General features: G+C 40.6%; 3 protein-coding genes and 1 pseudogene across 4 annotated transcripts in view; all 4 read right to left on the reverse strand.

Annotated features, from left to right (window-relative positions):
- Window positions 1–6479: 6479 nt before the first annotated feature.
- LOC131328322 (putative receptor protein kinase ZmPK1) lies at window positions 6480–7725 on the reverse strand. The gene has a single exon (XM_058361278.1). It carries the CDS (start codon window positions 7723–7725, stop codon window positions 6730–6732), a length of 996 nt encoding a protein of 331 aa, XP_058217261.1. The 3' UTR covers window positions 6480–6729.
- A 24580-nt stretch (window positions 7726–32305) lies between these two features.
- On the reverse strand, window positions 32306–37257 carry LOC131331260 (putative receptor protein kinase ZmPK1; annotated as a pseudogene).
- LOC131328323 (uncharacterized) lies at window positions 37226–41090 on the reverse strand. Its single transcript, XM_058361279.1, has 2 exons — window positions 38303–41090; window positions 37226–37398 (listed from the first exon to the last, which is right to left on the reverse strand). The coding sequence occupies exons 1-2, from the start codon at window positions 41088–41090 to the stop codon at window positions 37226–37228; spliced, it is 2961 nt and encodes a 986-aa protein (XP_058217262.1).
- A 24435-nt stretch (window positions 41091–65525) lies between these two features.
- Window positions 65526–66700, reverse strand: part of LOC131331262 (uncharacterized) — a 1822-nt gene continuing 647 nt past the window's right edge. The window contains exons 3-4 of one of the 2 annotated variants that reach the window (XM_058365143.1): window positions 66035–66145; window positions 65526–65944 (exon numbers count right to left, since the gene is read on the reverse strand). In XM_058365143.1, the coding sequence (XP_058221126.1) occupies window positions 66066–66145 (80 nt within the window). In that variant the 3' untranslated portion in view covers window positions 65526–65944; window positions 66035–66065. The remainder of the gene's footprint in view (window positions 65945–66034; window positions 66146–66700) is intronic. The other variant, XM_058365142.1, reaches the window with a different exon arrangement.

A 66700-nucleotide genomic window follows, 5' to 3' on the forward strand; every position in this document is an offset into this window, starting at 1 on the left:
CGGTGTCAGTGAAATGTATCTGCATGCTTTTCCAAAGGATTTATGCTGTGTTTGGATAAGTTTTTAAATTTTTTTTTATGAGAGTAATGATTGGAAGTAAGAGTAATGAGTGGAGAGAGATAGGGAGAAAAAATGAAAAAAATGATTGGAGATATAGGTAATGAATGAAGAGTAATAATTGAAAGTAGACGTAATGAGTGTTTTTTGAGTTGGAAAAAAAAATTTCAAATCTTGATCAAAGCAAGGTAAGCTAATTGCTGAGTTTTCAATAACTGAATGGTGCGGTGGAAAAGTATGGTTTCCTGGTGAGCCGGATATAATTTAATCTCTTGCAGATAATGATAAAAGTACTTTTTTTTTTTTGCCAACCGATAACAGATGTTATAACCACGAAGAAAATCATTACATCAAGAATGAGACTCGTCCCTAATTAAGGGATCAAGTGACCACGACGGTGGGAAATCAGTCCAAAGACAAGATCCCATACCAAATATACCTCTGCTCGCCTATAGATGAGCAACCATATTGCAAGACCTATAGGCAAAGGAAAAAGAGCAGACTTGAAAACTTCTACCCAAGGCTTAGACATCATGAATAACAACCCCCAACTCCTGACTAGTCACAATCTGCCCATTTATCATATTAATCACAGCTTGAGCATCACTCTCCACCACAATTGACCCTAACCCCAACGGGCTCCCCAGCAAAATCCCTCTTCGGATTGCCATGGCTTCTACCACTGCAGGGCTAGCACACCACAATAGCACCAACAAAGCTCCCCCTACTATCTCGAATCACGACACCGAAACCGCCTTCCTCAGATTGCTTCCTCCACGCACCATCTATATTAATCTTGAAGGACCCCTCCAATGGTCGTTGCCACAATTGCCTTTGCACCTCCCACCTCCTCTCTCATAAGATATTAGCGGGTTCACTGCCAAAAATTCCTGAAAAGCTGCCACTGCGCGTCTGCTGATCATTTCAGGAAGGAGGATCTTGTGATAAAAAACCGCACCATTTCTCCCTTTCCAAATGTACCCCAAAAGCATAGCAGATAACCCCAAACACCACTCCCTATTAGATACAGTCTGCCATCGAGAAAAGAAATCATCCCACAGATCAGTAAAAGAATGAACTTGTGAATTTACGACATCCAACTGAAAAGGGGAGCACAACCACACCCGGCGGGACAATGGACAATCCCAAAAGAGATGCACAATCGACTCCAATTCATCGCCACAAACCGGACAACTAGCATTATCAACAATCCGTTTGCGCTGCAGCTCCCTCTTTATCGGTAAAATTCCATGGCAGCATTTCCACACAAAGACTTGAACCTTCCTGGGAACGTGCAGATGCCATATCCCTTTCCAGCGCTTGTTGGACCCATTCTCATTAGTGGACCCATCATCCGAGCTACCCTGCCTTTCTATGCTACAAATCCAGAGCAGCCATATAACCTGAGCTCACAGAATAATGCCCCGAATGTGTAAAGTGCCAAACCACCGCGTCCGGTTTATTTGTCCATGACAATGGAATGGAAAGGATGCATCTCGCATGATCGGGAACAAATAATCGCGAAACCACCTCCTCTTTCCACGTTGCCATATCGTCATTAATGAGTTGCCAAACCCAAGTGAAACCCTCGTCTGCATCAATTCTCCTTGGTTTAAAATCCCCAGGCAAAGGCAGCCAAGGATCCATATCAATGCGAACCGAAGCCCCATTTCTGACCGACCATCTCAATCCAGCCTCTAAGGCCTTCCTTCCTTCCCCAATGCTTCGTCAAACCCAGGACGGATTGGTCCCCCAACCTGCCTCCATAAAAGAGCAATCCTTGAAATATTTACTTTTGAGAACCCTAGCCATAAGACAATTTGGTGACATCATAATCCTCCAACCTTGCTTCGCTAGGAGAGCCAAATTATAAGCACTAAGATCCCGAAAACCCAACCCTCCCTTAAATTTAGCCTAACATAACCTGCTCCACTTCCTCCAATGAATTTTCCTTTCATTATTTTTTTGCCCCCACCAAAAACTTGCCATAGCTGACTCAATTTGATGGCACAAACCTTCTCGAAGCTTAAAACACATCATAGCATAAGTAGGAAGCGCCAAAGCTACCGACTTGAGTAAGACTTCCTTCCCGGCTTGATTAAGAATTTTCTCCTTCCAACCTGCCAACTTCTGCAGCACTCTTTCCTTTATATAGTTGAACATTTCTGTTTTGGATTTGCCAACCTCCGCCGGAAGGCCCAAGTACTTCCCCAAATCAGCCCTAACAGAAATGGCGAGATTTGAACTAAGAGCCCTCTTTAAGTCAGCTCCTGTATTTTTGCTAAAAAACATAGAAGACTTTTGGAGATTGATGAGTTGACCCGATGCCTTCCGATAGTCATCTAGAATGTCTCCAATAGCTTGTAACTCCCTTCTTTTTGCTTTACAGAAAACCAGTGTATCATCCGCAAAGAGCAAATGACTAATGGACGGGCACCTCTATATATCCTCAAACCTTGAATAGCACCCCGAGATTCGGCATGGCGCAACATCTCCGAAAAACCCTCAGCACAAAACAAGAATAAATAAGGCGACAAAGGGTCGCCTTGACACAAGCCCCGGGATGGGTTGATGTACCCCTCTGGTTGTCCATTGAGCAACAAGGAATAACTAACAGAAGATACACACCCCTTAGATTTTCCGCTTGACCAAAAAAGAAGAAGAAGATACACACCCCATAATCCATTTTATCCACACATCTGCAAAGCCCATTTTACGCATAATAGCCTCCAAAAAGCTCCACTCCACTCGGTTGTAAGCCTACTCATATCCAATTTCAACGCCACCGATCGATTCTGGCCATAACGACAATTCTTCATGTAATGCAAAGCTTCTTGGGCCAAGATAGTATTATCTGACATCAAACGCCCACTTACAAAAGCACACTGACTCTCACTGATAAGTTTTAGCAAGAAACGTTGCAAACAATTCACAAAGACCTTCGCTAACACTTTATAACTTGAATTACATAAACTAATGGGCCGCAGCTGTCCCATATTCATTGGACACTGAACTTTGGGAATAAGAACAATATGTGTATGATTTATACCACGAAGAAGATTACCTGAGTGACAAAAACTACGCACAGCATCCACCAAACTCGATCCCACAATGGTCCAGTATTTTTGAAAAAACCCCGCTCCCATTCCATCCGGTCTGGGAGCTTTATCCGTAGGCATTTGAAAAACCACTGTTTTAACCTCATTGTAAGAAATAGGTCTCGTGAGAAACCTATTCATCGAGTTGGACACCCTTGGAGTCACACAGCTTAAAACTGCCTCCACATTAGAAATACCATCTGACGAGAAAATATTCTGAAAATAATCACGAGCAATCTCACTCACAGCTTGATTCCCCTCTTCAACACCCATTCCGATCTTCAAGCCCAACTAGCCTATTTTGTTGTCGCCTTTGGATAGTCTCAGCATGAAAGAAAGCTGTATTCCTATCTCCCGCCTTAAGCCAATTTGACCGCGCTCTATCCCTCTAATAAATCTCCTCATCCGTAAGAGCCCTCTTGAATAAGGTCTCAGTAAGCGAATACTCCTCTCTATTGAAGTCTGGACACTCAAACAAATGCTGTAGTGTAGAGCCCAAAACCTCCTTATTATGCCTTGAATTGAGTGGACGTTGTTTCCTCCAGTGTAAAAAACCCATTCGACATGTCTTGATTTTCTCATGTATTTGAAACCATCTAGACCCATGGACTTGCCGCTGCCAAGCCCGTCGAACAATCACACCACACTCCTCATATCCACCCCATTGCATATCAAAAATAAATCTTTGCTTAAAACTCCCCACCTGATACACGCTATCCAGTAAAATCGGACAATGATCAGAGCCACCCGGTGCTAAATGCTTCACCACCGCATTTGGATGACGAATCCTCCAACTCGAACTTGCCAGAAAGCGATCAAGTTGGACTCGCATATTCTCCCTACCAGACCTCTTTTTGTTCCAAGTAAACGGAAACCTAACATAACCCAAATCAATAAGGCTGCTCTCCTGAACGAACCGTTGAAAATCAGATAATTCCCACGCCTGCCTTTGGTGACCTCCAAATTTTTCATCCTGGTGCAATATAGCATTAAAATCTCCACCAACCAACCAATCTGAAGATTCCACATGAGCTATACCCAATAATTCCTCCCACAGACCTTTTCGTTCCTGAAGAGAATTCTGCGCGTGTACAAAGGTCATCCGACACCGATGTTGGGCTACCGAAATAAAACAATCAATAAAAACCGAATTACTTCTAATGATCTGAAAGGACACCCCCTTCTTCCAATATATACACAACCCTCCCGCCAAGCCAATAGGAATAACAAAAAAACCACCTTTTACACCCAGCTGTTTTTGAAGCCAAACCAAATAATGATCAGAATTCTTGGTCTCCATAAAAAACACCACATCCGGGGAATGGAGTCTATAAAACTCCTTCAATCGGGAAACTGTCAGAGGGTTCCCCGCACCCTGACAGTTCCACACCATGACCTTCATTGAGATTTCGGGGGCCCATTGGGGTTGGCCGCCTCCACCCTAACAGAGTTAGAAATATCCCCCAAAAAGACCCTCTTACCTTGTGAAATTGAACCATCCGCCGCTTCCAACCTCCGTTTCCCAGACCGAGGCAACAGTTCTCCATCTCGCTCCTCAATCCTTACTATCCCAACTCCACCACCTTTCCTCTTGTTCACCGTTAACTGCTTTCGCCCACTCCCTCCTTTCCCCTTTGGAGGAGAAAGTTCAGTAGCTAATTATGTTGCGTAACTCCTTAGGTGTCTCCTCTTCAATGTTGGCATAATATAGCATCTCGATCTGCAGCTTAACTGCAAAAACTCAACCATCTGCAGAAGCAACGCATTCAGAGAGGACTTGATACGAATGGATACAGTTTCGGATAGAAATGGCCAAGCACGATTTACTGTGTAATCGGTACATATTTACAGGCTTACGGCAAAGAGAACATGGTAGATATCAAGCAACTACGTCTATATGCGCACGAATTCTAAATGCATGATATAGGATAGTAGATATCAAGAATTACTCACTGTCATGTCTAGCTTCCAAGTACGTGAAATCCAATTGAAGTTAACACAATCTACCTGATGCTTACGTACGTACGTAGCCAAAAATTGGGGAAAACTAGGGGTGGCGGGTTTATTCAAAAAAACGTACCAAATTCTTTTTACATAAGAAATTTTATTTTTTTTAGAGTTGTCGGCACTGAATAATCCATATGTTGCCAATTTATATTTTTGAGTGCCATGTGAATTTATAAAGTAGCACAAAAGTGTAGATAGATTGTGAGAAGGAAAATGCTAAACATTTAGAAGTTTTTACACAAGTTGATGCTCAGTAACTTATTCTTTTTTTCCCCATGGTGATTTTGTATTGTTATCACAGATTTACGGTGCCTTCGGGCGAGGCTGTGGACGGTCGAAGAGTTGCAAGTGATTTGTCAACTTTTGTGCCGAAAGCACATATAGCGATGTTATATATCTGATATATGTTTTATATTTTTCGGGAAATTTTTTTTTATATCCCTTCGATTTTTGGTCATTCACCTTTCAATTTCGGCATAAAAATACTTTGACTTTTCAATTTTTTTCAATGTCATCCTTTAGAAGGAATCCGTTTTCTTTGAGTCTTGCTATAGGGACTGACAGTCGCACCGAGCCGTCTTTGGCCATCGGAAGGCCGATTCGAGCCGTTCAAAAATTCTAAAAAAAAAAACAAGGGTCAACGCAGGAATTAACGGCATCCGATGTGTGTAGGGTGCTTGATCCAAACACTCTATTTTCGTGTATATATGTATATATCCCTAAAGGATGATATTGAAAAAAATTGGAAAGTCGAAGTATTTTTATGCCGAAATTGAAATGTGAAGGACCAAAATGAATTTTTGGTCAAAGTTGAAGGGATATAAAAGAAATTTTCTCATATTTTTGACATCTACAATCATTTTGTTGTACATCAGTTTTTCAGTAAACAGTATTTTTTTAAAGAGGTTGATGATTGGTCATTTTGTCTATGGTATGAGATTTGATTTTAGAGTAATGCTATTATTGGAACATTTTGTGCAACAATATATACATCATGCTAATGTGACAATGTAATTGACAACTGAATAAGAAGCTATTTCGCAACAACCAATTAGGCAGTGCCTCATCAACAACAAGCTGTGCAGATTATTGTTTCGAATATTGCGTCAATAACTTTTCCAAGATTTTATTTTGGGCGTTTGACAATCCCCTTGAATTGGCAACACTCTGTTCATCAGTAGTTACAGAAAATTGAAGTTCCATTTCAAGAAGGCTTCATGAAAAAAATTGAGAGTAATGAGCGAAGAGTGATAGAAAAAATTTATTGAAGACCGTGCTTAGAGGTTTTCAAACCCCAAAACAAACAAAACCAAATGTTCAGAAACACAATTCCGCATTGCTTAGCAAAAAAAAAAAAACACAATTCCGCATTCTATCGACAATATACCATAGACATGAAAACAAAATGTTCAGACACCCATTATCTAATAGCTAGAGGAATGATGCATAAATATTCTAAAGGCTAGACTATATTGAAAGCAAGCATGCATAAAGTGAAAGTCTGAAACCATATACTGAGATCCCTTGATTTCAAGTCAATCATTTATCCATCTTTGCCTCTTAATAGTCATCCTTTTTCATGGGGTAGAAACCTCTCTATAACCTGACTCATGGTGGGTCTTGCATTTTTATCTTCCTCTACACATTCCAATGCCACTAGAACCAGTATTCCCATCTTCCTTAAATCACATTTCCCCTTCATTAGTGGATCAATGATCTCTTCAAGCCACAGTTCATTCTCTCCATTTCTATTCATCTTCTCCCTCGTCCATTTCACTAGCCCTCTCTGTTCCATCTCCCCTGTATTTTCAGACCCCTGACCACCTGTTGTCATCGGGCTCTTTCCCGTGACCATTTCCAGCACCACCACTCCGTAGCTATAAACATCGACTTTGGATGTGATCGGGAGATTGGAATTCCACTCTGGCGCCATGAAGCCTCTCGTCCCCCTCACTCTGGAAAAGCTCAAACTCTTTCCACCACCTCTTCTGTTTACTAGCTTGGAGAGGCCGAAATCCGCAACCTTGGGTTGGAAATTAGAGTCCAAGAGAATGTTTTGAGGTTTGACATCGCAATGGAGAACCCACTCCAAACACTCTTCGTGTAGGTAAGCTAGGCCTTTCGCAGAACCAACCGCGATATCATACCTCCTCTCCCAATCACGGATGCTAGAAATAAAATTCTTTGCGAACGATCCACGCTCCATATACTCGTAAACCAATAGCCTATGGTTTCCTTCAACGCAGTATCCCCAAATCTCTATCAAGTTCATGTGGTTAACCCTTCCAATGGTGCTCACCTCTGCTAAGAGTTCTGCTTCCCCTTGCGTAGCCTCGTTGAGTCTCTTGATTGCTGCAACACTACGATCGGGTAATATGCCTTTGTACACAACCCCACCACCTCCTCTTCCGATTTCTTCCTTAAATTTTCTAGTTGCTTTCTTCAACTCGTCATGGGTGAATTTCCTATACCTGCTCACAACTTGAAGGCAACCTTGTGCATTTTCATTTGAACTTTGTTGAGTTTTGTACAACCACCACCATACGTGTAGCAGGCCGAACATAACTGCCCGCGCTGATCATTGTGGCCGTACCTGGGCCAGGGCTCGGTTTTATGCCTAGGCTTATCAATTACCAACATTGCACTCGCCTTACGCTTGGCGCTAGAAGAGTGTCACCCGGGCTCGGCCACCTTTAGAAGGATAGCTTTGTTGTAGGGCTTTTTACCTGAGTCGCTCACTAGGCTCGGCTAAGTATGAAGCTCGGCTACCCGTTGTGCCACGTGTCCTCCCACGTGTCGGAGTGGTTATGCCAAAAGATCATGATGAGCGCACATGGAAGGTGCCAGCTCATGTAAAAACAATTACCAGATCTACTCGGTGACGTCACAATGATGTCACTCGACTCGTGCGAGGCTCATGCTCGTGCTTGGAAAGCAAGTTAAGAAGACTCTATAAATAATGAAAGATAACAACTCTAAGAGGTAGACATTACTGAATCCCAAAACCCTAGCCTCTTGCTTTGCTCTTTGCACATTCTCATCCTCTTGTCGGAGGGCCTTGCCGGGCAACCCCCGGCCAGGTCTTAGTCGTGCGTTCATTGTGCAGGTTAAGGCGAGAAGGCTAGGAGATTAACGAATCAACGAATGAGGAATTCGGATCAAGAATCACGAGCCACACAATTGGTGAACCCGACGTGAATCGCTTCTAATTCAAACGGCTCAAACCCTTTTCAAAACCACCTTCCTCTTCCAAAGACAATCGCAAATTCAACCACCATGGGCGGAGATCTACCAAATGTTACTATTTTGAGGGTCAAAGACGCTGGTGGAAACACAATCCTTCCACCATTCCTTGAGAGACACATGTCCATCTCAATCCCCGCCAGCTCTGGGCTATCGCCAGCCACAAACGACATAACAGCGGCCTACATCCGTCTGCTGCAACGTTGAGACGACGAAAGAGGCAACGAACTGGCGGCCTGCCAATGGAGGTGGCCCAAATGAAGCAATGCATGCAGGACACCGCGCCAGCCTCGTCCAGATCTGCTGGAGGCGGAAGGCAACGACGACAGACTCCTCCCCCCTCCACCTCCTCCACCACCGCAGGAGCAACCCCACGAAGCAGGCTATCGCGGCTCGGCCAAAGACCACCTTGGCTTCACACTAGAAAAGGGCAACGCCAGGGAACTCATCCTCTACAAACGGCTAACAACCTCTGAGATGCATCGCTCATGGAGCCATCAAGAGCGGAGTAGATTCAGGGACACCACCATGTCCTTCACAAGCACCTACTCCATCGGACGCGCGTAGTTCTCCTGAACCACGACCTCTCATTATAGTTGAGGCTCCGTGGAAACAAGACGCCACGTCTCCGAACGCCATGGAGAAATTCCCCTGAAAACCTAGAAAATGAAAATCGGTCTTAGAGAAATGGAAAGGACGTACGCATTGAAGGGCCGAACGATGACCCAAAAACTCGTCGTGAACGAGAGAAGTCTGTCGAATGGTCCCACCGAACGACCACAGATTTGAGAAACAAACTTTGGCAACGAGATTGGGAGAAACCCTCAGAAAATGAGTCTAAAGAAGGGGACTCAAAGCGGTCGCAGTCTGATGGGCTTGGCAAGCTGCCGCGCCCAGGCTTTGAGCGGTAGCTGAAGGATCTTGGCGTCTCACCCTTCACATCCTGCATAATCAACACAACCGCTGAATCCAACTTCCACTTGCCAAAGTTCACAAAGTTTGACCCAACCACTTGCGAAGCTTACACTCACCTGATTCATTTTAGTCAAACAATTGAACTATGCACCACAAAAGACGAAATCAAATGCAAGGCGTTCCCGTCCAGCCTCGGTTCCCTTGGACTCTAGTGGTTCAATAAATTTCCCGTTAGATCCATATGGAACTTGGCCGACCTTGAACGTTCCTTCAACACTCGCTTTATCACAAGCAATAGGACCGCTAAGGAGCTTGAGTCATTATCCCAGATGAGGAAGCTCCCATTTGAAACACTCAAGCAGTATGTCGAACGATACTGGCAATTATGCAATGAAATCCCTGGAATCAATGAGTACTGGGCTGCACAAACCTTTAAAAACGGCTTGGAAACTGGCAGCAAGATCCTGCACTCTTGAAGAATTTTACGCGGCATGGGCGAGTTGATGCGCATCGTAGAGCGATTTTGCACTCTTGAAGAATTTTACGCGGACCGAGCAACTCAGGGACCTAACTACCCTACTTCCAACGGTCGCGTCCCAGCTGCAAGCGCCAATCATAACCCAACAGTACCAGTAAAAGAAACACGTCAACAACATCAAGGAAGGAAATAAACGTCCGCCGAAGGTGCACGACTACGTGGCCGAAACCACGTACTTCAAAGAGCCCATCTAGTCTTTCCTAAAAGAGATAATGAGGCAACCATGGTTTGAGTGGCCAACAGGGAAGCTCGGCACAGACACAGGCCAAGAAGATTAGAACCCAAGGAAAAAGTGCTCATATCATAACGAGCTCGGCCACCACACAACGACATGCGCCCCGTACAAGGCACTGTTAGAGCATTTGGCGGCCCAAGGCCATCTCGACCAGTACATTGAATCGAACCAAAACACCCACCCGTCAACCTGCCTGAAATCCTAATCCAAATGAGCCGCGGCTGATGATACACGTTATCCACGGCCCTGTGACAAAGGAATCTGAAACAAGCCTTCGTGCCAACCTCGATCGCGCCTCCACTTTCAAGTAGGTACTTGCGGTAGGACCTAGATCCAAACGTCCACGTCTAGAAGAATTGCTTAAGTGGACAATAACTTTCACAGAGCGTGACCTCGAGCTTGTGCAAACCCCACACTCCGATGCCCTACTTGTGACTGTCCAAATTGGAGTCCATGACGTCAAGCGCGTCCTCATCGATCAAGGAAGCTCGACAGAGGTCATGTACTATGACTTGTTCAAAAAACTTGATCTACCAGAATCGGCATTGCAACCCGCTGAAGTACCTCTTATCGGATTCAACGAAGCACCTGTTTGGCCACTAGGTGGAATCTTCCTACCAGTCGTTGTCGGCTTGAAAACATTGAGCATTGAATTCATTATCGTCAACGTGCCAAGCCCGTACAACGCCATTCTCGGCCGAACCTGGTTATATGGCATGCAAGTAATCACTTCCACTTACCACCAGGTCGTCCGATTCATTGGCGCAAATGGAAGACAGGAAGACCTACGAGGCGATCAAGTCGCCTCTACGAAGTGTTACGTTTCAACTGTCCATAATTCCACCAAAGTCAAGCAAGTTCAATGGGTTGAGGTCCCAGATATGGCAATTATTGACAACATCGGCGAAAAGGCTGAGGACAAAGCACAAGAGAACCTCGTCCAAATGCCCATCAATGAGGATGGCTCTCGTTTCTTCTTACTTGGCTCTTCCATCAATGACGCCGAACGCTAAGAAATGTTCCAATTCCTCAAGGACAACATAGAAGTTTTTGCTTGGACCCCCAACGAGAAGCCGGGGGTCGACCCCAAGTTTATCAGTCACTCTCTCAACATAAAGAAAGATGCCAAGCCCGTCGTCCAGAAGTCAACCGTTTGCTGGGAGAAGTCAACCATTTGTTGGGAGCCAACGCCATCCAAGAAGTACAATACCCAACCTGGCTGTCCAACACAGTGGTCATTAAGAAAAAAAAACGGCCAATGGCGAGTTTGTGTCAATTATACCAATCTTAACGATGCTTGTCCAAAAGATTGGTTCCCCCCTCCCCAAGATTGATCAACTTGTGGACGCAACGGCAGGCCATGCTCGGTTAAGCTTCCTCGACGCCTACCGTGGCTACCACCAAATAGCCATGGACCTGGACAACATGGAAAAAACTGCTTTTATCACACCATATGGCATCTTTTGCTACCGAGCCCTTTGGGCTCAAGAACTTGGGCGCCACATTCAACCGATCCATATTCAAGATGTTGCACGCCCAAATTGGCCACACCGTGGAAGCCTACATCGACGACCTCATTGTCAAAAGCCAGAAGGAATACAACCACCCCTAAGAGTTGGTTGAAGTGTTTGAATTCCTCAAACTCCACAAGTTTCACTTAAATCCTGAAAAGTGCGCATTCGGCATGAGCGCAGGAAAATTCTTTGGACACTTGGTCACTTGACGTGGCATTGAAGCCGACCCCAACTAGATCATGGCCGTTGCAGAATTGCGCCCACCACGAACAATAAAGGAAGTTCAAAGGCTTACCGGGATGGCAGCAGCTCTAAACCGGTTTATCAGCAAGTCCTCAAACAAGTGCCATGCATTTTTTCATGCCTTGAAAGGCAAAAGTTGACGCAGTTTTGAGTGGATTCCAGATTGCGACTCCGCCTTGGCCGAACAAAAGGAATACCTAAGCTCAGCCCCAGTACTGGTGAAACCAAAGGAGTTCGAAACCTTGTATTTGTATCTTGCTGTCTCCGTCCACGCAGTTAGTTCAGCACTGGTTCGATGAATTGGCACAGATGACATGCCCATCTACTTCACAAGCAAAACACTCCTCCTAGCGCAAACACGCTATCTACCACTTGAGAAATTGGCACTCGCTCTCGTCTCGACAGCCAGGAAACTCTTGCTTTACTTCCAATCCCACACCATCACCGTCTTAACAGAGCACCCTCTAAAAAGCCTTTTCCGGAATGCTGATCTCTCCAACAGGGTCTCTAAATGGGCAGTCGAATTAGCAAACTTCGACATTCGTTTCGAGCCGAGGATGGCAATCAAGGGGCAAATTCTCGCCGACTTCATCGCAGAATTGACACCGGAGGACACAAAAATTCTTAACACTCCAACTCCTCAACCAGTCACCGAACAAACAAAAGCTCCAATGCCTTAGGAACTTTTTCAGGGTGACATTTGGCGACTACATGTCGACGGGGCCTCCAACAGCAATGGAGCCGAAGTAGGGGTAGTCTTAGTTTTCCCTTGTGGGACACTTCATGAAAGCTCTCTTAGCATCAACTTCCCTGCCACCAACAATGAAATTGAATACGAAGCCCTCCTTACTGGTTTACGCTCCGCAATCGCGATGAAGGTCGCCGATCTAATTGTCTACTATGACTCCCAACTCATAGTCAATCAAGTACTTGGGGACTATGAGGCTCGGGACCCACGAATGTTGAAATACTAAGCAACAGCAGCCGAACTCATCACGCACTTCAAGAATTTCAAAATTGAACAGATCAACTGCGAGCACAACGCTCATGCCGATGCACTCGCTGGCCTTACTTCGACTTCCAAAGCGTCTGAGTTCAAGACAACTTTGGTAGCATTGACCACCCAAGCTTTGACACAACGCCAGAAGTACTCAACGTTAAACTCGGTCCAAGCTGGATGGACGAGCCGCTTACTACTGGCTCTCCGAAAGTGGCCAATTCTACAAGAAATCTATCTCCGGCCCTTATCTCCTAGTTGTCCACCCAAACTAAGTACCCGAGATTCTCGCCGAGCTTCACTCAGGAAGCTGTGGCTGCCACTTTGGCGGCCGTTCGCTCTGCCAATGAGCAATGAGTCAAGGATACTTTTGGAAGAACATGAAGAAAGACTGTGAAGAAGTCATCCGCATGTGTCGACCATGCCAACTTTTTTCCCCTATCCCGAAGCAACCTACCCAGAATCTTTCCCCCATCACAAGTCCCTGGCCCTTTGCACATTGGGGGCTTAATATCGTGGGAAAGCTGCCAACGGCCCTTGGAGGCTTCAAGTTTCTAATCACGACAATGGACTAGTTCTCAAAATGGGTGGAGGCTGAACCCCTTGTGACAACCACAGAGGTTGACGTTCGAACATTTGTCTGGTTTAACATCATTACCAGGTTCGGCGTTCCTTAAGCCATTATCTCAGATAACGGAACTCAATTTATCGGCAAGGACCTTACCAACCTCTGTGCCGAGTTTGGGATACAATTTTTCAACAATACACCAGCATACCCCCAAGAAAATGGCCAAGTTGAGGCCACGAACAAGACCGTTTATGATGGGATCAAGCGTCAGCTAAACTCCAAAAGAGAAAAGTGGGTTGAAGAATTGCCACGCGTCCTATGGGCCTATCGCTCTACACCAAGGCATTCCACCAGCCAGACACCCTTTTTAATGGTGTTCGGCATGGAGGCTGTAATCCTACTGGAGTCGAAATTCACAACATTCAGAACAGAAACATTCAACCCCAAAACCAATGACGAAGCTGTGGAACAAGAGCTGATTTTGGCAGAGGAAAAGCGTGATAATGCTCGGCTCAAACTCGTCGAATACCAACAGCAAATGGCCCAAGGGTATAACTGAAGCATGAGGACTAAGACATTCAAACCCGATGATTTGGTTTGGCGAAAAGTTGTATAGGCCAGCAAGAAAATGAAATTCAAGCCCAACTGGGAGGGACCTTTTTGTGTTATCAAAATTGTTGGAAAAGGTGCTTACGTGCTGGAGGACATGAATGGGAAAGTCTGTACCAACCCCTGGAATGCACAGAATCTGAAGAAGGCATACATGTAATCAAAATACCAACAATGCGCCTCATGTTCGGCCACTGACTATCCTGTTTTTTACCATCTTAGTTTTTCGTTATGTCAGCATTGGCTTCGGCCATTACTATGTCAATTTCTTTATGTTGGCTTCAGCCCAAACCTTTTGCATTCAACTTGTATTTCATGTTTCTCAAATCAAAGAAGAATCTTGTTTGGCAATCAATGTCTTCTGCAATTTTTAATTGTCTTCCTTACTATAAAACTACACTCGGCATACTCTGCCAATCACAAACGTTGACTTTGGTCACACCCACAAGCGGCTTTTATGCCTCTGCTTTGGCCACTAAACCCAAAGAAGCAAAAATCGGATATATGGTCCACCAAGCCTAAGACACACATTACGGCTGGAATATAGGCTTCGGTTTGGCTTGGCAAGATAGAAAGGTTGGCCAATGCCCGGTTATACTCACGATTCAGTGAGCAAACCACCCACAAACGTTCAACATCTCAAGCCCTTAATACCTCGGCCAAGGTCCGGCAACACGGCCGAACCCCAACCACAGGTAAGGGGCACCTATCAAACTTTTGGTTGCTTACCTATGTATTATCCACTAAATTGGCACAATGGCCGCGGACAATGCCAAGCTCGGCTATCTATCAACTCTATTTGACCACTATACTTTGGTCAAAGCTTGGCAATTATCCAACTACAGTTAAGCAATTTCTACTTTGGTCCATATTTAACTACTTAGCCGAACCCAGACCAAAGTGGGGCTACGGATAACGACCATTCAAACAAGCAAGCATGTCAAAATTCGTTAGGCATGGAAATGGAATACCAAGAAGCAGGAACTTGATACATTGCAAACAGGAAATCAAGACATTCATTCAAAAGAAAGTGTTGAAGAATATCCCTAAGCTGGGAGGTACGGCGTAGTAAATCGTTTGACCCCCCACAAACTATTACATTTAGAATGGCAAACTCCAAGTTTGGAGCCGTCCAGTCCAACAAAAGTTCACACATAGTTTAAACAACGAAATTTATGAAGTCAAGAGGAAAGGGTAATGGCCATTATCTACTCAAACTTGAGCAGCATCCCCGGCAACAACTTCAGCCTTAGCACTTTGATCAACATTCATTGGTCCTTTTGCTGTGTCTTCAGCTACATTGTTGTCACCAGCTTCATAGACCACCTTCTTTGCACTAGCTCCATTCCCATCCTCAGCATAAGAAACCTCTTCGATATCTTCATCACTTTCAGGATACTCCTTCGGAGGGAGAGGTGCACATTTCTTCTCAGTGTACGACAAAATGAGCTAGGGAACCACAGCAGCGGGAATCGACTTCGTTAAATTCATATGCGGCCTTCACTCCATCCTTGTACCCCATTCGGTACGCAATCGACATCCGTTCTTCGATTGTCTCATTCACCATTTTTCGAGCCTCCCTGACATACTCGGCTCTGGCCCGGTCGTAGCTAGCTTGGAAAGCCTTTTCGTCGACTTTCTTCATTTTCCTCTTTTCACGACGTTGCATTTTACCAAGCTCACGCTCAGCCTTCTTGACCTTTTCAGCATTCTTGTCCCTCTCCTTCTCTACCTCCAACATTTTGGCCTTAGTAGACTTAAGAGTGCTCCTCAATGACTTCGTCTTCTCGCACTCAGCCTTAAGGTCGTCATGGTATCGGGACCTCTCAACCGACGTAAGCTCGGCCCTGTTGAATGCGCATAGCAACACCTGCCCAACCTACAAAAAAAAAATAGAAGACTTAAGCTTGGAGGAACAAGCAGAATTAAGTTTGGAAAAGTCAAGCTCAGAATAACCTGAACAAGATAAGCGCTGGCATGAATCAGGCTCGGCTGAAGATCTTCTGGGACCTTCTTCATGTCGTTCGGCAAAGCAAGGCCTTGGAGCATGGTAACGGCAAGGCCAGGTTCTAGTTTAACACTGTCCTCCACCGAAACCACCCTACCCTCGGCCATTGTGAACGATGGGGCAAACTCTTGCACCGCCACATGATTGGCTGAATCCTTCGATCTCTGAACAGCCTTCGAGCCACCAGCGACTGATGATTCCATGTGTTCCTTCTCCCTCGGCTGTGGCGTTGGCGGTTTGGTGGGGAAAAAGTCAAGAGTAACTTTTTGTCTTTTTTTGGCAGGCTCGAGAGGATCAGAGGCATTTGGCCGAGCCCTGGAAGCATATCCTTAAGGTTGACACGAACCACATTCTTTCAAGACATTTCTTATGTGAACCTGGGAACAATAGTTCGTAAGGAAAGATTGATACCTGGAAGCTCGGTCTGTTGGCTCTCTTGAAACCAAAAATCGGCTGACTTCCTGAAGGTGGGGAGCTTCACTCTCGGCTCCTTTCTTTTCTTGGTTCCCCCCTATTGGCCTTCTCCTGCCTGTCGCTCGCCACCCTTCTTCTTGCCGCCAATTTTCTTGCTCGGCTTCGCTTCCTTTTCCTTCCTTTTCAACTTTCCCTTATATGAAGGAATGTAGCCCAACAAGGTCGGCGCGTCTCTGCAGATCTGGGCCTTCAAAGTTTCAACATTTTTCTCTATGGCCAAGGATTGTTGAGTCTTAGTGATGGACATGTAATTTGCAGACGAAATCGACGATCAAAACTAGAAAAGCAGATATGTAAAGGCAAAAATTAGCCTTGGCAAAATCGAAGAAAGATTAACTACCTTAGAAATCTTTTATCTTTGGCACCACATACCTACGTACGGATTGATCGCCGAACTCGTAATTTTCGTTAACCTTAATGTAGAGATTAGCCCACTTGTCGGTATCGGGCAATCCATCTACTAAGGGCTCCTTATCCCTACGTGTTGACAAGTACCGACGCTCAGTGTGGCCGTGTCTAGACATGATGTACGTATGGAATAGGTCGGCAACCGTGAACTCAAGATCATGGAACTCCTTCAGTTTTATCACTGACATCACGATCCTGTAGCTGTTGATTGCGTAGTAGTGAGGAACCAGGCTAAACCAAGCCAGAAGCTCCCTCAGGAAAGGGTGACATGGGAAACTCAACCCGGCTTCGCATATCGCCATTAGTGGGATAGTGATGTGCTCGGGACGATCTCCTCTCTTGTCCCTAATTCTGTTACTAGCCACCTGGCTTATTACAACATCGTCTAAGATGTTGTACTGTCGTCTAGGATGTTGTACTCTTGGCAAAAATTTTCATACTCATCAGGTTCACTGCTTAGTCTCTAAACCTCGCCTTCGAATAAGGTTGAGAAAAACCCCAAGCGTAGGGCTAGATCGTCTGTAGCATAATAAACCGGTAAGACCGGGATCGTACCACAGGGAATTCGAATATAACTTAATCGGTTGTAGGTTAAAATGGTAGAATGCAGCGTTCAAGACGGCCAACTTGGTGATGCTTTGAAACGGTGAAAATTGCCAAGGCAAAAGTCTAGGGAAAAACTTAATTAACTTAAAAGAGGCAAGTCTAGGGATTTTCTAACCCTTGACAAAGGATGTTACCGGTTCTCAATTTAACGCAGGTGAGAGTCACGACCGCGTGCTCACGCCCGGAAGATTTAGCTTTAAAGACTACGTTTATTGAAAGATGTGATTAAACGGAGGCGAACCAACTTGTTTTTAACATTTATCGAACACATAGGAGGCCACGAGTCCTCGATAAGCTGCTTGCCAAGACCGCTTGACTAAACCTCTTACCAAGGAGTTAACACCCCTTGTTTAGACCAAAAATGCAAGTTAAGCTCTATTCCGAGAATCATGATTTTAAACTCGGTGGTTTGAGAACCGAATAACGACCCTAGTCCTTGGGAAAGAATATCCCGAGACTCAACCTAACGACTACTCACACATACTTAAAGCATAGAAGAGAGTATAAAAATGAGACATGAAGTTTAACCGATGGAAACGAGAATAAACTTGATATTAAAGAGAATCTAGTCCGTAGCTACAGCTTTAAATTAACAAACGAGAGTTACTTACTTGAGTTCTAGGAAGATTACACTTGAAAAGCTTAAGAAAACATTAATGGAGGAGAGACTAGACTTCTAATGAACTAGATGATAAGAAAGAGAAAGAGAGTGATGGCTCTTTATACAAAAATGCATTCTCTCTCTTCAAAAAATCAAAAAATATCCAAAAAGTGGAAACATGCCACAAATGGAAAGTTAAAATCTGTCAAAAAGCATGTCGGTGAGTCACCCGTATCGATACTCTAATACCGTATCGATACCGTGCAGCCTTGCTCTGAATTCCAAAATTCCCCGTAAAGGAACCGTATCGATACGCTGTCTCCGTATCGATACCGTGCTGTTTGACCAGAAATCCAGAATTACACAAAGAGGAACCGTATCGATACTTCGAAAATTGAATCGATACGCTGAGAGCTGGATTTCCTTCTATTCTAATGAAGTATCGATACTCCAAGAATCTTATCGATACCGTACTGTTTACTGGCAAAATCAAGCCCCTTGTGCCCCGACTTAACACCCGATGGCCCTTGACTCTTCCCGACCTTCCGTTTGTTCATTCCCATAGGCCGACGGCTACGCTCCATAAGGCATCGCCACTCGGTTCCTTTCAAAGATTGTTCAACACATCAAAACATGCCCCTTTAATGCGTATTGCCTGAAACGCTCAACAGAAAACCTTACGCGCAAAATCACTTAAAACAGTAAATAAACATAAGTTAAATGACGTAAAACGGGACTAGGTGCACCAAATATCTACAATATTAGGTGCTTATCACACCCCCCAACTTGAACGTTGCTAGCCCCGAGCAACAAAAACATACTGCTAAAACTAACTATGCAATCCTTCCGTTTAAAACAACTTAGCACATGCGCACACCGAAAACATCTAGCAAGAGTTCCAAAAACAAATTTATTCACACCTCACAACTAACAGCTGAAAACTGAAATGGATAACTAAGCATTGAGCACATTCCAAGTCAAGTACAACAATCTGTACCCTTAACGAGAAGGAGGATACATGCAAAACAAATGCAACTGCACGCTATGAACCACATCCCAAGGAAAAAGGGCTTGGAACAAGGCAATGGAGAAAAACAAAAGCCATGCCAAATATGAGGAGAGCACCTTTAAACAGAAACAGGAGCTACAAGCCAAAGACTAAAGTACCAAGAGAAAGCATGCCATAATTAAATATGCACATCATCAACAAATGAATCAAAAAGGAATAAATGCGCACTACGGATCAACTATGGACTTCATTAAGTTTATATTGACCTTGGTTATCAAAGAACGGTTAGCAAAAAGGGTGGCGGCTATGTACTGGCTCGGTTTATCTACCCTTGGCCGCCACCAATACTAAGTTACCAAGTCAACGGCCACATGCCGGCCAAAACAAAAACCTTTTAAACTACAAGTTACGAGTTGACTAATGAAAGTAAAACAAGATAGGATAGGTGGACTGTCAACGACCAAGCACCCCGACCAAGTATAGGGATTTCAAACTACACCAACGACTACACCTCATCACCCGACTCCAGCTCCTCTCCGGCAAAGTCATCACTGTCCTCGGCTTCAACAACGGGCAACGGTGCATAAGGCTTGCTTGTAGAACCCTCCTGCCTCCTCAGTACATAATCCAACTTGTGATCCATCCTTTCCTGCCTCCTAGTATTCTCCCGAATCTCCCTTTTAAGCTTGCGGTGACTGTTCATAGCTGCCACGCCCTGGCAGAAAAGTAGCTTCTGCCACACCGATTGCTTGGCACGTTTAGGCGGCATTGAAGTTAGATAGCTACCACCGCGAACACCCTCTTCTCCTAAAGCCCCTCGAGACTGTGAAGCACTCCTAGTTAGGATGCTACTATTAAGAATTCCTGGCTCGAGTTTACCCCATTCCCCATATGCACCTCTCGACAGCGTTGCAAGAGAGGTTGAACTCCGGTTCACACCCGAGCGACCAATCTGTAGGGGTTTTTGCCTTGTACCTGATGGAGAGTTGGCCAACAATAGCAAAACAAGTTTGTAAAACATAATTGCAACAAAAAAAATTTCATGGGAATCAATGATTCAAAAAGCATTAAGGGAACTGCATATATCAAGATTGAAGTCCTACCAATACACTAATAATAAAGAGATTTATTCACGGAATCGTTGTAAACAGGCTTTTTATGGTGTCATGCGATCTTGGCCGTCCATTTTGATTTTGGACGGTCCGAATTTAAATGAAACTTTTTCTTTGGTAAAATTCGGACCGTCCTAAATATTTTGGACGCTCGAGATTCACCTTCGTAAATAGCTATGGAAAGCTTGTGAAAAAGTTTTCCTCAAGTAAAATAAAGAAAAGAAAGTTCGCGGGTAAGATTGAGAGAGAAGTCCACAAGTCGTTTTCTTAAAGTGGTACTTGTTGAGTGTGAAGTCTGATTGTGATTCGGATTCAGTTGCACAAATCCATCTGGACGGGTCGGAGGGCCAGTGAAGAAGAAATAGGAACCAAGGTCTCTGAAAATCCCACCAGTGCGGCCTTCAATCCCGCCCGGGTGGTTGGGCACGCGAAGTTGCGCGTTTTGAGCAGTTTTAGGGTTTTTTATGTGCTAGGGTTCCTTGCAACTATTAAAGGTACACATAGGCTGCTTCCATTGTAACACTTTCATATTTTCATTATAGTGAAATACCCCGGCATCCCATGGAGTATGATTGAGCAATCTGCTTATCTCGGAACAACGTAAATCTCTGTCAACTTGTTCTTTTCTTGCTTGTGCTTGTGTTCTTTTCTTGGTTTGTTCTTCAATTATATGTGTTCACTTGTGAGTTTGGATGTTCGAAACCCCAACAATACTCATTTTTATTTGTGCAGATTCTAAAGATCAAATTATTGCCATGTTAAAACACAAATAACAAATTTTACAGAGTGTCATTGTCATTCTAAAGCTGATTAAAATACATGACATCGATATGACTAAACTAGGGCGAGCATAAGTCAATTTGGACAGGTTGAAGGTATATTTTTCTACCAACTCGTACTTGGGCAACTTGGCAAGGTGATAATTTTCTAACTCACCATCACCGCCAATCTAACGACCATTAAACTAACGGTTTGGTTGGCTTTTTTTGGCGAGTTCAACTCAGCAGTTTAGATGGGTTGGAGAAAACTTCACTCTTTGAGTCTTTTAATGATTTAATATGTTTCTTACAACTTTTTTAATATTAGCTCATCAAAAATAAAATGAGGTGGGGACCGTAAGCTAACTAGGGTAAGTTTGGTTTTTTCTTTATTTTTCCCTTATAAACAAGTATAGTAAGGTACACTTTAGTATTGGTATGTTAGTATCCTAGTTTCTACTTACGCATGTAGGTATAGCGAATTTGGTCGGGTTAAAGGCGGTTAGGGAAATTTTATCGGCAACCAAATGAATTTGCTTAAAATTTGTAGGTATAACGAATTTGGTCGGGTTAAAGGCGGTTGGAGAAATTTTGCCGGCAGCCAGATTAACCTGCTTAAAATTTGTATTTTCCCACATAACACAATCGGCATACTCATGATTTTCGTCGCATGTTGGGTTGGTTTGGCAGGTTGATTGGATTTTTCCCCGGCCCATAATTTAAATTTTATTTTATTTTAGTAACTCCCCTAATTTAAAATTTCGATACTTTGGAAACTTTACCCTGGTAAACAAGAGCATCTCCGACCAGCATTCTCCCCGGGATAATCATGATTACACATCGCATTGGTCCCGCAAACTCCATGGATCTTGCACGGCTGACTTATGGCTTGGCAAAAAGCTCTACATATGCTCCTCCCCTCATCCAAACTGTTGGGTTCCCTTTTTAGTGGAAGCACAATATTTTGTTAGCCCAATAATAATTTTGTTTGGCCCAAAAGAATATCAATTTGTGAGGGCCAATTTTTGGTGGAACATTCTACACATTGGTGGCACATGACTTGCACATGCTTTGTTAGAGATTACTTAGCTTCCTTTGGCAGCTTATTGGCGTTGTCATCTGAAAAAAGAAAAGGCAGTGGACCTTTGTTCTTCTCCAGAAAAAGAGAAACGAGTGTGCATTTGTGTATTTGGTGGAGGAAGGAAAAGCTCTTGTGCATCCACTTTGTTCTCCTACTCTACGGCAGATAATTCGGATCTTCGGGGTAGATTACTTCCAGTTGGTGGCTCTCCATTTCAACTTTGTTTTGGAGGGTTTTGTTTATCTATTTGGTGAGGTCTTTCCTCTTTGTATTTGAAATTTGTTGGATACATCTTAAGGTGTTTGTGAGATCTTTGCATCTCTTGTAAACCCATTTGTAAGAACCTTTGTTGATAGTGGAATCGAACTCTGGTCCTGTGGACGTACCTCACACTTTGGGGGAACCACGTAAAAATTCCTTGTGTTTGTTTGGTTTGTGGTTTGCGCATTTGAATTACGTTCGCTGCATTTATTGTATTTTCTTCGAGATTTACTTGTGGGAAATTCCGCATATTTTTCCCAAGAACTGGTATCAGAGCCGACAGTTGGCTAGGGTTTATTATTTTGGTGTAAATCATGGAAGAAATGTGGGTAGAATGATTAGTTTCAATGGAACTAATTGGGTGACTTGGAAAATTAAAATGGAAGACCTCTTGTATTGTAGAGATTTACATGGGCCTATAGAGGGTGATACGGCTAAACCCATCAATATAAAACGTGAGGGTTGGACCATTTTGAATTGAAAAGCTGTTGGGCTTATTCGTCAATGGATTGACGATAGTGTTTTTCATCATGTCTCCACTGAAACTTCGGCTTATGATTTGTGGAAGAAATTGGAAAGTCTCTATGATAGAAAATTGGCCACTAACAAAGCATTCTTGTTCAAAAAATTGGTGAATTTGAAATTTAAAGAGGGCAAGTCTATTGCGGAACATTTGAATGAAACGAATAGCATTGTAAATCAACTTGCTTCTATGAAGATTGTGTTTGATGATGAGTTGCAGGCTTTGATGCTTCTTAGTTCTCTACCCGAGACTCGAGAAACTTTGGTTGTGACGGTTAGTAACTCGGCACCGGATGGAGTTGTTTCCATGAGCCAAGTTACTAGTAGTTTGTTAAATGAAGAGACGAGAAGGAAATCCACCGGTTCTTCTCATTCGGAGGCACTTGTTGTTAACCCAAGGGTGAGATCTCGAGGTAGAAGCAGCACTCCCCACAATCGTGATCAAAGCCATGGGAGTTCGAGGGGAAGATCACCGTCAAAACAAGATATAGAGTGCCATTATTGTAAAAAGAAAGGCCACATGAAGCGGAAATGCCTAAAGCTCAAATTCAAGGAGGAAAATCGTGCGAAGCATGGTGATAAGAAGCAAGAAAACACAACAGCAGTCTCTTCTGATGGTTAACTTGTGGTTGTATGTGATGAGAGTTGTGTCAATTTGGTTAGCCAAGATACTAATTGGGTGATTGATTCTGGTGTTTCATTCCATGTCATTTCAAGAGCCAATTTCTTTACTTCCTACAATGAAGGAGATTTTGGGTGTGTTCTTATGGGAAATGAAGGTTCGTTGAAAATTGTTGGCATTGGTAATATTTGCTTGGAAACAAGTATTGGATGCAAGTTGGTGCTTAAAAATGTGAGGCATGTACTGGATATTCGTCTCAATTTGATCTCCACTGGAAAGCTAGATGACGAAGGCTACAACAACCATTTTGGTAATGAAAAATAGAAGCTCACGAAGGGTTCTCTTGTGGTGGCTAAAGGGAACAAGACTTGCTCACTTTACACTATGAAAGGCAAAATTAGCAAGGGGTTTGTAAATTCACTTGACGATGGCTCCTCTACCGAATTGTTGCATAAGAGGCTTGGGCATATGAGTGAAAAGGGGATGCATGCTCTTGCCAAAAAGGAGCTCTTACCCGGTATGAAAGGTACCCCTCTTAAAACTTGTGTTCATTGCTTGGCTGGTAAACAAAATAGAGTTGCATTTTGTTTCAAGTCTTTTACTAGAAAACCTAATGTATTGGACTTGATTCATTCGGATGTTTGTCGTCCCTTGAAAGTTAGATCTCATAGTGGTGAACTTTATTTTGTTACATTTATTGATGATCATTCGAGAAAATTATGGGCTTACCCATTAAAAACTAAAGATCAAGTTTTAGATGTGTTTAAAGATTTTCAGGGCAAGGTTGAAAGAGAGACTGGGAAGAAGTTGAAATGTGTTCGTTCCGACAATGGCCGTGAATATGTTGGGTCGTTTGATGAATATTGTCGTAGCCAAGACATTAAACACCAAAAGACCGTTAAGAAAACTCCTCAACAAAATAGAGTCGCCGAGAGGATGAACCGCAGTATGGTGGAAAGGATGCGATGCATGCTCTCACATGCGAAATTGCCAAGGTCCTTTTGGCAGAGGCAATGAGGACGGCGGTTGATTTGATTAATTTGTCTCCTTCGGTTCCTTTGAATGACGATGTTCTGGAAAATTTTTGGTCGGGCAAGGATGTCACTTATGATCACTTGAGGGTTTTTGGTTGCCGGGCATTTGTTCACATTCCGAAAAATGAAAGGTCCAAGCTTGATGACAAGGCAAGACAATGCATTTTGTTGGCTATGGGCATGAGGAATTTGGTTATAGATTGTGGGATCCGGTTGACAAGAAAATCATTCGGAGTTGAGATGTTGTCTTTCTTGAAGATCAAACAATTAAAGACTTTGACAAAGGTGATCAACCGGAGGAAATTGCTAGTGATCTCGTTGACTTGGAGCCAATTCCTTCACCTTTGGTACATGGCGAAAATGAGGAGGGTGTGTAGCCACCTCTTGAAGTTGGTGAAAATGTTGATGTTCCGAATGAAGTTGAGTTGGAAAATGAGGGGAAGCAACCAATTCAAGAGCCACCACCGCAACCGGAGATGAGGAGATCCGTTAAAGACAAGCAACCGTCAAGAAAGTACTCTCCCGATGAATTTGTGACGGTAACGGAACAGGGGGAGCCCGCGAGCTACCAAGAAGCCGTGGAGCATGACAAGAAAAATGAGTGGGCTAAGGGTATGCAAGAGGAAATGAAGTCCTTGCTTGACAACCGCACTTACGAATTGGTGAAATTACCTAAGGGCAAGAAAGCATTGAAAAACAAATGGGTTTACCGATTGAAGCATGATGGCAAATATTTGAGATACAAGGCATGCCTTGTGATGAAAGGGTTTGGGCAGAAAAAAGGTATTGATTTTGATGAAATTTTTTCACCCGTTGTGAAAATGTCCTCCATTCGTGTTGTTCTTGGTATGGCCACAAGTTTGAATCTTGAGGTCGAACAACTTGATGTGAAATCGCGTTCCTTCACGGTGATTTGGAGGAGGAGATTTATATGGAACAACCCGAAGGCTTCAAAGAAAAAGGGAAGGAAAATTTTGTTTGTAAGTTGAAGAAGAGCTTGTATGGCTTGAAACAAGCACCGAGGCAATGGTATAAGAAATTTGATTCCTTTATGGTGGATCATGGTTACTCAAGAACCACTTCCGATCATTGTGTGCTTGTGAAAAAGTTTCCGGATGGGAACTTTATTATTCTCTTGCTCTATGTCGATGATATGTTAATTGTGGGACAAGATTCTACGAAGATCAACGAGTTGAAGTTGGAGTTGAGTAAATCCTTCGCTATGAAAAATTTGGGACCGGCAAAGCAAATTTTGGGCATGAAAATTACTCGTGATCGAAAGAAGGGGCTAATTTGGTTGTCTCAAGAAAGCTACGTTGAAAAGATTCTTGAGAGGTTCAACATGAGTAAGGCAAAGCCCGTTAGTTGTCCGCTTGCAAACCACTTCAAGTTTAGTTCGAAACAATGTCCTACAAGTGAAAAAGACAAGGCGGAGATGGAAAAATTTTCCTATGCTTCAGTGGTTGGTTCTTTGATGTATGCCATGGTTTGTACTAGGCCCGATTTAGCTCACGCGGTTGGAGTTGTTAGTCGGTTTCTTTTAAATTCGGGCAAAGAACATTGGGCAGCCGTGAAATGGATTCTCAGGTATCTTCGGGGTACTTGTAGAGTTTGTTTGTGTTTCGAAAATGGTAAAGCTGTGTTGGATGGATTCACGGATGCCGACATGGCGGGTGATGTTGATTCTAGGAAGTCCACTTCGGGGTATTTGATGAACTTTGCAGGGGGAGCTGTCAATTGGCAATCAAGGTTGCAAAAATGTGTCGCTCTATTGACTACGGAAGCGGAGTTCATTGCAATTACTGAAGCTTGCAAGGAGTGGTTCTGGTTGAAGAAGTTCTTGCAAGAGTTAGGTTTGAATCAAGAGAGGTATGTTCTCTTTTGTGATAGTCAAAGTGTAATGCATTTGAGCAAGAATTCAACTTTCCATTCTAGATCGAAGCACATTGATGTTAGATATCATTGGATTCAGGACACGCTTGATATGAAGTTGTTGCAACTTGAGAAAATTCACACGGATGAAAATCCTTCGGATATGATGACTAAAGCTTTGTCGAAGGACAAACATGATAAATTTCGAGCTTTGTCGGGTTTGGTCGGTCCTTCCACTTAAGTCGGGAAGAGGGAGAATGTTGGGTTCCCTTCTTAGTGGAAGCCCAATATTTTGTTGGCCCAATAATAATTTTGGTTGGCCCAAAAGAGTATTAGTTTGTGAGGGCTAATTTTTGGTAGAACATTCTACACATTGGTGGCACATGACTTGCACATGCTTTGTTAGAGATTACTTAGCTTCCTTTGGAAGCTTATTGGCGTTGTCATCTAAAAAAAGAAAAGGCAGTGGAGTTTTGTTTTTCTCCAGAAAAAGAGAAACGAGTGTGCATGTGTGTATTCGGTGGAGGAAGGAAAAGCTCTTGTGCATCCACTTTGTTCTCCTACTCTACGGCAGATAATTCGGATCTTCGGGGCAGATTACTTCCAGTTGGTGGCTCTCCATTTCAGCTCTGTTTTAGAGGGTTTTGTTCATCTATTTGGTGAGGTCTTTCTTTTTTGTATTTGGAATTTGTTGGATACACCTTAAGGTGTTTGAGAGATCATTGCATCTCTTGTAAATCCATTTGTAAGAACCTTTGTTGATAGTGGAATCGGACTCCGATCCTGTGGACGTACCTTACACTTTGGAGGAACCACGTAAAAGTTCCTTGTGTTTGTTAGTTTGTGGTTTGCGCATTTGGATTACGTTCGCTACATTTATTCTATTTCCTTCCTGATTTACTTGTGGAAAATTCCGCATATTTTTCCCAACAAAACTATACAATCTCACATTCCCATCCGCATCCATTAATTTTCAATCTTCTCCAAACCCCAATCCCGAAATCCGAAGCTTTAAACTCCAAACCATCACTGGATCTGAAATACCCAGATGAATCAAACGCCGCAATTCAACTATCATTGTATAGGGTCCGACCCACCTGCCAGCTGTTCAGCCTTGGATCGGGCCAGTAAACGGCGGAAATATACGGCCCATGAAATAGTAAACGGTTGAGATTATCCTCCTGGAAAAACAGGGAGTGAAACCCAGATGAGAAATTGCTACGGCTTCGAGAGGAAACGAGTTTTGAATTTCGGGTAATGGGTTGGTTTGGAAGAAGGGTATCCGTTGGCGAATCAAACCTTTCCCAAATTAAACCATTTTGATTTCGAAGAACGAGGTTACCGGTATTTAGAAGCTGTAACTGAAGTGGCGACAGTGATTTGGTGTTTGTGGACCAGACTGTGAATTGGGCTGCGTCGGTTAGTATGAGGTTGCCGGATTTGAGGAGAGAGTTTCGAGTGTTTTCTGTTGACGGGTTGGTCGCGATTGGCCATCTAAACGGTGGTGAGATTGCCGTCGGATGTGGGTTCAGTGAACCATATGGAAAAGCAATAGGCATTTTCGCCCACCGAGTGGAAGCCGGCGGAGAAGATTCCGTTTGGTGAAATTAGAACGTCGGAAGAGAGGAATGAGGATGTGGGTAACGTATCATGTGGTGATGAAATCGAAAACAGAGGTAGTGATGATAGGAGTAGGGAAATGAGGAGGATTAGAATTGGGATATCTACCATTGTTGAGTGTTTATCATTTGTAGGATTTACGGGTATAGCATGTTGTTTTTGTACTATTCCTATTATAGTGGGATTGGGATTGTGAATACATATATAGAGATCAAGAGAAACTTATTCATTGCGGGGTGAATAAACTATTTATAGCGAGTGTGTTTCCGGACCGTTCAAAACACTATAGTGGGATTGGGGTTGTGAATACATATATAGAGATCGAGAGAGACTTATTCACGGTGGGGTGAATAAGCTGTTTATAGCGGGGGTTGTTTCTAAACCGTCCAAAAGTGTTTTGAACGGTCCGAATTTTAAACAAACTTTTTTTTGAGAAAGAGTTATTTACGGAACCCTCCGTAAATAAGTTTGTTTCATAGAGATCAAGCACTACACATGAGTGTAAGAAAGATTTGTGGACATCCACCAATTACTTTTGGGTCTCCAATATGGAGACAACACTTTTATTTTGGAGATCAAATCTCTAAAATTAACGATGGATCCCTCAAACATTTTTTCAAAAACTACAAAAAGTGAAGAAAATAGTGGAGAAATTAAAAAAATTTCTCTCAATATGTCACATCCATTATCTATTTTGAAGGTTTGGAGATGGATTGGAGATGCTCATTTTGATCGTAATTGATCATTTTGTGAGGTCATCAAGTTAATTGTCTAAATTTATCGGGCATCAAGAATAATATGATCGACTTTGTTGGTCTTGGAAAATTTGACCGTCTAATATTGATTTTCGCACTCTCCAAAGTTAACAATACCGGAGGTGCGAAAATCCCTTAGAATTATCTTCTTTCCTTCCGGAGAAATAATTCTTGATATACAATTCCCCAAGACGTTTCCTCCGGTACTACTTCTGTAGGGCGGCTAAATTTAAAAAAAAAAAAAAAAAAAAAAACTCGTTTGCGGCTAAATTTCAAAAAATAAAAATAAAAATCTCATGCAAGACTAATGAGTGATGACCATTCTAATGTCCTGTTTGGGTCAACTACCCTTAAATAATATCCCGTCTTTGAGTAACTTCTTCTAATAATTACTACCCTTGTTTGGATAAAACAATGGCAGATGATAAAGCCACGACACATAATGCTAATGCTTTGAACTCCATACCTAACAAGACGTTTTCACCCTTGCAAGGAATTGGGGAAGCTGCGCGCTCTCTCTCTCTCTCAATCCGCATCTCATCGTTTCTCCTCTATCCCTATTAGAATTCAACCACAACAGCCCTTTTTGATTGATCGAATACTCATCGAAGCTAATTGCAAACCCCAAGGGGTTGACCTAGTGTATACTGTATAAGGCTTGGGACTTAACAATTTGTTCCCTCCGAAGATTTTAAGTTTGAAATCTTTTATGTGCTATCAATTCTCTTGGGGCAGCCATACAAAGAATTTCTCTGGTTCTAATTGAACCCTGCAAGTGGGCGGTGGAATTAGTCTTCAGGGTTAATCGAGGGTGTTGGTGCTCTGGTCTTTGTATTTGATATGTTTGACTACATTTAGGCTAGGATGCAGACAATCGGAGAGAGAGAACAGGAGTAGAATTTGAAAACATCGTGTGTTGGTTCTTGAATTCCACTTCTATTTTGAGAAAACGTGTTTTATTCCCTGGCTGGGGTTGGGATTGGAGGCCATAGCTGAGAATATGAAGAGAGAGGAACAAGGTTTTCTTCTTCTTCCTGCGGGGAAAACTCTGGTTTGAGGGTAAAATGGGCAAATGGCACAACTGTCTCGTGGCACTAAACAATTGTGTCGTGGCATTAGGGACTTCCTAAAAGAATTGCTGCGTGTAATTGTAAAAAATGGAAACAAGATACTAGTAATACATTTGTTCAAGGTTTATTTTTTTTTACAGAAAACATTGACATCTCATGAAGAACTACAAGAGCTTTGGTAACCACATTCTTCGAGATCAAAATTGGAGGGTACGTTACTACGTTAGTATAGGAAAATGTCCTTACAATAGAAAATTCAGACAACAAAATCTGATCTGAACAAGGTGTGCAATTGGACGGTTTAGGTCTCTGGATTGAAGAGGACGTCTTGAATTGAAGATTTGGAGTCGTTATTAAAAACAGTAATACATAGTCCTGCCCCTAGCATCATCAAGGATGATTTGAATCAAACAGTTCGGAATCGACTAAATAACAAAGAGATTATTATCACTACTACTAAGGTTGGCTTTCGCAATAGCATCCGCATTTTGGTTCCCTTCCCGATAGATTGACATGGCAGACTTCTGCTTTAAGTTGGTCCAACAACACCATGCAGTCAGAAATAATATTACATAACTCATGGTAACTCAACACTATCTAATTGAGAAGATGCACCAACGTCAAAGAATTGGTTTCCACAAAAATTCCGATCAAATTTCGCTCCAATGCAAGTTGCAAACCGTCCTTGAGAGCCCAACATTCAAATGCGGTGCTAGAAGAAGCCACAACATCTTTCCTTTGGAAACCCAAGACCCAATTACCTGAACTATCACGTATGAGCCCGCCTGCCAAACCCATACTCAAATTTGCATCAAAAGAGTCATCAGTGTTTAGTTTAAAAGACCAACTGGGGGAGGAACCCAACCAACTAACACAGTTTGATTGCCGCAGTGACTCTGGAGAGCCAAATAGCACGGAGAGCTAAAGGGAACAACACGTGGATGGGCATTAATTTCGTCGTCGACTTGAAAGCCACGTGGGAGACGACTTGAATCTTGACAACTCTAATTTAAGAGTCCGGATCCTCTCGAGTCCAATGATTTAGACTAGACAAGACAGTCCAGATCGGGACCATCCATTGGTATCATCGATGGTTCGGGTTTGTTCATCAATTCTTACCGGTAAGAATTAACTCTTACTTCATACCAAAAAGAGTTTAAAAATACATCTAAACCATTGATTGCAATAAATGAACGGTACTGGTCAAAACTGTCTCCTTCAGTCCAAAACAGGGACTAGAGAAGAACCATTTCCCCGATGGAATGGTTCATTTAAATGTCATATTCATACTACGTAAATAGGATTTATCTTATTTTCAATTGGCGATATGAGTGGTCATTTTATTTGTGTCAAAGTGTTTCATCATCCATGCGAAAATCAAATTGATCAGACATTAGTATCTATCTGAGCAAAGTATAAGATTGCTCATTTCTCTTATACAATATAATCGGAACAAGCATTTTGCGATCTTCGATTAATCTGATTTTTTACATTAATTATATGCATATCTAGACGTACAAAATAAATGACCTAGATCATCGAGTGAGACCGTGCTAAATTTTATTTCTTATCGCATGAGGGTAATATGAAAGGAGTTTAGATTCCATAAGTTTACATATGATAGCATCTATTTGGCTCTTTGTGCAACCCTAACTTCATTAACAGAGAATATCAAATGACCTTACTACCTCTGATTTTTTTTTTCATTCGAATTTTATGTCTCCATCTTTTTCATTAATTGAAGATGCATATTAACCTCTAGGTCATTGGCTCGAGTCTCACGACTATCATCTTTGTCCATTTCATGTTAAGAATTAAGTCTAGACCTGATCGACCCCTACTAGACAACCATTCTAATGCCGAGGTGCTGTGACATGGAGGATATTTTAGGCACAATTCCAGCCACAAGATACTTATACGGAAACCATGTCTTCTTCCCGAAGGAAAACTATTTTAGAGAATTCTCTTTCTGTTCATAAGAAAATGGGGGCGAATGTGTTCACGGTAAGCATACCACAACCTTTAATGTACTCTGACAAGTACACAAGCTAGCACATTACAGGGTTTCCTAAATATTGAACAAGCTCAGTAAGTTAGAAGCCAAGGGAAAAAAAAAGGCAATGGTCAAAGGACAACTACCCTATAAATCAAGCAGTTTGATGGTTTTATATATAGGTCTACCAGCAACCTATATAAATCTATTCAATTTCCAACTTCGAGTTTTCTTATTTAATGGCTAGAGCATATTAGAATGATACATACATATGGTAAAAGCTAGACTTAGAATGATGCATAAACTGAAACTCTGAAACCTAAAGTCAAAACTTTTCCCTTGTTTTCAAGCCAATGTTCTATCCATCATTTTAATGGGGTAGAAGCCTCTCTAACTTGTCTCATGGTTGGTCTTGCATCTTTGTCTTCCTTTAAACATTCGAATGCCACTTGAACCAATATCTCCATCATCCTTAAATCACATTTCCCCTTCATCACTGGATCAACGATCTCTTCAAGCCACAGTTCATTCTCTCCAGTCCCATTCATCTTTTCCCTTACCCACTTCACCAGCCCTCTCTGTTCCATCTCCCCTGTATTTCCAGACCCCTAACCACCCATTGTCATTGGGCTCTTTCCTGTGACCATTTCCATCATCACCACTCCGTAGCTATAAACATCGACTTTGGATGAGATAAGGAGGTTGGCAATCCATTCGGGCGCCATGTAACCTCTTGTCCCCCTTACTCTGGAAAAACTCGAATTCTTTCCACCACCCCCTCTGTTTACTAACTTGGAGAGGCCGAAATCCGCAACCTTGGGTTGAAAATTAGACTCCAAGAGAATGTTTTGAGGCTTCACATCGCAATGGAGAACCCACTCCAAACACTCTTCATGTAGATAAGATAGCCCTTTTGCAGAGCCAACGGCGATATCAAACCTCTTCTCCCAATTAAGGGTGCCAGAAATAAGATTCTCTGGTAACGATCCGCGCTCCATATACTCATAAACCAATAGCCTATGATTTCCCTCAAGGCAATATCCCCAAATCTCAATCAAGTTCATGTGGTTAACCCTTCGAATGGTGCTTACCTCCGCTAAGAATTCTGCTTCCCCATGATTAGTCTTGTTGAGTCTCTTGATTGTTGCAACTCTACGATTGGATAAAACGCCTTTGTACACAACCCCACTGCCTCCTCTTCCGATTTCTTCGCTAAAAGTTCTGGTCGCTTTCTTCAATTCGTCATAAGTGAATTTCCTAAGCCCGCTCGCAACTTGAAGATAACCTTGTGTGTTTTCACTTGAACTTTGTTGGGTTTTGTACAACAACCACCATACGAAACAAATACAAATTATTTCTACTCCGCCAAATGCAGAGGCGAATCAAACCATAAACTGCAACGTCCTGTTTTGTTTTGGTGTTTTGTAACGTCTATCAAGTAGTAAGTTTTGTGTGCTCGGGAGGCAATGTAACCCGATTTCTTGTTCTTGATTTGCATAAGAAGTGAGAGAGGCTTTGGGCAGTCTTGTATACATAGGACTCCCAAATGCAGGGCATCTATGTCCGTTAAGCAGCCTTAACTTCGGATAACAATTGTAGTAACCATCATTGTGGCGAAATTTGAGATTGAAGCCGTGGCAAATACAGCTTTGTAAGCATACTTCCTCACACCTTTCATAGGTGTAATTTTCATAGAATTTGATATCGTAGCCGTAGAATTCAACATTAGGAAGTTTGATGAAACAGGATTCGGCAGCATTGCAAGAGAGGTTGAACTGCGGTTCACACTCGAGAGACCAATCTGTCAGGTTTTTTGCCTTGTACCTGATGGAGAATTGGCCAAAAACTGTAAAACAGTCTGTATAACTATATTGTAACAAAAGTATCATGGGAATCAAGGATTCAAAGAGCAATAACGGAAGTTATGGTACGTAGGGTATAATTTGTGATTTTTATTATGACGATTTTTGATTTTCTATTGCATATTTTTTATGCCAGTTTTGACTTCTACTTTAAAATTTACTTGTTGAACAGGTCATTAACAAGTTACCCATAGTTGAAAAATATTGTTATTATGTAACCATAATTATTCGTACTAGAAACCATAATACTTGTACTCCAACCAAATATATGTATACAATATCACAAATTAAATAATGATACCCACAAATGTTATGACAACACCATAAATTGACGTTATCTTACCATAATGAGTCGTACCAAAAATTCTTTGACATGTATGATATTCTATAACAAAATCGAAATATGTCATATCAGAATCAACAATTGTTATACCCAAACAAAATACATGTGTAAAATACCACAAATCCAGTAAAATAACCAAATTTGTTATGACAACACCTAAAATTGTCATTTTCTTACCACAATGTGTCGTATGAAAAAAAAACATATTTAAATACTACAAATTATATAACAAACCATAATTGTTATGGCAATACCATAATTGTTATGGCAATACCATAATTTGGCATTTTCATGCCCACAACTGTCATAGCAAAGGAAATTGATTAAAATATTCCGTAACAAGACCAAAATACAAAAAATTTAGTAATATAACCAAATTTATTATGACAACATCATAAATTGACGTTTTCATACTCACGTGTTCATATAAAAAAAATTCAATCGGAATGTTCAGTTAACGATAGTTAATTAGCAAAATACCAAACCACAAATTCAGTAATATAACCAAATTTGTTATGACAACACCATAAATTGACGTTTTCATACCCACAACGTGTCGTATAAAAAAATTCAATCGAAATGTTCAATTAACGATAGTTATAATTAGCAAAATACCACACCACAAATTCAGTAATATAACCAAATTTGTTATGACAATACCATAAATTGACGTTTTCATACCCACAACGTGTTGTATGAAAAAATTCAATCGGAATGTTCAGTTAACGATAGTTATAATCAACAAAATACCAAACCATAAATTCAGTAATATAATAAAATTTGTTATGACAACACCATAAATTAACGTTTTCATATCCACAATATGTCATATAAAAAAATTCAATCAGAATATTCAGTTAACGATAGTTATAATTGGCAATATACCATACCATAACTAAACGTCATTAGCGAGTATATTTTTAGAATGATCGATCATAACTGTTAGAATATCAAGTCATACGATATTCAGCATTGTCACCAAAATTAGATATAGACAATTGCGTAATCGAAAAAATTTAATGTATCAAGATACAAGAATGAAATTGATCGCTTATCATTAGACTCTTAATCAGACAAAAAAAAACATTTTACTATTGAATTCAAGTGCCGATAAAAGGGCTTTCTAAACCCTATAGAGCCAAAAAATTACGTGGATTATTTAATCAACAAATATAATGAAATCAATGGTTTTGATCGTCATTATTGTGTCGCGGTTGCAAGTCAACCGTACATTCAGTTACAACAGAGAAATTGGTTTTATATCAAGTATATTGAATGCACAATTCTAAATGTTCTTTTGGTACGACACATTATGGTAAGAAATGCCAATTTTTGTGTTGTCATAACAATTATGATTATGTTATATATTTTGCAGTATTTTACAAATGAGGGAGAAGGAGAGAGAGTCAAGGAAAAGAGAATAACCTATTACCTGCTAAGCCATTTTTTTCATTTTATTAATTTTTATTAATTGATTTAATAAATGGGTGATTCGGATTATTCACTTTTAAATCCAATGGTTTAAAATCATAGTGCGTATGATACACCCCGACAAGTCGTTCTCTTAAAGTGCACTCATCTTTATATGCGGGTTCAAAAGATCGAATTAGTGCCGTAGTAATACACAAATTTTACAAAGCGTCATTCTAAAGTTGTTTAAATACATGACAATGATACGACTTAAGTGAAAGAGAACAATAGTATCAATACGTGCCCATCGATATGTATACCATGAAGTTACATGTTTTTCTTTCCATTTGACTTGGCAGGGTAAGTTTGAATTTTTTTTTAAAATAGGTGTGGTTAATTAAGTGTAGTAGCCGAGTTAGGAAAAAAAAAAATTTAAGTGTAATATGGTGTACCTTAGCATTGGTGTTGTAGTACTAATACACATGTATGTATAGCAGATTTGTTTGGGTTAAAGGCCAATTAAAGAAATTTTACCGGCACCTAAACCGACCTGCTTAAAATTTTATCCCTCAAACTCAACCTGTGCATGATTTCAACCCACGATTTTTGGCACGGGTTGACGAGTTGACTGATTTTTTTTGCCGGCCCCTAATTTAAATTTCGAAACTCTGGGAACATTACCCGGGTAAACAAGAGCATCTCCGGCCAGCGTTCTTCCCGGGAAAATCATAATTACACATGGCGTTAGGCCCACAAACTCCATGGATCTTGCACGGCTGACTCATGGCTTGCCAAGATACACTCCAAATCCTCTTCTCCTCATCCAAGCTATACAATCTCACGTTCCCATCCACATCCATTTTCAATCTTCTCCAACCCCCAGTACCATAATCCGAAGCTTGAAACTCAAAATCATCACTCGATCTGAAATACCCGGATGAGTTAAGCGCCGCGATTCGACTACTGTCATAACTTGTACGGCCCGCGTCCCAGCTGAACACAGAACACCCCAGGGTCGGGCCAGTAAACGCTGGAAATCTCCGGGCCGTCAAATGCTAAACGGAGGAGGTTATCGTCGTCGAAAAACATGGAGTAAAACCCAGACGAGAAATTGTTATGGCTTCGAGAGGAAACGAGTCTTGAATTTCGGGTCATGGGTTGGTTTGGAAGGAGAGTATCCGTTGGTGAATCAAAACTTTCCCAAACATTCATTGAACCACTTCGATTTCGAAGAACGAGATTACCGGTATTTAGAAGCTGCAATTGAAGTGGGGAAATTGATTTGGTGTTTGTCGACCAGACTGTGAATTGGGCTGCGTCGGTTAGTATGAGGTTGCCGGATTTGAGAAGAGAGAGTTCCGAGTGTTTTCCGTTGATGAGTTTGTCGCGATTGGCTGTCCAAATGACAGTGAGATTGCCGTCGGATGTGGGTTAATTGAACCAAATGAAAAAGAAATAGGCGTTTATACCGGCGGAGTGGAAGCCGGGGGAGAAGACCCTGTTTGGGGAAAATAGGACATCGGATACTGAGAGGGATGAGGATGTGAGCAAGGTATGGGGTGAAGAAATTGAAAACAGAGGTAGTGATGATAGGAGAAGGGAAATGAGGAGGATTGGAATTTGGGTATCCATTGTTAAAGGTGTATTAGTAGTAGGAATTGTGGGTGCTCTATGTGGATTTGTACTTTTTCTTGGGATGGTAGTTCCGAAAATATATAGGGATATAAACCCCATTGGGGACGTTGTCTCTTGGATTTTGAATAGTAAGCGAAATCATGCTTCACAAACTCAACACACACATGAACGAGAGATTTTTGGGGACATTTACGAAATACGTATCAATGCTGTTTGAGTAATCGGTCATGTTGTTGAACTGGTCATGTTGATCGTGCATGTGAAAAATCAAGATGATCAGATAGTGATTGTGATATGTGTTGAACACAAATTTCGAGTCTGCGAAAAAGACGGGAAAAATGATGAACGAGAGTCAATTTTATTGATGTATCAAAACTAGGGTTACAATCTCTTATGAATTTCTAAGAGAAAATAATCCTCTGATCTTCTCTTCGGTTGTTGTTGAAACGAGGGCTTGATGCTTATTCTCGGATCGAACGGCGGAATCTTCTCCGATGTTTGCGAAGAAGATGATGATCTAGGTTGAATGTTCTACGGAGCTTTGAAGCTTTGATCTGAAAGAACCTTCTTGTTGAATTTGGACTTGAGACTTGAGGAATTCTGAAGGGCTTTGAGGCTTTGATCTTCAGAGCTCTGGAGTTGGATGCTTGAATGTTGATAGAGATTTGACTTGAGCGTTCTTCAGGGCTTTGAAGTTTTGATATGAAGAACCGTCTTGTTTGATATGGACTTGACTTGAATGTTCTTCGGAGCTTTGAAGCTTTGATCTGAAGAACCTTCTTGTCGGATGCAGACTTGAAGACTTCTGAAGGGCTCGAGGGTATTGATCTTCAGAGCTTTGGAGCTTGTGTGCTTCAATGTGCTGATGGAAAAATATGAGAGGAAACACCTCTATTTATAAGGGTTTGGGATGGAGACTCCAACCCTAACCTTCCATATTGATCTCTTTAATTATTTCCTTTATTGAATTTAAAAAGAATAATAATAATTTGATAATTACCTTTCCTTTTTAGAAAAAGGTAATTATATATTATTATTCACCAATTAGCCTAATTTGATTGGCCGGAATTGATAAAATAATAACTGTGTCATTTTGACATGTGGCACCATTTAATTGGTCCATTTACATGTCTCTGACTTTTGACCACGGACACTTGGCATCACTTGATTGGCCCGTCCATGAAACTTTGACTTTGACTTGCAGGCACGTGGCAGCATTTACCTCCCAAGCTCTCGGTTCTAGAAGGACCCATGAGATCTATATGTACCAACTCAAGAGGCCGAGTGGTACCAATTATGTTTGTTTTCTTATGTTGAGACTTAATTTGTTTTCCTTCCATACAACCACCACACACAAGACCCTTCCCATTTGCAAGCTTGGGCACACCTCTCACAACCTCACGATTGGTAATTTTGTACAATTCTAGAAAATTAACATGACCTAAGCGTTGATGCCACAATTCAACATCATCAAGTAGAACACGATGACACATGTTAGAAGGATGAGGTTCAACACAATAGCAATTATCCGAAGACCTAATTCCTTTAACAACACATTCTCCCTTAGAATTAAGAACGGAACACGTATCTTTTGAAAATTGCACATTATGCTCATTATCACAAAATTGGCCTATGCTCAAGAGATTAGCTTTCAAACCATCAACAAATAGAACATCATGCAAAGTAGGGAGACCGCGGGTTGAAATGGTGCCTCTACCTACCACTTTTCCTTTTTTACCATCACCAAACGTCACAAGACCACCATCATAGTTTTCAAGCATGGCAAACATACCCCTATCCCCAGTCATGTGCCTAGAACAACCACTATCAAGATACCAAATGCAAGCATTATGAGCTCTATATGCGATGTGTGCAACATGACAAATATTTTCAACCTTTTTCCATGTTTTGTTAGAATGAGCATGAGTATGCGAATTACCATTTAAGTTTCTATCACGAGCAAGAGCATTCACATCAAAAATCTTAGCAAATACACTCAATTTGTTAATTTCTTTCACAATATGAGAAGTTTGAGTCGCAAGATCATTCAATTGAGCAAAAAAGTCATTGTCTTGATTTTTGAAAGGCTTGGGAGAAGTGTTACGAGGTCTCTCCAAAGTGGATTGACCAAGGACAACGCCCCGGGGAACAAATCGCTTTTGAGGTCTTTGAGTTTGACCTTTCTTTCGAAGCTCTCTCCTCAAACGATAGCATTTAGGTCGAATGTGACCCTCATTTCCGCAATGATGACAAGTGAGGACTCTCTTCTCAAGAAACTCATTCACTATAGGTTTTGAGATGCTCGAAGAAGGTAAATTTGCTACGGGCTTAGCACTCACAAGTGTCTCGTTCTCACTAGATTTAGCATTGCTAGAGGAGAATGGATTCACTATGGTTTCAGCACTTACAAACGTGATTTTCTTCTTAGGGTCACTAGACTCCATTTGTAGGGAAGGTGGATCTATGAAACCTAGACCACTCTTATCTCTAAACGTGCGTGTCATCTCGGCAATCCTAGTGGCTCCACAATCATTTCTTCTAATAGCTTCACTAGCCTCACTTAGGTCTCTCTCTAACTCACAAATCCTAGATCTCGCCTTCTCAACCTCTCTCAAACCTTCTACTCTTTCCTTCTCCGCGGTGTCAAATTTTTCGACTAGATTTGCATTGTGTTTCTTAAGATCATCTAACTCAATCCTAAGTGACACCCTTTCTTTTTCTATCCTCTTGAGCTCACTTTCTAACTCTTTCTTCTTCTTCTTAAGGGTGAGACACTCACGATACATCTCATCATATGCTTCATGAATTGAACCTATATCCTCATCACCTTCTTTTTCATCCTCACTAGTAGTTGAAGTCTTAACACTAGAAGTATTAGACAATATAGGAAGTTTAGATGCCTCCGTGGATTCAAGAGAGGCAACAAGCACAGATACACGAGAATTTCCTTCACCATTTTCTGGACCACCACTCTCACTACCATCCTCATCACTATCATCATCCCAAGTGACTTTAAGACCTTTCTTCATTTTCTTCTTAAGAGTATTAGCACACTCGGATTGAATGTGTCCGAACCCATGACACTTGTGACATTGAATTCCCTGTGGCTTTCTAGATTTTTCAACCGACAATTGTTTATCATTGTTTCCAAAGACATTTTTCTTAAAGCTAGAAGATGGCTTAGAACCTAGATTGTTTCCTTTCCTAAAGAATTTCCGAAATTTCTTAGCAAACATGGCGATCTCTTCGTCACTTATATCATCTTCATCCTCACAAGTTTCAAAGGTTTCCTCACGAGCTGACTTAAAGGCTATACCGTTATTAGATTTGGAGGTAGTCTTTGAGGGTTTGAAATCGGAGAGGTGGTTGATCTCAAAGATTTGAAGTTTTCCTACAAGTTCGGCAAAGGTCAACTTATCAACATCCGTACGTTCTTCTATAGCGGTGACCTTAACTCTAAACCTCTCGGGAAGAGACCTAAGGATTTTGCGACACACTTTAAGGTCGGAGATTGGCTCACCTAAACTATGGAAAGTGTTGACAATATCGGTTAACCTAGAGATAAAGCCATCAAAGTTTTCCTCGTCATGCATTTTAAGTTGTTCAAATCGTGTTGTGCACATTTGAAGCTTAGACACCCTAACTGTCTCTATTCCCTCATGAGAAGTACGAAGAATGTCCCAAGCCTCTTTAGCCGTAACACAAGAGGATATACGTGTGACTTCATTTCTAGACATAGCACCAAAGATGGCTCCTAAAGCGCGTGCATTAGTCTCACAATTTGTAATGTCACCGGAATCCCACTCGGCCTCCTTTTTCACTCTAATCTCTTTAGTAATAGCATCTTCAATAGTAGGTTCTTCGTAGCCATATAAAATGGATCTCCAAACCTTAATGCCAAGGGATATTAAATAATTTTTCATTTTCGTTTTCCAAAGAGGGTAGTCACTACCGTCAAAATAAGGAGGTCGAGAATTAGAAGCACCCTCCATATGATTATCACGTTCCATAGCGCAAACACAGAATCAAACTCAAGCAATTACACCAACAAAGAGCAACCTGCTTTGATACCAATTGAAATAATCTAATGCGCTACAAAGTCCTAGAGGGGGGTGAATAGGACGACCAATTTAAATTTAAAGCAACCAACAATTCAAGCTACTATCCAAACTCCATGCCAATGCTATCCAAATTAATAATATAAGTTAAGGGCAATTAATCTAACGAACGCAAACACCGAGATATACGTGGAAACTACTTAGGGTCAATCGCACCCTAAGCATAAAACCACGGCCTATGATCAAAAGGTTTACAAAGTGCTAAGAGAGGATTAACAACTTTACCCCAAAATCTTATCCTAACTCCACCACTTTGATGTAGCTCCCCGAACTCCTTCTTGATCCCATAGCCACCACGAGTCCAACACCTCGATCTCCGTTCACCACGGCTCCGGTATCATCCGGCCAAGTAGTATCATAGGCATGAAAGTATGGATTTTGTAAAGTGAAGGTTTTTATGCAAAAGAATCAATCTAGAGAGAATACACGGATCATTAAAGTATTTCTCTAGATTGAACAAAGATGATTGAATTCTAGATTCAACTCATCCAAATGCAAATGAAGGCACAAGAGCAAAGAAGATAATGCTTTCTCTCTCTAAAGTGGGCTATTCTATCTCTCCTTGCCCTAGAAAAATGAAAATCAAGCTTATATATGGCCAAGCAAGAAAAATCCTAGAGAGCCCTCTAAAGGCGCTCTTAGCACGCGTACAAGGGCCTTACACGGCTAAGGCACTACTAAGGCTCTCTTAACACGCGAGCAAGGGCCTTAGTCTGGTAAGGCGCTGCTAAGGCGCTACTAAGGCGCAAACACTTAAAAAGGCCTTAGACAAAATTTTCCTTCAAATAAAACAAGGCCAATAATATAAGGTTAGTGCATAAATGATATTTCATAAAAGATTAAGACACCGAATAGCTTTAATGATGCATGGAAAAATATTAAGCTAAATGCACATGAGATGCATATACCTTTCCAAGCAAAATGCACGGCACGGCCTTCGTGATCAACTCTTGAACCAATGGGCGGAGAATCTAATCTAGACAAAATAAAATCACCTCCCAACCCAAATGGAAAAAGAATAAATACAGACTCCAACGGTTTGTGCATCCGGAAATCGCCAAATACATTAACAGACTGCTTGATTAGGATTTTCATGATACTGAGTAAATCCTTTTATTTTCTGTACCAAGCATGTAAAGAAAAATCTTGCATTCTTTAACTCGTTGCGGTACCACTGTATGTATGGGCAAACAATTGAACGCTTTTCCTTAACATGGGGCATGCTCTCCGTTTGGACAGAATTTTGGCGAATATATGACCCAACTTTTGTGACTTGCAGTTTATGGCCAAAACCAATTTTGCTTCCTCTGACTTGGTAAGAAACTAAATTTCAAAGCCTCCGAACCAGAAATAGAATTATTGATAGGTTGAATAATTTTCTTCGGGTGAGTTGGATCAATGAAGTTTTGCTTTTTTCTTTTTGATCAGCGTCAACTTGTGTAGGGATTTTTATAGGAGTACCAACGACCGTGAATTGCCATGATGTAATCCCGCAAGACATCAACTGTTTTTCATTGCAAAAACAAATTAATTTGTTGGCGTACAGTAGCATGACAACCCATGAGACAGATTTGTTTGGCATTAATTTCCTGACACTGTGCGTTTAACCAATTTGTTTCCAAGACAATTGGCTAATTTTCCTTCTTTGTCTATTTGCAGCAGCCAATTTTTTGGATTGTGTCTTCTTTTGTAGACACTCAAAGGGCGACTTGGGGCTCTAGTTTTGAGCCTTTTGGTGCTTCTAAATCTTTGTATCATGCTATGCCCAGGGATCTTATGCACAGTATCCTTTTGACAAAAATATGTTTCGTTTTCTTGTCTCTTGTTCTCCTATAACGCCTTTTCGATTCGTATAGGTGCACTGTTTTCTTTTTGCAGTTGCTTCTTCAAGCTTTAAGCTCCGTGGCCACTGCCTCTTAGAGTTCTAAACTCCACAACCATTGCCTCTTCGAGCTTTAAGGCTCTGCTGCTGTTATTTCTTCGAGCTTTGCTCCGCCGTTTCTTCGAGCTCTGCTCCGCAGCATCTTCGAGCTTTGCTCCGCAATTCTTCGAGCTTTAAGGCTCCGTGCTACTGCTTCTTCGAGCTTAAGGCTCCATAGCGTCTTCGAGCTTTGCTCCACCACTGCCTCTTCAAGCTTAATGCTTCACGGCCGCTGCTTCTTCGGGCTAAGGCTCCGTGGCTTTTGCTACTTTGCGAATTTCTTGTGTCAAGACTATGCCAAGGAAGAGCTTATCAGAGGTCGCCGCGGTATTGAAGCTAGCCTATATCATGCTAAGAAGGTCCTTGAAGCCTACCATGATGCCGAAGCCAATGCTTTGCATGGAAGGTGCTGCCATGCTAGGATGGTTCTTAAAGCTTTCCACAGTGTTGAAGCCAGCTGAAGCTGTGCTAGGAGGTTCTTGAAGCCTGCCACAATGTTGAAGCCAATGCTTTGCCAAGAAGCTCATGCCATGCTAGGATGGTCCTTGACGCATGCCACGATTTTGAAGCCATTGTCTAAGTTATGCCACGAAGTTGGAGCCAATCTTTTCTTTTGATCGGCGTGTTGAAGCCAATCTTGCTAGGAAGGTTCTGCCATGAAGTTGGATTGACCACGACAAAAGCGAACAAGAAAGAGGAAGTGACTCTACCTTCTACTATCATCCTTTGAGTTTGAAGGATTCATGCCAGATGCTGATTCATGCCAAAAGTATCTGTCAAGGCAAGCGAGTTGCTCTACCTTCTCCAATCACCCATGAAGTTGGAGTTACCACAGCAGAAACAAACGAGAGCGAGGGAGCGACATACTCCACCTTCTACCATTGTTCTCAGAGTTTGATGGATTCGGGCAAAAGCAAGTCAAGGCAAGCCAGCTACTCCACCTTCTTCTACCATTGATCTTGAAGTTTGATGGATTCAGGCAAAAGTAGGCTAGACCCACGAAGCGATCCCCCCCACAATCATCCATGCAACATGAGGATTCATGTAAAGCAAGCCACGACGATTCTACCTCTTGCCGCCATCCATGAAGGCGAACCATGAAAAGGCAAGACGAGGAAGTAGCTCTACTTCTACTATCATCCTTGGAGTTTGATAGATTCATGCAAAAGCAGGCCGAGGCATGCGAGCTACTCTACCTTTTGCAATCATCCATGAGGTTGGAGGGACCACAATAGGAGCACACCAAGGCAATGGAGCGACTCTATCTTCGGTCAACAATCATGGAGTCAAAGGAATTTAGCAAAAGCAAACGAAGGCAAGAGAGCGACCTTCTGCCATCACCAACGAAGCTGGAGAGTTCACGTCAAAGCAAGCCAAGGCAACGAGCATATTCCTCCTACCATCCTCCATGAAGTTTGAAGGGACACTTTGATGTGGCAAATGCTTGGAGCGCCTTAGGTCTACGGTTTGAGCATAGAAGATGTGTTGGAGAGCATGAAATCTCAATTTAAACCACGAGACTAAGGATATACCAGTTCTTTTGAAAAGTCAAATGAACAATCCGTCTACACGATCCACCACATGTTGATTTCTTTGATTTGGTCCCAAATGGGATCAAGCCAAACGCAGTTCAATAGGGGATTTTTTGTTTTTGTTTTCAGATGACTGAGCTCAAAATTCAAGCTGCCTACGTACCCAAAATGGGATCAAGTCAAAACGTAGTTCAATTTTTTTTTTTTGTGTTTTATTTTTTTGTGTTTTATTTTTTGGTTTGGTTTGCCGTGCATAGTTTTAGCTCATGTAGGCTAGGAGCAACATGCAGTTTAGGCTCATGTGTCATGGAGTATTGCAAAATCTTCAAACTTGCGAAGATGGAAGATAGTTTAGACTCGTATCCAAGAGCATATTTGAATTTGACTTTCTTTGAAGAATAGCTTGTTGACTTGGTGGAGCTATGAGATTTGAAGGCTCAAAGATCGCTAAGACCAAGTACGATATTGCTTCATCTTCATCCTCTTTTTCGTTGTGTTCTGATTTTGGTGACCCAACAGAAGAATCAGGCTCTTGGGATGAAAGCTCTCCACTTGCTTTCAATTTACTTGAAGAAGAGTTTTCTTGGTGCCATTGATCTTGTTCTTGAAAAAAGTTGTCTTCCTTTTCAGAAATTGAGATGCTAAGCTCCATGTCATGAGCTCGTGTGGCCAACTCTTCAAAAGTCTTTGGTTGTATGCCTTGCAAAATGTATTGAAGGCTCCAACACATCCCTTTGGTGCACATCTCAATGGCCGAAGCTTCTGACATGCGATCTTTGCAATTGAGGCTTAAGCTTCTCCATCTATTGATGTAGTCAATTACTGACTCGCCTTCTTGCTGGCGAGTGTTGCTAAGTTCAGTCATGTTGAAAATGCGTCATGTGCTGAAAAACCTATTGAGGAAATCTTGTTGCAGTTGGTCCCAACTGTCTATGGAATTTGGCTCCAAGTCTATGTACCAGTCAAAAGCATAACCTTTCAATGAGCGTACAAATTGTTTGACGAGTAGATCTCCATCCGTTCCAGCACTACCACATGTTTCCACGAAGTGCGCAAGATGCTGTTTGGGGTTGCCTTTGCCATCAAATTGTTGGAATTTTGGAGGTTGATAATTTTCTGGCATCTTCAACTGTTCGATCCTCCTTGTGTACGGCTTAATGTATGATCGAAAAGTTTTTGATCCCCTTACATCTTTTTCAGCAATTGCCCCCATGATGAATTCCTTCAATTGATGAGTAGGTATTGATCCATCATCGGAGACTTGAATCTTTTTACTTGAAGTCTCTGAGTTTGTTGAGACTTTGAGTGCTTTGTGTAAAATACCTTCGCGCGAGACTAAGAAAATATCTCCTGGTGTAGCTTTGTGCGAGGTTTTGAGAACGTCTTGCTGAATAGATTCAAGCGAAGTTTTGAGGATGATGCGTGGAGTTACTTCAGTCATAGACCCAGACGAAATTTTCTCTCTGCTCCTTGACATTCCCACTTGATCCACCTTATCTGAAAGCTCTTTAAGTTGAGCTTCTTGTCGTTGATTGTACTTCACAAGCTTTTCAAGTGTCTTGGTCAACGCCGCAAGTTGTTCCTCAAGAGAAGACGATTGCACCATCATGACCGGCATGACTTCGTCATCAGTGTAGTGCAGATCTTCATAAGGAGGGGAATGTGCAGATTTGTTGCTTTTCCTCGACCTTCGGAGGATGGACGGGTGTAGAAACACGTGCTCGCCCTTATTGGTGTCAACTTCTTTTGCCCCCAACATGCTTAATAAGCGGCTTGATTTGTGTGGCGTCATGGAAGATGCACTTTTATTTCCTCCAGACATATTTGATAAAAGGTGTAACCTTCAAATTTGATTTGGAAAGAGAAGAGATGAAAGGCAGAGATTGTCCCACCGGGCGTGCCAAAATTTGTTGAACACAAATTTCGAGTCTGCGAAAAAGACGGGAAAAATGATGAACGAGAGTCAATTTTATTGATGTATCAAAACTAGGGTTACAATCTCTTATGAATTTCTAAGAGAAAATAATCCTCTGATTCTTCTCTTTGGTTGTTGTTGAAACGAGGGCTTGATGCTTATTCTCGGATCGAACGGTGGAATCTTCTCCGATGTTTGCGAAGAAGATGATGATCTAGGTTGAATGTTCTACGGAGCTTTGAAGCTTTGATCTGAAAGAACCTTCTTGTTGAATTTGGACTTGAGACTTGAGGAATTCTGAAGGGCTTTGAGGCTTTGATCTTCAGAGCTCTGGAGTTGGAAGCTTGAATGTTGATAGAGATTTGACTTGAGCGTTCTTCAGGGCTTTGAAGCTTTTATATGAAGAACCGTCTTGTTTGATATGGACTTGACTTGAATGTTCTTCGGAGCTTTGAAGCTTTGATCTGAAGAACCTTCTTGTCGGATGCAGACTTGAAGACTTCTGAAGGGCTTGAGGGTATTGATCTTCAGAGCTCTGGAGCTTGTGTGCTTCAATGTGCTGATGGAAAAATATGAGAGGAAACACCTCTATTTATAAGGGTTTGGGATGGAGACTCCAACCCTAACCTTCCATATTGATCTCTTTAATTATTTCCTTTATTGAATTTAAAAAGAATAATAATAATTTGATAATTACCTTTCCTTTTTAGAAAAAGGTAATTATATATTATTATTCACCAATTAGCCTAATTTGATTGGCCGGAATTGATAAAATAATAACTGTGTCATGTTGACATGTGGCACCATTTAATTGGTCCATTTACATGTCTCTGACTTTTGACCACCGACACTTGGTATCACTTGATTGGCCCGTCCATGAAACTTTGACTTTGACTTGCAGGCACGTGGCAGCATTTGATTGGCCAATTTGTATACCCTAACAACACGTGGCAGTTTGTGATAGGCTAGAATTTTTACATGCCAACAATATGATCAAATTTATTCCTTGAATTTCATGAAATATTTCTACAAACTTACCATTGAAACTAATAGTTTCAGCCCCATTTCTAAGAGAGAGAGAGAGAGAGAGAGAGAGAGAGAGAGAGAGAGAGAGTTTTCCCATAATACTCCAACAAGAAAAAGAAATCCCATAATAGATAGAAAAAGAAAAAGAAATTGATTTAATAAATAAGGGCATAATTGGCCATTTTATCAATTACAAGATGAAAACACAAATATTTTAAACTAACTATTTAATATTTTTCTTAAATAGTACTCCATATACCAAGAAAAAAATTCTCATGTTATCGAAAATAGTTCAGTCAAACATGAAGAAAAATTGAAAACACTCTTCTACTTCGGAAAGTTTAACCCCCACACAATGAGGCAGTTTGAATCGGACTTTTACCAAATACTAATGAGAAAAAATCACTGATCTTTTCGGCTTGTGAACCTCTATTCGATTTGAATCGCACTTCATTGAATATATGCAACAACAGATCTAACTTTTGTACATTATTCATTCAATTGATAACAAAAAGTGGTGCGAGCTGCGGATGTACTCATTAAACACAGTAACGAAACAACATAAGGTTTGTGTCTATACTGTGCCAAATTTGACAATTAGCGGCATGAGAAAACTGCCGTTAATAGTCCCAAAACCGCCGGGTAAACAATTGTCGGAAAAACAAAAGCGGCATTAGAAAACCGCCGGCAATACTAAAAACGGCGGTAAAAACCACCGGCAATTAAATTGGGGGTTAATTTTCCTTTTTTTTGGTTCTCCCAAGAGATGAACCCGAAACCTCCGGATCCTATGGGGTGCGTGCTACCAACTGGGCTGACTCACATATTGCGTCATGTAGGATACATAATAATATTTATATTATACAGGTTGGTATTTGTTAGAAAAATAAAATAACCATAGTGCGGAAGCGGGTGATTCGGGTTACCTTGCGAACTTTAACTGAACCGGGCCTTGGTGTAGATGGATTACGAACTCTTGATCATGTACCAAATCAGCGACAAATTCCTGCGATGGAGTGATACTACGAGGATCGAGTATCACCCTATATTCCACGGTGCAATAGCTCAGATTGCTGTTTAATGGTAGAGAGAGAGAACTATTGAAGAGAGAGAGTTTCCCAGACCTCTATTATTTTGTATATCTCTAGGGCACATTTTGTGTATATCTCTATGAACATACTGTAGGAAATAAATAGAGAGAGCATCCTAGATGCTTTAGAAGTCTTCTAATCCTAAGAGATTAGAATTACTTCAACTTCTCCTATCTTATCTCCAAGATGAAATAGGACTCTCTAACATCTGGGTCACCGGGTCATGCCCACATGGGCGACCCGATTTAGTCCCGGACCGGCCCCAAATTCCAACATCTCCCACTCGTCCATGCATGGGCATGACAAGTTGTATTAATCTCTCTTCCATCTACTTAACTAAGAAGCAAACTCATACGCGCTAATGAACCGTGCGATCGCTGGAGCACCTGCAAGTGGGAGCTCTACACTAGAAACTCTTTAAGAGCCAGAATAGAGACATCAACCCATAAGAATGTCTCATGTACCCTGAATCCATTTAGTTACATCGGACCAAGCATTTTTAATCCTTCCAAAAAGCATGCTTGACCGCCCAACATCATGCACTCTATATTCACACCTGATCCACATCCCAATAGAGCGACCTGAGTTGTCGACAGTGAATATTGCAAGGGTGTACTACTAAATGATCTTCTTTTTGCCCTCATGTCACTTCATTTTAACCTTACTGCTTTCTCAGACATGCTCCATGGGACCCTGACATTTCGTGGTCTTAGGTAGTCAAGCTAGAGTAGCAATACAAGACCTTTACTACATGACATAGTCAAAAATCAAAGAGCACATTTAATATATATGTAGTCACTTTATCTAAATGACTGCTTAGACTCACACAGCGAGGAAACGAGGATCCATTCACTCACCTCTAAAATAAATGATCGCTAAGCACATGTAGTATGATTACATGCTACGGTGGGGTTACTTTTCCAAAAAGCGACGTCATACTCCCAAACACTGTACAGACCTTAGTCTAGTCGCTACCTAGCGCCCAACCCGAGTTCTCAAATAGCTTGCCATCATGGCGCTATACGAATTCTCACATCTGGCTAACAAAAACAGGCTAATCTCAAGATAGGGGGAACTATCCGAAATTGGTCTCTTGCTAATAAACCTTATCTTGGTTTCAACCAAGGCGACATATGGTGGGTATATCTGATTCTTCTTATCAGACTATATCATAGGTCCAACCTGTATATCTTACCACCCATCTGTCTCATCTTCGCTCACTATCTCAAGCGCCGAAGGCGATTGCTCGTGTGAGTGAGCCAATCTAACCTATTGACATCAATCTTTAAATTCTATATGTGTTATTCAATAAACAATTGTCCAAATTGCAACAATAATAAACATTAAGTGCACAAATGACATAAATATCCCATAAATCTGAAAGAAGTGATCAATGAAATTAATAAATAAAATACATCTATCATCATCTACGCAGTCCTAAAGCTTTATCATGAGTCTCAAAAGTCCTCTTAGCAATGGACTTAGACAAAGGGCATACAACTATGCGACTCGTAGTTATGTGTTTTATAATCATTTCCTTTTGCGCAACAATATCTTTGACCCGACTAGGCATAGATACAAACTCTGAAAGCAAATTATATAATCAGCAGTCCTTTAGAGATATTTTAATATCCTCTTGACTGCTTGTCAACAATCACGACCAAGATTGGACCAATAACTACTTATAAGCTGCCAATGGTACTTGAATAGGGCACGTGGGCCTTCAGTTCCAATTCTTTAGGAGTTTTAGGTTCCATGTTAAGCCCCTAAGTCTCGCCTTTAACAATAGAAGTGTCTATGAGTTTGCAGCTTTGTCTCCGGAATCATTCTAAAAACATTCTTCAAGAAAGAATCTTCTTAGAAGGATCCCTTAAGATTTCAACTCTGAGCACATAGCTTGCTTTGCCCATTCCTTCATCTCATAAGTGAAGGATAACCACAACTGTGTGGTGACTATCATCTCATAGTCATTCCAGCTAACTAAAATGTCATCAATATAGAATGACAATATCAAGAAACTATTTTTGGACCATCTCATATGCACGCAGTGACCTTCATTGATCATCATAAACCCAAATGGCTCGATAAATCTCAGGTACCACTGCCTGGATAATTATTTTAAGCCATAGATAAACCGTTGGAGCTTGCAAACTCTGCGGTCCTAGCCTATTGCCTTAATGTCCATCTAAAATAGTTTTAAGGCTAGAATAACTTCACCACTAGATGAGTCTTATTGCTCAGTATGGGACCATTTGCTTCGCGTTTGATCTTAAGAACCCATTTGTTCCCAATGATCTTACGCCCAAGCGAAAGATCAACCAAGTCCCAGACAAGGTTTATCTTCATAAACTCCATTTCATCTTACATTGCAGCTATCCATTTCTTACTAGCAGGTGATAAAGGAGTTTCTCCCACTATTTTGGGCTCTCCTTAATCTTCAGGAGCAATCATGACAAACTCCCCCTTAATCTCAAACAGACGACGAGGGATTATTCAATGTTTGCTACTATGCCTAAGATGATCTTGAGAATCCATATCCATTAGAACTAATCCATAATTAAACAAGTCGCTCCCACTATCCTCAGGAGGTAGGAGAATTTCTTCTCCATTTTCAACTGGACAATTTGGTGCGCCTCTCGTTGAATTCTCCATCTCATAGAGTTCTACATCTCTACTAACCTCTCATCTGCTAGGAAAATTCTCCTCGAGAAATCCACATCTAGTGACTCAATTTCAGTCATAAATGTCTAACGGATAGGCTGTAATGGAACAAATGCCCTTATGGTTTTCTGAATGATTTTCTAATTGCTTTTCTTGTTGGGCAATGGTCACAAATGGGTAGGTTGACTAACAAATCCTCCTCTTGCTCAATGTGACCTAATTTCCAATGCCATTTAAAAGAATCAACATCAACAGAAGATGTAATAAAGCAAATAGAATCACTAGCAATATTATTAAAATTAAAATTAATAACATCTAGTATTATCAAAACATCCAAAATCATAATAAATTATATCCAAATCAATCCTCACTTAGCTACTTTCAAACAAAAATAAAAAACTAGACTCATCATGCTAGTGACTAATAACAAGTTTCGTCAAATTCTTGGAGCATAAAGTACTTCATGAAAAAAAAAAGTGCGCCCATGTCGCATGTCCAGCTTACCAACGCCCAGCACTAACACACTAGACTTGTTTCCCATGAAAATTCTTTGGCCTCAAACGAATGAGGAGAATAAGCAACTAAACCTTGACATGTTCTAAAACAGTCAACATGAGAAACGAAAAATATGGTGTACCTCCTTAGGCTCAGTGCACTCACGAGCAAAGTGTCCCAACTTGTCACAATAAAAGCACGCCTTTCTGGCCTTGTTTTTGTCACCACTCTTCTTCTTGCCTCTATTGCGCTTAAAAGAACCAGCACCAATAGGGTTAAGGCCTATAGCAGCTCCTTTCTTAAGGGTGCGTTTAGCCTTCCTTCGCTAGTACCCAGACTTGTGAGGGACAGTCTCAACTATGATGCATGAGCCATTTGGCTCAGCTGCCTCTTGGCGCTTAGCCTTCATGTCCTTTAATTTATGTTCATCATCACATTTTAAGTTCGAGACCATCTTAGTCAAGAAGTCGACACCATATTTATGTTTGGTAGCTTCCCACAACTTATGAGCAGTCTCATAGTACTTAAACTGACATATCAAATCATTGTGCATGTTGCGTACCATAGTAAATCGCGCACACTGATCTTTCTTGTACCATTTTTCAAAGGCCTCAAGATCGCAAAGATATTGTGGTGAGTCACTATGCTTTGGCTCAACCATCTCATGGTCGAGGGTCTCCAAGACGTCTAGCTCATTAAGGAGAAATTGGATCTTATAGCGCCAAACATTATAATTGTCGCTTTTCAATTTCTCAACCTGGGTCAAATCAGCTACAACTTTCTTAGCTTCCGTTTTAACTCTATCAAAGAAATGCGCATGGGATTATTAATAACAACACAAAGAATTATTTTGCAGCAAGGATCTAAATTAGAAAATGATGATAATAATATACATGTCGCAAGATCGAAAACTCGCAAAGCTTATAATCATCTCTTGCGCATCTAAGTATTTTATTATTACAATTTAATTTAATTCATGTGCAAAATTTCAGTTTTCGAAAAAAAATATATGAAAATATTCGCTGTGTTTGGTTCACAATTTTGGATTGAAAATTTTGAGTTAAAATGTAAAAATATGTGATTGGATGAGTTATTTTAAAAATAAGTGGGACCCCCTGAGTAAGACTTACCAGAAAAGAAAATTCTTCAATTACTCAATCTGTCCCGTTCCCAGTCTGTCCCTTCTTCTCTCTCTCTCTCTTCAATTACTCCCAACTCATCTCTCTCTCGAAAATTCATCCCAACCACTCATCTCTCTCTTGAAAATTCATCCCAACCTCCATGTTCAGCTACTCCTAACTTCATAGGTGAAAAGCCGGGAAAAGGAGGGAGATGGGTGGGAGTGGTGCGGGCCCATTTTTACTGTGTAGTCAAATTTTCAAGTCAAAGAGATACATTGCCGGCCTTTGAAAACACCTTTTAGCCCCACCAACTTTTTTGCATTCTAAAAGAACTTTATGAAACAAAAACTCTAAATGGGGAACCGAACACAGTGATTTTCTCTACCGAACAACCTCCCACTAGATATGGCATATCACAAGCATGAAATAAATTTATTATAGTGCATAACACAATTTATGCATTAAAAAGTATTTTTCATGCTATCAAAATGAATAAATTAAACATTGAACAATGTCAAAAATTATCCAAACATGCCACATACAACATGTAAAATCGTCCAAAATATTAAACATGTCATTTTCAATATTTTGTACATTTTCAGTTGCTCACATGCAATTATTATCAATTTTCAGAATTTATTCTAATTCTCCAAGAATAAATAACAAGTAGAAAATGCAAAATAATATCAACATGTAGTGGAAAAATACACAACCTACACCACTGAATAGGTATTGAATCCAGGAGATTTAATCCAAAAATTTATAATTTTTCAGATTTTAATTCTAATTTTCTCAAATTATCAACGGATAGAAAAAATAGAATAAAAAACCACTCTACACTGAAAAATTACACCAACCACTCCTATAATTTGGTTCTGATTCCAGGATGTTAAATCTAAAAATTTATAATTTTTCAGAATTTTATTCTAATTTTCCTAAACAAACAACAAACAGAAAATACAGAATAAAAAAAAAACATGTTCACTGGAATATTACACCTCAAATAATGGGCAACAGTGGCAAAATATACCACAAAAAATTTGGTTTCCAATGGAGGAGGCACGCATCTCCACTCTCTCATAAACCGAGTCAAAAATTTTATTTTTCTTGTATTTAAAATTCTGAAAAATAATTTTATTTCAAAAAAATAAAATAAATACAAAAAAACGTAGGAAATTCAATTTCGAGTTCAGCGGTACTCTCGATTTTTCCATATGACACCAGTACAGCGAGGAGTGAATCTCACTCTCACTCGGTTGAGAGTGAGAGTGTGCAGAATCTGCACTTCATCTTCTCCAAAACATGCCCAAACTAGGATTTGCCATAACTTTTGATCCATAACTCCAAATTAAGCTTATAATATACCGTTGCAAAGCTAGAAACAAGAGCTGCATAGTGATGTAAGTCCCGCATGCTGAATCAAAACACAGAAAAAGCTCTGCCCAGTCAGTTTCGAAAAAAACAACTAGGGTTCGATTTTTCTCACAAACGGTTTATCCAATCAACACGAAACTTTCCACATATGATCTACATGTTATGGACTACATCCGGTAAAATTTTGAAGCAATTCTGAGAACTTTTGAAACATCATGTTTTTCAGACACATATTCGGCATACGCGAAAATCAGTCAATACGTACGCCTTAAACATGATATATATGGTTATTCAAGTACTAAAGAGCACGAAAACATCCAACTAAGGCTCTGACACCAATGTTAGAAAAATAAAATAACCATAGTGCGGAAGCGGGTGGTTCGTAGGGGTGGCAAATTGAACCCAGACCCATTAACAAACCCAGACCCATCAACTAAAAAATAGACCCAACCCAACCCATTTATTAGTTGGATAAGAATGGGTCCAAACCCAACTAACCCATTATTAATTGGGTCTTAATTGGGCATCAATTGGGCTAACTTAAATGACCCAATGGGTCATGGAAGTAACCCACGAAATTTTTTAAAGAAAAAATGAAATCACGCTGAGTTTTTGTAGTATGAACAAGGCTCAGTCTCTTTATACCAGATTCCCAATTCTTTCCCCATTAGTCTCCTGATCAAAATGTCCAAGCCAATGAGGTGATCTCTCTCTCTCTCTCAATTCTTCGGTGCTAAATTACATGTGTCCAAAAATATTTTGAACGGTCCGAATTAAAAACCAATTGTGACCGGTAATATTTATTTTAACCAGTCAAAATTGAGAATACATCTCATCCATCGATTGCGAGAATGGACTGATGAAATTGCGCTCCGCCATGAATAAGTTTCTCTTATGGTAGTCCTGCATAGGGTTTGGATTAAAAAGTTAAGTAACTTATTTTTTTGTCCTTATTCAATTTTTTTTTGAATTTTTTTGTTTTGCATTAAACTTTTGTGACTTATTGATTCGTTTCGATGAGAGGAATCGAAAAAGTAAAAAAAATTGATCGAAACTTATAAGTCACAAAAGTTTGACTCAAAACTATCAAATACAAAAAAAATTGAATAAAAACAACAAAAAGATATATACATCTCGCAACGGGCTAGTTTTGATTCTGATTGAATGAAAAATTCAACTTATGAATAGAAAGCTGGCTTGTTAGTGGCTTGTTTTTTTTTTTTTTTTTTTTTTTTAGTGGCTTGTTTTTTTTTTTTTTTTTCCGTCTTTGTTCAAAAAAATATGAATTTCGATACTAATTTTTTACTTTTTAGATTCTTCTCGTCATGATAAAATAATAATCCTCAAAAATTTGACAACAAATTAACAAATGCGAAAAATATTTGAATAAAAACAAAAAAATAAGCCACTTGGATACACTGTGATTTGGTAATTAAGAGCGACCAATATGGTAATTAAGTGTACAGGGGTAATTTGTTCATTTTTGTAGTAGATGGATAATATGGTAATTTTAGTGTACATGGTATTTTAGTCCTTTAAATTTACAAGGTAATATGGTCATTTTAGTATCATATGTATTTTAGTCATTTTAGGTATATAGTATGTAATTGGGTTAATGGGCGGGTCGGGTTTGCTTTTAAATAAATGGGTTGGGTTGAGTATGAGTAATTAGACTCATAAGTAATGGGTCTAAATGGGTCAATGACCCATTAAAGACCTAACCCACTTACAATTTACCCATTTTGGCCCAAACCTGCCCATTTGACAACCCTTTGAATCGGGTTACCTTGCAAACTTTAACTGAACCGGACCTTGGTGTGGATTGATTACGAACTCTTGATCACGTACCAAATTAGCGACAAATTCCTGCGATGGAGTGATACTACAAGGATCGAGTATCACCCTCTATTCTACGATGCAAAAGCTCAGATTGCTCTTTAATAGTAGAGAGAGAACTATTGAAGAGAGAGAGTTTCCCAGAACTCAATTCTTTTGTATATCTCTAGGGCACATTCTTGTGTATATCTCTATAAACATCCTGCAGGAAATAAATAGAGAGAGCATTCTAGATGCTTTAGAAGTCTTCTAATCTTAAGAGATTAGAATATATTACTTCAACTTCTCCTATCTTATCTCCAAGATGAAATAAGACTCGCTAACGTCTGGGTCACCGGGTCATGCCCACAAGGGCGACCCGATTTGGTCCCGGATCAACCCCAAATTCCAACAGTATTATTATAAGCGGTGGAAATAAACCGCCGGTATTTAAAAAAATCGTACATTCTATTTTTCCTGGCGGTATTTTAAAAAACCGCCGGTAAAAGTTGTAAAAACGGCATTCTTAAAAAAACCGCCGTTTTAGGTTGTTATTCCTGGCGGTTTTACTAATGCTAGTAAAAACAGCTTTTAACGGTAGTTTTTTTACCATCGGTAATAATAGAGCCTAGTTATCTGTTACTTTTCTGGAATGTTTTTCATGTGTTGTGTATTTGATCGTTTGACCTTTATCCTCAACCGGAACTAGTGCCCTTGAGGCATTGATGAGAAGGCAATAGTCACTTAGGGCTTATTGAATATTTTTTTTTCTAAAATAGAGTCCTGACTTAGGCATTTATATTGAGGTTAGCATTATCAAATGGTATTTGAGAAATGTGTAGGTCGGAAAAATTTAATTCGCCTACCTGTGGTTTGGGTTTTTCGCACATCACATTCCTGACTTTTAGAAATGACCAATTTGACTTCTCGTGATTTTCGACTCAAGTGTTGGGAAACAGAATCCCCAAGACCCAGTAATGACGCGTACAAATTAGACAACAAAAATAGTAAAATCCTACAAGGCGGAATTAGGGTTCTATCTCAACTCCCTGCGACACGAACGCTGATTGAACTTGTTATAGCACGCCTTGCTATAGACCGCAAATACTGCTCGACCGTATCTTACGATCTTCTATCGTATTCCTTGCACGTTGATAAGCACCCGAGAATGCAATGCAGGGTGCGCTAGTATCTAGTTTTAGTTAATTTCATCGCTTAATTAGTTACTTCTTAATTACGTTTACTCATAAGGTATGTTTTTAGTGCTTTCAGGTAAATCGTGTGAATAAGACATATTTTGACATCATCCATGGCCCGAGTGCGTCCAAGTACCCGAGGAACCAATGAAGACCCTGTCGGCCCCTGAAAATCTGTCTAAGTATGGAAAAATCACTTTTCGAAAAAATATCGATTTTGAAGATAAAAAATGGCGGTAATTGATCCTCGAATTTTACTAAGAGCAACTTCAAAATTGCAAGGTTTTATTCAAAGATTAAGGTCATGTTTTGAGCCATTTATTAGATAGAAAAGTGTGCTGTTTTCTGTTTTACACTAAAAGCTGGGGGTCAACATTTTGATTGGATTGAAATCTCAAAATTCTGGTAATGCCATTGTTGCCCGAGCAGAACCTGTCATTGCCCGAGCAAGAGGAAGGCAGCCAAGGCAGAATTCTGAGCTATTGAGCTCGGCATCGATGGGATGCCATTTGTTACATCGATGCCGAGCCCCTTAGTGGTCCAGTCTCTTATCCATCTCGGCATCGATGGGATGAAATGCTTTACATCGATGCCGAACCCATTAGCAGAGCACTCTAAGGCCGTTGCCATCGATGCCGAGGGGCTTAGAGGTGGATTTTCGGAGCATCTAGGGAATATTCCAGGCGCGGATCTTAGAAGTATAAAAGCTTATTTCATTGTTTTGTACAAGAGTAAGGAGATAAAAAAGTAGAATTAGATTTGCTTACCTAATTTTAGATCTAGATCTAGATTCAAATTGTTCTTGAGTGTTCTTCATTTTTCAGTTTTAAATATTTCAATTTCTGCCATTAATTGTTACTTTTTGTTATTGTTGCCTTTATTAAAGTTGTTTATCTTCTCCCGATCTATCTTAATCTCTAATTTTCTTCTAGTGTTGCTTTTCAATTATGCTAAGTAGTTTTTTGCTTGTTTTTATCTCTCTAGATATGAGTGAGTAGTTTTAAGGGTTAGGTCATGGGGTGATTAGCACCTCATGGCTCGGGCGAAAATTGCATTTTGCACCCAATAAAGCTTTAAACTTTGATTTGAAAATTGATGTGGGGTTCGGGTTTATTTGTCAAATCACCGAGGTGTTAACCTCTTTGATCATGTGTAGGTGGGAGCTTCGCCTACCCATCACACATGATGCTTAGAGCTCTTTCGCACGAGGTATTTGCCAAATGAATTCTAGAGCTAGCTTGGTTCTCAAATCATTTTATTTTCCGATTTGAGAACTTTAACCGAGTATCTTAAATTGTGTAATTGGGTGACGAGTGTGATTTAGCTCGGGTCTTGGGTGTTAATAATTCCTAGACCTAGCCTATCTTTTCTCTAGTTAATTCCTTTTTAATTTAGCCTTTTATTTCTACCGTTAAAGTAAAACAAAGTTGGCTGTCTAAAAGCCGAAAGCCCGTACTTGCATCTACAAATCCGAGCAAGCCATATAATTATTCCCTTGGGTACGATCCCGGATTTCCGGTTTATTATGCTTCAACAGACGTTTTAGGCCCTACGCTTGGGGCATTATTCCATTACATCGGAGCAAACGAAGCACACGTCTAGAACACGAACCAAGTGTGGACTCTATCGTGATCTGTTTGCTCTCTCTAAGTCTGCCTCCATTTCGTGAATAATAGAAAAACGTGTATCTGACTTAGAGAGCATAACGTGTATATATAGGGCTACGATAAGGACCTAAGGAGTAATAAGTTTGGGCTTCCAGTGTAAATAAGAAAACCTAATCCTGCCAGAATTCTATTTCTTATTTCACTAATTATAATTCATCTCACTACAGAATTATAATTGCGCTCCCGTCCTTATCTCAATCATATTACGAGCTCCATGATATTAAATACTTATTAATCTCCATACGTTAAGATTACAGATAACCGTTAATTAAAATAAATTACTATAAAAAAAACCTACTTAATCAACATCTTATCTTGAGACTATCCGTTTAACTTATTCGATATGTCGGATTCAAAATCCACAAACAGGGTTTGACATATTCAAAAGTTATAAGCTTGCTGAAGGGGTATCATCAATCCCTATCAGGATGTGGATTTCATTAATAATTAATAGTTGTCATACATATAATGTTGCGACCCGACTCACCGAGACTATTGACCGTATAAAGATCTCACTATTTAATGAATCAAAGTCAACAACACTAAATATATACCTTTAATAACTATCTTTGTATTAAAAGCATAAGCATTCATAATAATTATGAGGTTCCAATTGTCTTATAAAATCAGTACAAAGACAATTACCTTAATGCGGTCCCGTTCAATACACACGAAGTATATACTAGCACAATGAGTTGGAATTTGTACCATTCCCTATAGTCAAGACAAACCTACTAAAATATTGTGCTACAGTCCTACCGATGATGTGTCAAATTCCATTTAAGACTGTGAAACATAACTTATATTCCACAAGAACCGATGATCCAATCTTCTATGCGTAAGCCGTACTCTTCACACTAGATTATCTACTATGTAGAATAAAACACACATGCATAACATACAAGAATATCATGCAAATATTATTTTGCCCATAAAAGATTCTCATCAAAAAAGGATAAAACAGATTAATAATTAAATATTACTCCATTATATAAAAACACCAACATATGGTTTGAGTCTGCGTACTCATGAGGTACCATACTATCTGACTGGAACAACAACATATGATCTCTAGTTCTTTTCAAATACTTGAGTATATGTTTTACTGCAGTCGAATGTTCTTGCCCTGGATTAGACTGAAATCTACTAACCATGCCAAAAGCAAAGCAAATATCAGGTCTAGTACACAATATAGCATACATAAGGCTTCCTACTGCCGAGGCATAAGGAACTGCCTTCATTTTCTACATCTCCTCGAGTGTTTTAGGACACTGATTCTTGGATAGGTTGATTCCATGTCTAAAAGGAAGGAACCCTTTTTTGGAATCTTGCATGCTAAAACAGGCAAGAATGACATCGATGTAAGTAGCTTGTGATAAGCCCAACATCCTATTCTCGCGATCTCGTATAAGCTTAATCTCTAGGATGTGAACGGCTTCTCCTAAGTCCTTCATTTCGAATTGGCCGGATAACCAGACTTTTATTGAAGATAACACTCCCACATCGTTTTCGATGAGCAGGATATCATCGACATATAGTACTAAAAACACCACAACTTTTTCGTTGCACTTCTTGTACACACATGACTCATTTGGACATTGATCAAAACCAAAAGACTTGATTGCTTGATCAAAACAAATGTTCCAAGATCTAGATGCTTGCTTAAGCCCATAAATAGACTTCTTGAGCTCGCACAACATGTGCTCCTGAGCTTTCGCTATGAATCCATCTAGTTGCACCATATAGATACACTCATCCAGATTTCTATTAAGGAACGCAATTTTGACATCCATGCGCCAAATCTCGTAATCGAGGTGAGCCGCAATGGATAAGAGAATCTGGATGGACTTAAGCATTGCTACTGGCGAAAAAGTTTCCTCATAGTCGATCCCTTCTTTCTAAGTATACCCTTTCGCGACAAGCCTAGCTTTGAAGGTATGCACCTTCCCATCCGCCCCTCTCTTCTTCTTGTAAATCCATTTGCATCCAATGGATTTAATCCCTTCAGGTGGTTCTACAAGATCCGAGACCTGATTAGAGTACATAGACTCCATCTCTGATTTCATAGCCTTTTTCCAAAGTCCCACATGTTTATCTTGAAGTGCCTCATTGTAGTTACATGGTTCGGCATGTTGATCATCAAGGATGACTCTCCTAACAACGTATACCGATTGGGTGGAACAATAACCCTCCCACTATGACGAGATACTAGTGTGTCAATAGGTGCCTCTACAGATGTCTCTTGTGGCGTTTCCTCCTGCACTATTGGTGGTAAAGAAGTTTGTGTCGGTCTCTCTCCTCTCTATTCCTCTAGAACAATTTTACTTCTGGGCTTGTGGTCTATCATATAGTCCTCTTCTAAGAACCGGGCATTAGTGCTAACAATAACCTTCTTATCCGTAGAATTATAAAATAGTCCACCTCTCGTTCCTCTAGGGTACCCTACAAACAAGTAAACTTCTATCCTCGATTCCAATTTATTTGCATTTTCATTTAGCACATGTGCTGGACTACCCCAAGTCCGAACATGCTGAAGACTAGGTTTGCGCCTAGTCCATAGTTCTGTGGGTGTAGATAGTACTGACTTAGATGGTACCAAGTTAAAAATATATGCTGCTGTTTGTAGTGCATGTCCTCAAAACGAAATTGGTAAATTTGAATAACTCATTGTTGATCTTACCATATCCATAAAAGTCCAATTCTTCCTCTCTGCTACACCATTTTGTTGTGGCATACCTGGAGCTGACAACTGGGATGTAATCCCTTATGCTGACAAGTAGTCCCTTAACTCTCCCAAGAGGTATTCACCACCACGATTAAATCGTAGTGTCTTGAGACAGTTATCCAAACGCTTTTCGGTTTCCGCCCTATACTCCTTGAATTTCTCAAAGCATTCGGACTTACAGCACATCAAATAAATGTATCCATACCTTGAGCAATCGTCAATAAAAGTGACAAAGTACTCAAAATCACCTATAGCTTGGACATTCATAGGTCCACACAAATCAGAGTGAACCAATTCCAACGGCTCTTTGGCTCTATATCCTTTTGCTGAAAAAGGCTTTTTGCTCATCTTACCTTCCAAACAGGATTCACAGACTGGAAGTTCCTTAACTTCTAATGAACCTAAAGGTCCATCTCTAGCCAATCTAGAAATCCTATTCAGATTAATATGACCAAGACGTAAGTGCCAAAGATACGTTTGGTTCAATTTAGAAGGCTATTTTCTCTTACATGATAAATTATTAGTGTTATTTAATTCATGCAGTTGCACTGTAGGAAATATAGGATTAATAATGTAGAGATCATCCACCAATAAACCAGAACAGATAAAACGTTTATTTAACTTAATAATCACAGAGTCACTAAAATAAACCAAATATCCATCTTTTATTAACTTAGAAACTGAAACCAAGTTTCTTCTAATAATAGGAATATAAAGACAATCTCTCAAAATTAAAATCCTATTACTACTAAAATTTAAAAAAACATTTCCTACTGCAACTGCTGCCACTCTCGTAGCATTTTCCATATGTAGATAAATCTCCCCATCACTGAGTCTTCTGGTTTCCTGGAACCCCTGCAATGAATTGCAAACATGATTTGTGGCTCCTGTATCTACACACCAGGTACTGGTAGAAAACACCGCTAAATATGATTCAACAACTAGTGAAAAAGATTTACCATGTTTGTTCACTTTATTGAGAAAAACCGGACATTCCTTCTTCCAGTATCCTTTCTGCTTACAATGAAAACACTTACCCGTAGGTTTTTTCACTCCACCTTGAGGTGCATGAACTGCCCCCACAACATTTTTCTGAGACTTGCTCTGGTTCTTCTTGCCTTTCGGCTTTGAAGTAAAAGCCTTCTCTGCCACTAACACTAATGGTGATTTCTTCACAACCAAAAAACCCTTAACAGCTTGGAGTTCCTTTAGAAGTGTCGCCAAAGATAAACGCATTTTGTTCATAGAATAAGTCAGGCGAAACTGCATAAAACTCTCAGACTGCAATGAGTTAAAAACGAAATCAATCTGGGTTTTCCCATCAATTTCAGCTCTAAGGATCTCTAATTCATTAAGAAAAGCTATCATCTTTAGAACATGATCCCTAATCGAGGTCCCTTTAACATGGGTGATGCTCACCAACTCTTTCATAGCAACTAGCCTTGCTGTCCGATTTTGATCCCCAAACATTTCTCTAAGGTTTAGCATCATATCGGAAGCAGTTTCCATAGCTTGATGCTGATGTTGCAATATATTCGACATAGAAGCCAGAATATAACACTGAGCCATCTCATCAGCCTTAATCCAATCTTTATAAGGCTTGCTTCCTGTTCTGTGGCATACTCTTCAGGTATAGGAGGGCACACCGTAGATAGCACATATTTGTGGCCCTCAGCAGTATACACAATATCCAAGTTTCTTTTGCAGTCAACATAATTTGGTCCGGTAAGTTTATTTTCTTTAAGAATAATAGCAAGTGGATTGAAAGAGCCCATTTTTGAATCTGAGAATCAAATAACATAACAATCAATTATGAAGGACAATAAAAATTTTGAATTTCATTTTAATATTGGTTCCCTCTACCATATGTTAAAAGAAAAACATTGGCAACCCTACACACCGTGAAGAGTATGCGTTGATGGGAAGTCCTCTACTCTTTATCATTCGTGTATATAGGCACAACCTTTTAATTTTACTATCTAGACACTATACCAAGCCAAGAAAAATTAAATAGCCAATATAGATTCGGTCCTATAAATAATAATAATGACTCAGATGGTGAAGATACTATTATTTACAGCTAAGTGTATACCATTACCTAGCCCCATGACCCATTGTTCCGTTATAATTACCTCAGATGTTGAAGTAATTCACACAACAATTATCATAGACCTATCCTTTAATGAAGTTTGTACCGATGAGGCCATAATTAATTTTGCTTGATGAGAGGGGGGGGGGGGGGGGGGGGGGGGGGGGGTTCTAAAGCCATCACACAAAATTAATTACATTATCTACATACTAGTAATGGAGACCGTGGGATTTATAAAAAATAAACTCCGTCTCCCACTTAGTTATTTAATTTTTTTTTTTTGTGAGGGTTATCAAAATTTTCGAGTTTGCAAAATCGCGATCTAGGTCAAAGCTAATTATCACCATGTTATCCAATATGGTAAAACTATCACATTTGCAAACACTCATGGAAACATGCATAAACATAAGGAAACATAATAAAATATGCATCCCAACTATTATGGTCAATATCCTTGTTTCCAAAAACAACCAAGATTGCAGTCGAGTCTTGCCCACCAAGTCAGAGGTTGATGCAGGCACAGGGAGTTGAAGGGTGCTCCATCAAAAAATTGATTTTCGACCTCTAAGCAGCAATTTTGGCCACCATACAGAAACTATGATTTTATACATCAATCCTATGCCTCCTTTACAGAGTTCACATAATCTGGATTAGATACACATACTGCATGACTTGTAATCTTACAATAGCTCTACATATCAAATAATGATACAACTGGAGAAACAAAGATTACACAAAAAACTTATGCCTCCCACATGCCGGAGTTCACATACTACTTTTAATATTAAAACCACGAAAAATAATCGTGGCACCCAAATATAAAAAGCAGTAACCACATATGGAAAAACGTGGGATCCAATCACACAAACATACATGCATGACCGTAATAGTGGGATAAGATTTTCTGCAAAACAAACATTAGTAAAACTGAAACCTGCAAAACAACGGTTACCATAGTTTCATACTATACGATCTACAGACAACATGGCCTGTTTAATCCATACGTAGGGGTGTCAAACGTGCCTGTCGTGCCGTGCCGTGCCATTCTACTTCCGTGCCAACCGTGCTTCGTGTCGTGCCGTGTCGTGCCCATTTACTTCATCGTGCCATGTCGTGCCGTGCCGTACCGTGCCCGTACCGTGCTGTAGTGGGCTATTTTGCTTTGTCGGGCCGTGTCGGGCCGTGCCTTTTTTAAATCGTGTCGTGTCGTGCCGTGCCCGATTAATTAATCGTGCCGCATCGCGCCGTGCCTTTTTTTGTCGGGTCGTGTCGTGTCGTGCCTTTTTTGTCGGGTCGTGCTGTGCCGTGCCCCTTTTTGTCGGGTCGTGCCATGTCGGGCCATGTTTTTTTAAATCGTGTCGTGTCGTGCCGTGTCCGATTAATTAATCATGATGTGCCCTTTTTTGTCGTGTCGTGCCGTGCCTTTTTTGAATCGTGCCGTGCCGGCCCGTTTACTTAATCGTGTGTCGTGCCGTGCCTTTTTAAATCGTGTCGGGCCGTGTTGCCATCGATTTTAGCAAGACCCTCTGGTATAATTCCCCACTCTAAACAACCGCTCACCCCCAAGAATTCAAGTCCATAGCATAGCTTCTCATGAAGAGGAACATACGGAGCAAATAACAATCGCGTAAAACATTTTAAAGTACCAGACAATTTCAATCACTCAACGCCAGGAGTCCTGCTTAAATATCCTATCCTGTTTTCACCTAAAATGATTTTGTCATGTGTCATTCAGATAAGCACCATTAAATAGTTGTACTGAAAGTGAAAAGTTCCTAATTCTCGTGGCTGCAACTAACATGGATGACATGGTCCCATCCTGGAAGAACCCAAATACATGGCTTTCCTTACAAGCCAGTGAATGAGCTCGTAGAACTATTCTATCTCTTTCATATGATGTTTCCTCCCCGGCAATCAAAATAAAGATTGAAAGCTATGCATTAGACATGAAACCACAACGGGAAAAATGAAAAAAAAAAAATTTCAGTATCAATTTCTTTGAGGAATAACATTAAAGACTTGGTGCCCAAACGCACCCAACAACCGCAACATACTTGTTTCAACCCGCAACCGCTTCATTCACCGAGTATTGCAATCACACCCACACAAAAAACCCAACTGTTAAACCAGATCAAACCAACAATTCGGTTAAAAAAAAAGAAGGAAAAAAAGAAACATACAGAAGAGAAGGGCTTTGTCCCATCTTACAGGCTTTGGTACGAGTAGTACAGATCCCATCTTACCGGCTTTGAGGAGCACAGATCAATGGCAATTCTGAATCAAGTCTGATAACGTTTGGATACTGATTGCCATTGTGCACTGCATAAATTGAGCCATAGAACAGAGTTGCGCAAAGTGATACAAGAGCAAGCAGTAAACAACTTGCGGGGTGTTTAATTGAAATGCAGTACCCAATAAGCAAATTTAGATTACTCCAACATTATAAAACAAAAAAAAAATACACTAAGTGCCCAATCCCACAGAGAATATTTACAGAATAGATCCCAACGAGCAGATTTAGATATACACATCATTTCGTTGGGATTGGGGGTCATAAATGGGTCGAACAGTTAATTGTTCGAGTTTGATTTGAAACTTAACGAGCTTCAAAACATGTTCAATTTTAAGCTTGTTTATGCGATGGGCCGATCTTGAACGAGCTTTATCGAGCCATAGACGATCTCGAGTATCTCGGAAATTTTTATACATCACAAGCCAAAGGAGCCGAGTAGTAGCTTTTTTGAGCTTGCTATAAAAGCTTAAATGAGCTTTAGAAAAATGTTCAAGCTTGCTTTATCTATGTACCAAACTGATCTTGAACGAGCTTTTAAGGAACAAGCACCAACTCGAACTCAAGCAGCCTGGGTTTTTTAT

This window comes from Rhododendron vialii, chromosome 6a (assembly GCF_030253575.1).
Source record: "Rhododendron vialii isolate Sample 1 chromosome 6a, ASM3025357v1".
Lineage (NCBI taxonomy): Eukaryota > Viridiplantae > Streptophyta > Magnoliopsida > Ericales > Ericaceae > Rhododendron > Rhododendron vialii.

Coding starts and splice junctions, on each gene's coding strand:
- LOC131328322 (XM_058361278.1), bottom strand. CDS start 7,725: ATGTTCGGCCTGCTACACGTATGGTGGTGGTTGTACAAAACTCAACAA.
- LOC131328323 (XM_058361279.1), bottom strand. CDS start 41,090: ATGGAACGTGATAATCATATGGAGGGTGCTTCTAATTCTCGACCTCCT. Junction 37,399..38,302: donor TAGAACCGAGAGCTTGGGAG/GTAAATGCTGCC, acceptor TCTTTTTCGCAG/ACTCGAAATTTGTGTTCAAC.